General features: G+C 41.2%; 3 protein-coding genes across 4 annotated transcripts in view; all 3 read right to left on the reverse strand.

The window, feature by feature from the left end:
- Positions 1-5,366: 5,366 nt before the first annotated feature.
- On the reverse strand, positions 5,367-27,269 carry ZNF454 (zinc finger protein 454). Of its 2 annotated transcripts, none has more exons than XM_015066284.3 (5): positions 26,157-27,269; positions 25,038-25,135; positions 22,190-22,316; positions 21,681-21,770; positions 5,367-6,932 (listed from the first exon to the last, which is right to left on the reverse strand). In XM_015066284.3, the coding sequence occupies exons 2-5, from the start codon at positions 25,068-25,070 to the stop codon at positions 5,617-5,619; spliced, it is 1,566 nt and encodes a 521-aa protein (XP_014921770.1). In that variant the 5' UTR covers positions 25,071-25,135; positions 26,157-27,269; the 3' UTR covers positions 5,367-5,616. The 2 variants fall into 2 exon arrangements, with proteins under 2 accessions (XP_014921770.1, XP_026932721.1); XM_027076920.2 differs by lacking the exon at positions 26,157-27,269 and adding an exon at positions 25,741-26,091.
- A 2,894-nt stretch (positions 27,270-30,163) lies between these two features.
- On the reverse strand, positions 30,164-52,720 carry ZFP2 (ZFP2 zinc finger protein). The gene is made up of 7 exons (XM_027076921.2): positions 52,582-52,720; positions 50,244-50,340; positions 41,969-42,101; positions 41,621-41,713; positions 39,185-39,343; positions 30,950-32,417; positions 30,164-30,669 (listed from the first exon to the last, which is right to left on the reverse strand). The coding sequence occupies exons 6-7, from the start codon at positions 32,338-32,340 to the stop codon at positions 30,615-30,617; spliced, it is 1,446 nt and encodes a 481-aa protein (XP_026932722.2). The 5' UTR covers positions 32,341-32,417; positions 39,185-39,343; positions 41,621-41,713; positions 41,969-42,101; positions 50,244-50,340; positions 52,582-52,720; the 3' UTR covers positions 30,164-30,614.
- Positions 52,721-58,558: 5,838 nt separating this feature from the next.
- Positions 58,559-72,089, reverse strand: part of LOC128310953 (zinc finger protein 354B) — a 23,458-nt gene continuing 9,927 nt past the window's right edge. Inside the window, exon 5 of the mRNA XM_015066264.3 lies at positions 58,559-60,708. Within this exon, the coding sequence (XP_014921750.3) occupies positions 59,126-60,708 (1,583 nt within the window). The 3' untranslated portion in view covers positions 58,559-59,125. The remainder of the gene's footprint in view (positions 60,709-72,089) is intronic.

Below are 72,089 nucleotides of genomic sequence, written 5' to 3' on the forward strand. Positions count from 1 at the left end.
GGTGAGTGCCATGGCTGGATCTGTGGAGTGGACAAAGTCACTGGTGGCTGGAGTGGGAGGTGGCCTGGAGGGGACCAGACAGATGGTGAAGGAGTCTGGAGCAATTCACCAGGGGAATCCTGACATAGCCTCACCTATAAATATTTATAACCTATTATTTCCTATCACAATGGCTAGAAATGGTGACATCAGGCAACAGTGAGGCAATGCTGTACCTTGGTCAAAGTATATTGCTGAAATAAATTAGCAATTGAACCTTATGTGGTTAAACAGTTTTTTCCAACTTTGGAATTTCTTAGTCACTGCAAGGAAAATTGGGAAAGAACAAACTAACTGGAAACTTTTCCAATATTTATGCTCTGGTAGAATTTATATATCAATGGCAACTATGTGTAGCTTCAAAGTTTGAAGTATGAACCTGACACCTGTTAATAGCTGTTTGGAGTGTTTAGAAGCTCACTGCACTGGCTGATCAGGGCCTGGTCCTACCTCTTCCTAAGGAAGCCCATCTTGCTAACTCCTGATTCTGGGCTCTACCCACGCTTGCTTTTTTTTTTTTTTTAAGTTTATTTATTTATTTTGCGAGAGAGAGCACAAGCAGTGGGGGACAGAGAGAGAGGGAGACAGAATACCAAGCAGGCTCTGCACTATCAGCGTGAAGCCCAATGCAGGGCTCAGTCTCATGAACCATGAGATCAAGACCTGAGCAGAAATCAAGAGTCAGACACTTAACCCACTGAGCCCTCCAGGTGCCCCTCCACCCACACCTTCTTAGGCTCTTAACCAGCCCCAGCTAGTTCCTACCTCTGAGCTACACAGTCCACTGCTGGAATGTTCAAACCTCTTTGCATGTCTCACTCAACTATGCTTTGTGTCTCTTGTTGATTAATTCTAGTGAGGCCTGATGCACCCACACAATCTACAGCTGGGCCTCTCAGGCTCTTTCATAGTACCCCATCTGTTTATATACTCATCCCACATACGATTATTTTGCTAACTATTTGTTTTCATTTTGTAAAACATGTCTTCTGTATTATTTTTTTTCCTAAACATTTATTTATTTTTGAGAGAGAGCATAAGCAGGGAAGGGGCAGAAAGAAAGGGAGACAGGCTCCAGGCTCCAAGCTGTCAGCACAGAGCCCGACATGGGGCTCAAACTCAGAAATGGTGAGATCATGATCTGAGCCAAAGTCGGGTGCTTAACTGACTGAGCCACCCGGGCGCCCCTGTCTTCTGTATTTAAAGCGGTAACTAGAAGCATGTATAACCACCATGTACTATGCTTGGCAGAAACTATTAATGGCTATTGCTCTGTTTCTCTGGCTGCCAGCCTTGGCTTTCTGCTTTTGGAATACCTCCAGAAGGGCGTTCCTAGTGATCACTCATTTGGCCTGCATCCAGGACCTGCCATGGTTATCAGGCTGTGCCCATGAGATGTCCCAGGGCAGATGCTTGTTTGTGAAACCACAGTTCTTGCTCTTAGGTTGGAGGAGTGCCCTGAACCCCTTTCCACCTTCCAGTCCAGGGCGGAAGAAAGGTCATCTCCTGGAAGTGGGCATGGAAGACCATGCTTGAGCCACTGTTGCAAGACTGGGGACTTGCTACACTTGCTCCCTAGCCTTCCACCCGTCAACAACCACATCAGCCCCACCAGGACTCTGGAGCCAAGCAGCCCTCTAGGGTGGGCTAGAATGCTTCCAGGAAGAAGGGGGCTGAGTGCAGCAGGTAGGCAGGGTGTCCTACAGCTACACTGCCTGACTCAAGTCCTTGAATCATGGTACTAGCTGTGCAAACTCGACACATTTTTAAACCTCTTTGTTCAAGTGGGGATGAGGCAGTCTCACCTAATTGTGAGGATTAAGTGAGTTAATATACACAGAGTACTTACAATAGTACCTGGCATGAGGTACATTCTCAAATGTCAACTGTCATCCCCGGTGACTGGGAATCTTTATATTCCACAGCTTGAACACTACGGTTTCTGGGGCCAGAAAGGTTTGGATGGTCACTGTGGGAACTAGGACCAGACCGGCCATACGAATATAAAAACACTCAGAAGCACTACTTTCTGGCCACGTCTTAGTAGATAACCACACAACACAAATGCAGTTTGTACCTCTTAGAACACTGTGTATTTTTCTCATTTATTTTCAGAAAGACATGTTCTATGGCAACAGTTTTTAAGAATGGTGAGGGGCGGTAGACAGGGCAGCACACAGAATGGGGAAGAACACTCCCCAATGACCAAATCCTGGCACTTGCCAAGGATGACCATTATGAACACAACGGAGATGTTTGTGGGTGACGGGAAACAATCAAACCTTGTGTTTTCTCCTCCCTTCATGAACTGGTATAAAAATACTAAAAGCAAAAATATTACCAAAAATATATTTGGCAGGAGTTGAGGTGGGCCAGGAAGCTGGGACCCCTCCTACTGTGGGCTAGAGCGGGGTGGAGTGTTTTGTTTCTACATTGCCTTGCTGGCTAATCCAGTAGGACAGAGTACCAAGGAGATAAGGCAGGAAAGGAGAGGAATGAAGACAGCTGGAGGCTACGCACTCTTAGACTAAATTCATGTTTAAAGGAATTAAGTTGCTTTCTCAACCAAAGACACATGCAGTTAGGGCTGTTTTGTTCCAAGACTCCAAGGCTCAGGCACAGTACCTGGAAGCCTGAATCTGCTGAGAAGCAAGATCCCATTCCCTCTAGAAGCAGTTGCTTCGTATGGAGGAAAGCAACGTCTTGGGCAGACACTGCTAACGGAACTAGGCCAACTGAGGTGGGGAGGGAGAACCCAGGTGCAAAATCTAGGAGCTGGAGACAGGAAGACCTGATAAGAAAGCATTCGGGGAGTTTCAAAGGGGAAATCAGAGATTATTTCCCAAGAGCTGGCAGTTTCAGGGGTTGTTCACAGGAGCCCAGGACAGTGAAGAATTTAACACCTAGGTGCTAATCCTCTTAAAAACACTCCCTCTGGGCAGAGTGGAACTGGCACTTCCACAGTAGGCCAGGAGAGCTCTGACGTGGGAGGTGGGATCTAGGTCTGCTTCTCTGACTCCTCTCTTTCTATAGTCCAGGCAAGGGTGTGGGGAGACTAGCTCATTCATTACCTTTCGATGGCACAGTCATGGGTGTGCTGGGAAGTCTGAGCACTAAGTAGGGCAGGGAGTAATCTCAGATCTAGGGCCTTTAGGCTGCACAGATTCCGGTGCAGGAACAGCAGTTGGAGCCGTCACTGGAAGGAATGAGGCGCTTAACAGGCAGCAGGTCTTGGCCCTGACTCAGCTGCAGGCACGTGACAAGTGGCAGAAGCTCTCATTAAGAACACACGAAATGGGGGCGCCTGGGTGGCGCAGTCGGTTAAGCGTCCGACTTCAGCCAGGTCACGATCTCGCGGTCCGTGAGTTCGAGCCCTGCGTCGGGCTCTGGGCTGATGGCTCAGAGCCTGGAGCCTGTTTCCGATTCTGTGTCTCCCTCTCTCTCTGCCCCTCCCCCGTTCATGCTCTGTCTCTCTCTGTCCCAAAAATAAATAAACGTTGAAAAAAAAAACTAAAAAAAAAAAGAACACACGAAATGAACAAAAGGCCCAGCTGGACAATGTTCCACCAGGATTAAGAGGATGATCATTAAGACCAGGTAGGCCATGTGGACAGTACTAAAGGCAGGGATCTGTGGCATTTGAGTACAGTTTTCCAAGTTTATTGCGGAATTTGGGATTGCTAGCCCTGTGAGGCTGTAGACGAATATGTGTGGCCCAGGGTACAAATAGCTCCGAGCAACCTCCTGAAATGCTGCTTCACCTGCAACCTAATGGGGGAGAAAGTATGAGTTACTGATCACTTGCCCACATTAGTGGCCTTCATTCAACAGAAGCTGAATTTAGAGAACTTAGGCTTTAAAGCCGCTAGAAGCTTCCGGGTCTGTTTTCAACTTGGGAGACCACTGATTCCACCAGGATATAGACTATCCTCTTCTGTAACTTGGGAGTCGAGGTGCAGCCTTTGTGGGGCCAGTGGGCTGCCTGACTTGATGGAGAGCACCCCCACAGATCAAGAACCTGCTGCTCTGCTTCCCAGAACAAGGGCTGACTTGCCCTTCCATCTTCATGATGTGGTATGTTCCAGTCTGCAGTCACGTGGGCTCCACATTCTTCGTGGTGGGGAAGGGGACAGTGCTACCAGAAGCTGTGTGCCTGAAGGCACACATGTTACTTTATCTCTGATTTCTACTGATAGCACTAAAGGTAAAGGAACTGTACCTGCAGGACCAGAGTATCACTAAAACTTTTGGGTACGGACAATGCTCTGCCAGAAACTGCCATAATGCTGTTGACCACTTCTTGACCCGTGGAATTACTCCACATGTAGCTCACCATTGTCAGGACAGGACAGTCTTTAAACAGTGGGACACCCAGATGAAGAGGAAATGCCCACTTTCAAATGCAAAAGCAGAAATTCAAAGATGTTTTTCTTGTGAACACAAGTCAATACCTTCAGAAAACTGGATAGAAGGGCAGGGGCCAGGATACTCTAATGCAGTGGACACAGAGGACTGCCAGCCAAGGGGGAACAGTGGGTCAACCTTTGAGAACTGGCTTTGGGGCTCTGACTTCTTGTGTCGGTTGCATGTCAGGAAATGGCAAGTCACAGAAGGGGAGGTGACCTAGACCACCACGAGGTAATTGGATTGTCACCTCAAGTGGAGCATTGTCTCTGACTGCTGTGTGTGGGGTAACTACAGTGTGGAACAAATTGAAGGTAATGTCTCCATACACTCAGTCCCTGCTTTAGATACCATCCCAGTGTCAGAGTCATGCTGAGGCCCGGAGGAACTGGGTAACTCAAGAAGTTTGATCAACCTCTGCATCCCAGGGGTCCCAAGTTCTGAAAGCTGGGCCTGGGTGCAATATCCAGAATTGTGGACTGCGTACGGGGCCAGATCACCATATTCCCCAAGGGCAAGTGGGGTGACAATAAATGACATGATGTCACCACTTAAGAGGTGCAAATCAAGAGGGACACACCATTCAGAGTTGTACTGGAAGGAGAATACAGTTAAGCGGCCAGTGGACCCGTAAGTCAGAGAGATCTGACAAAAGGTGGTTTGAAGCAGAAGGTGGGAAACAATTTGAATAACTCCTGACCCAATGCATGGGTGACTGCACTTTTCTTACACTGGGTTTCTTCAGGGTTGGTGAGAATAAAAGGGTTCCATTAACAGTAGAAACCCTCTTACATAAGAGAACTGAGTAGTGTGAAATGCTTAGAGGCCATCTTCTTACTTTGGTTCCTTTGCTTCTCGACTTAAAATTTTTTTACCATTTTATAGTGTCTCTTAATAGTCAAAGTGTAAATTTGATAAACTAATTTCTGTGTTGCTAATGAAGCTTCATTTTGGTTATATTTGACAATTCAGTAATTCAGTAAAACACTACTGCTATTTAACAGAGGCAGTTCTGAACTAGGAGTGCATGCCATTCTTAAATTCTCAAACCCACAATAATGTGAATAAAAAGACCATCTTCGGGCAAGCTTTCATGGCTATTTCCTGGAATGGATTCTCGTACATTCAATAATTAACATATTCAGTCTCAAAGCTCTGCTATATATAGTCATATCACTTTTCTCCAATATGATGTCTCTGATGCTGAATGAGGTTTGCAGTCTGGTTGAAAGCTTTCCCACATTTATTACATTTATAGGGCTTCTCTCCCGTGTGAATCCTCTGATGTTGAGTAAGGTGTGTGCTTCGAATAAAGGCTTTCCCACAGATTTTACATTTGTAAGGTTTTTCTCTAGTGTGGATTCTCTTATGTTGAGTAAGGGCCGAATGGTCACTGAAGGCTTTCTCACATATATTACATGTGTATGGTTTTTCCCCAGTATGAATTCTCTGATGTTGGGCTAGGGCAGATTGGTCCCTGAAGGCTTTCTCGCACAAACCACACCTGTAAGGTTTCTCTCCGGTATGAATTTTCCGATGTCGAGCAAAGGATGAATTATCCCTGAAAGCTTTCCCACATTCACTACACTTATAAGGTTTCTCTCCAGTATGAATTCTCTGATGCTCGGTAAGGGAAGAGTTCACCCTGAAGGCCTTTCCACATTCATTACATTCAAAGGGCTTCTCTCCAGTGTGAATTCTTTGATGCTGAAGAAAACTTGTACTCTGGTTGAAGGCTTTCCCACACTCATTACATTTATAGGGTTTCTCTCCACTGTGAATATTCTGGTGTTTGGTAAGATGTGCCCTGCATACAAAGGCTTTGTCACATATGTTACATTTAAAAGGTTTCTCTCCAGTGTGTATTCTGTGATGGTGTGCAAGGTGTATGTTTCGGATAAAAGCTTTTCCGCATAAGTTGCATTCAAAAGGTTTCTCTCCGGTGTGAATTTTCTGATGATAAGTAAGCGAGGAGCTCACCGAGAAGGCCTTGCCACATTCCTTACATTCGTACGGTTTCTCGCCAGTGTGAATTCTTTGGTGATGGATAAGGTGTGTACTCTGGTGAAAGGCTTTCCCACATTCTCTACATTCATATCGTTTCTCTTTAATAACAGTTTTCCGATTTGCATTAAGTTTTTCAGTATGAACTTTCTGATGTTTATTAAGGGTCGAACTCTTAGTGAAGACTTTTCCACACTCTCTACACTCAAAGACTTTTTTGCTAGATTGCAATCCCTGACTTGGAACAAAAGATGAGCTCTCGGTGCAGTGCTTCCCAGGCTCATCACCTCCCTGGTCACTGAGCACAGAGGGGGTTTTCTGGTGAGTGACAGCCACCTGGCCTCCATGCTGCCATTCCAGCAGGCCATCATATTTCCAGTGACTGTCTCTAGTAAATCTTTCCTTTACCATCCACCGATCCAAGTCTTCTCCAGGAATATCTGCCTTGGGAGTAGATTTCTTACTCACAGGCATAGTCATCCAGTCTGAAAGACATCAAACATAAAAAAATCTGTTTTATCCTGGTAAAACACCTAGTTGGGGTAAGATGAGAAGATTTATAATGCTAACAAAGAGGCTGCAGTTTTGAAGGCTTCTTGAAGTGAAGATAAGAAAGGAAAGGGGACGGGCACTTGAGTGGTTTAGTCGGTTAAGGGTTTGACTCTCAGTTTCAGCTCAGGTCATGATTTCGTGGTCTGTGAGATTGAGCCTCATGTCAGGCTCTGCGCTGACAGTGTGGAGCCTGGTTGGGATTCTCTCTCTCTGCCCCTCCCCTGTTCACACACGTTCACTCTCCTTCCCTTGCTCTCAAAATAAATATTAAAAAAAAAAAAAAAAAAGGAAAAAGAGGTAAACAGGATGTGGCAGGAAGGGGTTGATTTAATGTGTAATGGATGTATGAAGCAGGATAGCTTGGAAGCTTAGATTGAGAAGTCACAGGCCTGGGTTGGGGTCCTGAGTACAATACTCAGATTACAGAGAAGTTACTTAACTTTCTATGCCTCAAAAAAAACCTATACAGACCACACTCTGCTAACAGATAAGAAAAAATGTACCTTATCTATTTCAGTGGTATGGGCTTTAAAATAACCCAGATGTGACCTTAAGAAACCAGGGAAACTGGAGGTCAACACTTGGTAAAGTAATCTGACTCCCATAACTACTAAAAGCAACATTTTAATGTTTTATCTTAGCATTCAGATAGCTAATAAAATGGATGTGTAAAACACTCATCTACGAAGGACCTCCTCCTGCTAGTGAGGACACAAAGTTTCAAACCTATATGTAACACCTATATGAGGAAAATGTACCATGAAGTTGTATATGTGAGGGCAGGAAATTAGGAGCAAAGCAGCAAATCTACCAGGAGAAACCAGGCATGTGCTGGAGGGTGAGGCCCTGACCCCTGGGAAATGAGAATACAGTCACTAGAAATGGACTCCACTACTGGGATATGAGCCATGGCCCCATGTGTGATCCTCTCCCCACAGACAAATTCTGCACGTTGGTTTCATGATACAGGGATACTGCAGGCTCGCTTCCAGACTGCTGCAGGGAAGCAAATATTGCAATGAAGTGAGTCAAATGAATTTTTTGGCTTCCCAGTGCATATAAAAGCTACGTTTATACTATACTACAGTCTATGAAGTGGTGTAGCATTATGTCCAGAAAAACACTATATATGCCATAATTAGAAAGCACTTTCTTGCTTAAAAAATGCTAACCAGCATCTGAACTTTCAGCGAAATCATTCTGCTGGTGGAGGGTCTTGCCTCAATGATAATGGCTGCTGGGGCGCCTCGGTGGCTCAGTCAGTTAAGTGTCTGACTCTTGACTTTGGCTCAGGTCATGATCTCACATTTTATGAGATCAAGCCCTGTGTTGGGGTCCACGCTGACAGCGCAGAGCCTGCTTGGGACTCTCTCTCCCTCCCTCTCTCTGCCCCTCCCCCATGCTTGCACGTGCACTCATGCTCTCTCAAAATAAATAAACTTAGAAAAAAATGATGGCTGCGAATGATGATTGTCAAAGGCTGGGGTGGCTGTGGCAATTTCTGAAGATAAGATAACAATGAAGTCTGCTGCTTTGAAGGACTCTTCCCTCTTAGGAGCAAGTTCTCTGTAGTAGGAGATGCTGTTTGACAGGATTTTGCCCACAGAACTTCTTTCGAACTTGGGAGCCAATCCTCTCAAACTCTGCCACTGCTCTATTAACTAATTTTATGTCACATTCTAAATCCTGTGTTGTCATGTCAACAACCTTCACAGCATCCTCGTCAGGATGTAGATTCCATCTCAAGAAACCCCTTTCTGTGCTCATCCATAAGAAGCAGCTCCTCATCCGTACAAGTTTTATCATGAGATTGTAGCAATTCACTCACATCTTCAGGTTCCACTTCTAATGCCAATTCTCTGGCTATTTCTACCACATCTGTGGTTACTTCCTCTGCTGAAGTCTTGAATCTCTCAGAGTCATCCACCAGGGTTGGAATCAACTTCTTCCAAACTCCTCTACTAATGTTGATATTTTGACCTCTGCCCATAAACCATGAATGTTCTTAATGGTATCTAGAATAGTGAATCCTTTCCAGAAGTTTTCAAATTTTATTGCAAGAATCACCAAAACGTGACACAGTGATATGAAGTGAGTATATGCTGTTGGGAAATGGCACTGATAGATTTGCTTGATGCAAGATTGCCACAAACCTTCAGTTTGTAAAAAATGCATATCTGCACAGCACAATAGAACGAGGTATACTTGTATTAACGAGCAGTGTTCTGGACTGCACACCAATTTTCCTATGTATTTGTAAATATCTGCCTGTTTTGTTAAGTCTATTTAAGACTCTGTGCTAAGAAATGAAATGATAAGAACTAGACACTATACATTAATGATGTAAATTCTTGGGAAATCTATCAAGAACAAGCCTCCCTCATCACTTTTTTCTTTCTAAACGTTCCAGAAAATCTACAAAGAGCTATAATCAATGAAACAAAACAAAACAAATTCCTTTACTTATCTGGAAAAGAAAGTTAATCAGGTGCATTTTAAAGCTATAGTCCTGGTGAGCTCAGAATAATACATCGTTGCTCAAAACAAAGAATGGTCAGTTAAACACCAGGACTGCCAAATCTTAAGGTTTTAAGGGGTGACTTTCACTTTCAGACCTGATAGAGTGGCCTGTGGGAGACATTCCTGCGGAAAACAACTGGAAAATCTTAACTGAAAAACAAAAACTCTGTCTAAAGGCATCAGATGTCACTTAAGGCCAACCTGATAGTCTAATATTTGGAAGAGAAAGGAAATAGAGAGGTAATCCCAATAATTACTGGGGTTTTTTTCCTTATAGAGAAGTTCAAAACTTTCTAGTCTTAAGATACTATGGAGCCAGTAGTCAGTGAAGTGTCTGGCTTTGGCTCAGGTCATGATCTCACGGTTGGTGAGTTCAAGCCCCACACTGCACTCTGCACTGGCAGTGTGGAACCTGCTTTGGATTCTGTCTTTCCCTCTCTCTCTGCCCCTCCCCTGGCCACACTCTCTCTCAAAAATAAATAAATAAACATTAAAAAAAATATATACTATGCAGCCAAAAACTGAGATCAGGATCTTCCAAGGAAGGGGTTGGTGGTCATACATGTGAAATTCTCAGTTGGCACTCCTGGAGGGCTGCAAGGGCAAACAAGAGATAAGCAGAGCTTTAGAAACACTGCAACCCAATCTCCAGGTAATGTGTTCCTGCTTGGATTAAGGTGGTTCCCTTGCACAGTAGCTATCCACCAGAGAAAAAGGCAAATCTTCTCTGGAGGAACAGAACATTACCCAGAGCCTCTTCAGTCCTTCAAATACAGTATCAGGGATTCAATCCAAATGTACCAGGGAAATTAAGTCAAGAGAAAAAACAGATAATAGACAAAGACCCATAGAACCCAGATACCAAGTTACCAGACATGGATTTTAAGACATGTGTGATTAATATGTTCAACAAAACAGATAAGAATAAGAATTTCAATAGCAGATTGGAACCAATGAATCAAATGCAAGTTCTAGAACTGAAGAATATAAATAATTGAAATTAAGAACTGAACGGATAGATTTAACAGTATATATTGAACATAGCAGAAGGGAGCAATAGTGCCCTGGAAAAATACATAAGCAGAAAATATCTATGATAAAACTTGCAGAAAAAAATTAAAAAGAAGCATAGAAGGCATGATGAAGAGACTGAACATATGTGTAACAAGTTCTGGAATAGGGGAAGGAAAAGGGCAAAAATACTGTTTGAAAAAAAAAAGGGCTAAAAAATGAATGTGAGAAGCACTAGGGATTCCAAGCAGGATAAATACAAAGAAAATCTACCTAAGCACAGCACAGTAAAACTACTGAAAACCACTAAGTTTATCTTGATAGTTGCTTAAGAGAGAGAGAAAAAAATACATTACTTCTAAAGGAGAAAAAAAATAAGACAGGTGTCTTTTCAACAAAAACAATGAAGCCAGGAGACAATGAAATAACATCAGAAGTGTTGAAAGAACATAACTGCCAAACAGAATTCAAGAGAAAGAAAATATCCCTAAGAAGTGAATATGAGGGGTGCCTGGGTGGCTCAGTCAGTTAAGTGTCTGACTTCAGCTCAGGTTGTGGTCTCACGGTTTTTGAGTTCAAGCACTGCGTCCGGCTCTGTGCTGACAGCTCAGAGCCTGGAGCCTGCTTCAGATTCTGAGTCTCCATTTCTCTCTGTCCCTCCCCTGCTCGTGCTCTGTCTCTCAATAATAAACGTTAAAAAATTTTTTTGAATAAAAAAAAGCACAGTGAATATGAAATGGATACTTCCATATAAATAAAAACAGAGATGTGTCACCAGCAGACCCATATTTAAAGAAAACAACAACAGTAACAAGAGTGTTCTAGGCATAAGAAAATCCCAGGTGGAAACATGGAAATGTAAGCAGGAATGAAAAGCAATAGAAAAACTAAATACATGGGGGCACCTAGGTGGCTCAGTTGGTTAAGCATAGGACTTCGGCTCAGATCGTGCTCTCACAGTTCATGGGTTTGAGCCCTGTGTCGGGCTCTGTGCTGACAGCTCTGAGCCTGAAGCCTATGTCTCCTTCTCTGCCACTCCCCCACTTGCACTCTGTCTCTCTCTCAAAGATAAATAAACATTAAAAAATTAAAAAAAGAAAGAAAGAAAGAAAGAAAAAGTACGTGAATACATAGAAGTATTATCGCACACAATAATTATGTCTTGAGAGGTTGAAAATACATATGCAATGATATACATAGCAAAAATAACACAAAAGGTGAAAGAAAACAGAGTTAATATTTTAAGGTACTAGCATGGTCTGGGAATTATTAAAAGTAAAAAGTTATTTTGTATAACAATAAGCTGGTTTTACTAATTAGACTTACCAATAAAGTCTAGTAGTTAAAAAAAAATATATTAACAAGCTAATACAGGATGAAAATCAAATAATAAAAAGTTAATTCGAGAGAAAGCAAAATGGAAAAGATAATTTAAAGCAGGTGAGTAAAATAGAAAACAATAAGATAACAGACATCCAATCTCATACATATTAGTAACTGATTTACATATTCTATTGAAAAACTAAGATTGTGAGACTAGATTGAAAAAAATCCAGCTAAATGCCTATTAGAAGAGAAATACCAAAAATATAGACAGAAAAATATAGAAAAGAATGAAAAGGATTTATCATGTAAGCACTAACCACAAGAACGGTAGTACATGTATACTTAGACAAACTTTGCAATATTAGAAAGAGACTTTCAGATATTTCATACTGACAAAAGGGACAGTTCTCCAGGAACATGTAAGTAAATCTACATTTGCACATAACTTCAAAATGTATAAAGTAGAAATTGAGAAAATGAAAAGCAAAAACAGAAATGTTAACAATCCTAGTAAGATATGTTCGTTCACACACCACTTTCAAAAACTCAGAAATCAAACCTTTAAGAATAGGGATGATCTCAACAATCCAAAAAACAAATCTGATTTAATTAATATACCTGATAACAGTATACCCAACAATGACAGAATATATATTATTAGTGAATACAGAACATTTACTCAAGCTGACTATATACTGGGCTGTAAAGCAGTATGGACACGTTTCACAGGACCAAGGTCACTCAGAATACGTTCTCTGAACTCCATAGAATTAAGCTGGCAATGAATACCAAAACACCAAAAAGATACTTAAATAATCCACAGATATTTCTAAATTAAGCAATGCATTTCTAAAGACTTCCATCAAGACTAATCAGAACAGGGGCATCTGGGTGGCTAAGCTGGTTAAGTGTCCAATTCTTGATTTCAGCTTAGGTCATGATCTCATGGTTCTTGAGATTGAGCCCCCACATCAGGCTGACAGTGCAGGGCCTACTTAGGATTCTCTCTCCCTCTCTGTCCCTCCCCAGCTCGTATGCATGTATGCTATCTCTCTCTCTCTAATAAATAAACTTTAAAAAAAAAAAAAAGAGGGGCGCCTGGGTGGCTCAGTCGGTTAAGCAGCCAACTTCGGCTCAGGTCATGATCTCGCGGTCCGTGAGTTCAAGCCCCGCATCAGGCTCTGTGCTGACAGCTCAGAGCCTGGAGCCTGTTTCAGATTCTGTGTCTCCCTCTCTCTGACCCTCCCCTGTTCATGCTCTGTCTCTCTCTGTCTCAAAAATAAATAAACGTTAAAAAAAAATTAAAAAAAAAAAGACTAATCAAGAACAGAGAGAAGGCACATATTAGTAATATCAGTAATGATAAAGGTGACATCAGGACAGATTCCATGGAGACTTATATGACAATGACATAATGAGGAAAGTTTATGCTAATGAGTTTGGCCATTTAGATAAAAGGGTCAAATTCCTAGAAAGGTAAAATGTACCAAAACTGACCAAAAAAACCAAAACAAAACAAAAACAAAAAAAACCAAAAAAACAACAACAAACAAAAAAAAAACCCCAAACAAAACCAAACCAAAAACCAGAAAATTTGAATGGTCCTATATCAAATAAATGGAATCTTCAATTTAAAACTTTTTCACAAAGAAACTGCCAGAGATAGCTTCACTAGTGAATTTGTCTAAACATTTAAGAAAGAAATAATACCAATCTTACACAAGCTCTTTCAGAGAAATGAAAAGAATGAACATATCTCATTGGTTTTATTAAGTTAGCACAACCTGATGAGAACAATTTAAAACTTTATTTACTTAATTTTGAGAGAGAGAGAGAGAGAGAGAGCAAGCACACGCACACAAGCAGCAGGGAGAGGCAGAGAGAGAAAGAAGGAGAGAGAGAATCCCAAGCAGGCTCTGGTGCTGTCAGAACAGAGTCCTGTGCAGGGCGGAGCTTGATCTCATGAACCGTGAGATCATTACCTGAGGCAAGATCTAGAGCCGGATGTTTGACCCACTGAGCCATCTAGGTGCCCCAAGATGGGAACAACTTTTAAAAAATATAAAATCACAGACCATTCTTTCTCGTCAACACAGATGCAAAATTCCTAAACCTAGTATCAGCAAAAGGAATACAAAACCGTGATATAAAAAAGGATAATGGATCACGAGTAAGTTGAAATCTCAACGTTGTTTTCACATTTCAATCACGCAATGTTATTCACCATATTAACAAAATAAAGGAGAAAAAATCACATCATTATTTCAATAGAGGCTGAAATTGACCCAATTCAATACCTAGTCATGGTAAAATCTCAGTAAAGTAGAACATAACTTTCTTAATCTGATAAAGAGTATCTATAAAAATTCTACACCAAACATCACAATTATAAAATATTGAAAACATTCCTGAGACTGAAATGAAAAAAAAAATGCCTATTATCACAATTTCTATTTAACATTCTATTAAAAGTCTTAATCAGTGCGAGGTAAAGAAAGAGAAAAGAAAATCGGAAAAGAAAAAATTAAAATGTCATTACTCTCAGATAATATGATTATGTTCATATAAAAACACAAAATAATCTACAACCTATTAGAATTAATAAGGGAATTTAGTAAAGTTGCCGGGCGTAAGATCAATATATAAACCAATAGTCCATCTATATACCAGCAACAATTAATTGGAAAACTTTCAAAAGATATTTGTAATTGTATCAAAAACAAAAAAATACTTATAAATATAGTGAAAGATGTGCAAGAACTATACACATAAATCAACAAAAAATTTCAGAGAAATTATAAAGAAAATCTAAACAAATACAGGGATACAACATAGTCACAGAATGGCATACTACCAATTCTTCCCATTTAGTCTACAGAGTCAGGCCAATTCTTATTAAAATCCCAGCAGGAATTTTGTGGAAATTGAAAAGTCAATTCAAAAATTCTGAAAGCAAACAAAAGAACAAAGCTGGAGGACTTACATCATCAAGTGTGAGACTCATCATAATGTTAGAGTAATTAAGACATTATTGTATTGGCACAAGATATGACAAAAAAGAATGAAACAGAATAGTCTAGAAACAGACCTATGTACAAATAGACAAATGCAAGAGACTACAGAACCCAGAATCAGACTCATGCACAATGTAGTCACCATATGTGTGACAAAGGAAATACTGCAATACAGTGGGAGAAAGATAGTCTTTTCAGTAAACCATCCTGGGTCAACTGGATACCATATGAGAAACGAACAATAAATCTTCCACGTTGACTTCAGAACTAAGTATGAAAGACGAAAGAATACAGCTGCTACAGGAAAACAAAGATGTTCATGGCCTTAAAGGTCTTATATAGAACACAAAAAGCATTAACCACAAGGGACAAAAAGAAAAACAAAACCACAAAAACCCATATCCTGATTAACTGCACTATCTTAAAAATTTAGAACTTGTTTATCAAATGACACTATTATTCAAGGTGGGAAGTATATATATTTGCATACATGACATTTGACGACTCAAATCCCAAATATGCAACCCTATCGATCATTAATAAAAGATCAGACAGCTATATAGAAAGGGAAAGACTTATTCTTTACAAAAGAGAATATTAAAAAGATTAAAAATAAAGAAGATCCCCGATCATCTGGGTGGCTCAGTTGGTTGAACATCTGACTTTGGCTCAGGTAATGATTGCACAGTTTGTGAGTTTGTGTGATCCCTGTGTCAGGCTCTGTGCTGACAGTTCAAAGCCTGGAGCCTGCTTTAGATTCTGGTGTCTCCCTCTCTCTCTCTGCCTCTCCCCTGCTCATGACCTGTCTCTCTCTCTCTTTCTCAAAAATAAATAAACATTAAAAAAATAGCAAAGATGATCAATTTTATCAGTCGTAAGTTGAGATACAACTGGGTACTCCATATATCCTCTAGAGTGGCAGAAGAAATGTTTAAATGGCAATACTGGGAACCCTCAAATACTGCTGGTTGAGGAACAGATTAGGATAGCCACTTTGGAAAACTCCTTGGCAGTGTCTACTAAAGCCTTCATACTCATGAACATAGTACTCCTACCTATATACCCAAGAGAAATATATACATATATTCTCTAAAAGACCTACAGAAATGTTCAAAGCAGTACTATTCATAATAGCTCCAAGCTAGAAATCAAATGTTTAGCAACAGTAGAAAATAGAAATGGTAAGTTTACACAGTGAAATACTGTACATCAATGAGAATGAACCAACCACTGCTATACATGGATGAATGGCAAACATACTGCTGAAGGAAAGAAGCCAGATACAAAAGAGCACATACTGTATGATTCCACTTATATAAACTTTAAAAATAGGCCAAACAAAGCTATGGTCAGGGTAGTAGTTATCTTTAGAAAGAAAGAAATAGAGGGGATGGGAGATTTCTAACATGCTGGTAACATTCTATTTCTTTTAGAAGTGCTGGTTATACAATATTTACACTGCAAAAATGTGCTGAATTTTACACTTAAAATTTGTGTATTTTTCTGGGTATTCAAAAAATGTTTGCTTAAAAAGATCTGGCAGATGGTTTTCAAAAAAGATACTGTGGGTCACCAAAAATAACCAATTGCCGGCTTTCTTTGAATTGTGATATCTATTAAAGCCTCTCCTCAACTGTGATAATAATAACATATCATCTATATATAAGAGAGTATTTGTCTTCTTAATGTTTAGTGTTATAGGAGAACACTCATCTAATCAAGAGAGGAGTCAAATGCACCCAAGTTTTACCACACTGAAGACGAACTGAGTGAGGAGAGACTGCACCCACTGAAGATATGAGCACACATAATCTGCTCTCATCAAGGCCCAGGTCACTTCAGGGTGGGCTGAATTAACCTGGCTGCATTGTCCTATGTTAAAAAAGGACAAAGTATAGTTAAAAAAATTTTTTTTTAATGTTTTATTTATTCTTGACAGAGAGACAGAGACAGAGCACTAGCAGGGGGCAGCGGGTGGGCGGGGGGGGGGGGAGGGCGTTGGGGCAGAGAGAAAGGGAGACACAGAATCCGAAAGCAGGCTCCAGGCTATGAGCTGGCAGCACAGAGCCCAACACAGGGCTCAAACTCACGAACCATGAGACCATGACCTGAGCTGGAATTGGATGCTTAACTGACTGAGCCACCCAGGTGCCCCGGCAAAGTATGGTTTTAAACTCTATAAACCCAGGATTCCTGCTTCTAGGCACGTCCCTTAGTGAAAACATATGTCCACCAAGAGCATATGAACTAAAAGACATCCACACAGTGGCATCTGGGTGGCTCAGTCAGTTAAGCGTCCAACTTCGGCTCAGGTCATGATCTCGCAGTTTTTGGTTTGGGCCCTGCATCCAGCTCCTTGCTGACAGTGTAGAGCCTGCTTGGGATTCTCTCGGTCTCCCTCTCTCTCTGCCCCTCCCCTATTCTCTCTCTCTCAAAATAAATAAATAAACTTAAAAAAAAAAAAGACATCTACATAAACCTCTGTACCAGAATGTTCACAGCAGCCTTAGCCAAAGCCTGAAAACACCCAAATGTTCACCAGTGATGAATGATCAGTGCTATCTCCAGACGACAGAGTGCTAACTCAGTGATGGCAAAGAACTACTGACATCTGAAACAGCAAGGAGGAATCTCGAAGCTTCTTTGCTAAGTGACGGTCAGACACAGAGGAGAACATGCTGTAGAGTCCCATTTGCATGAAATCCTGGGAAGATAAACTCAGAATGGCAGAGGCAGATGACTGGTTGCCAGGGCCTAGGGATGGGGCAGGAGGGGGGGGGCGGGGAGTTAACCGCAAAGAGGTCAGAGGGAACTCTTAGGTTAGGGATAACAGAAATGTCATTATTTGGAAGCAATTACACCAAATAATCGGCTAAAAGAAGAGAAAAGTGGCTACCTCTCCAGTGGGGAGAATAGGGAAAAGGGGTCACTGTTTTTTGTAATAAAAACTGTAGTTTCATTAAATGTGTGCATTACTGTGATAAAACTTACTACTAAAAATAAAGAACAGAATAAACTCCAATGAAGTCAAAAGATAGAAATACTGGGCAAAAAAAAAAAAAAAATCAATGAATAGATCAAGATAAAACAGAAAGGACCAGCAGAGTCAAACATTTATTCATTAAAAAGTCTATTAAAGGGTCACCTGAGTGGCCCAGTCAGTTAGCTGTCCTACTCTTTGTTTCGGCTCAGGTCATGATCTCACGGTTTGTGGGGTTCAAGCCCCACACTGGGCTCTGTGCTGACAGTGTAGAACCTGCTTGGGGTTATCTCTCCCCCTCTCTCTGCCCCTTCCCTGTTTGTTCTCTTTCTCTCTCTCTCTCAAAAATAAACATAAAAAAAAAGTCTGTTAAAAAGCAAACCTCTCACAAGACTTCAACAGAAAGAAAAAGACGAAAGTTGAATATTATTAGAAATTCATGCTTCCATTCAACCAAGTCCTTCCCTAATGGATCTAAGGGTAGAAAGGATCATTTAAACACAACACAAAAAGCATGAAGAAAAAGACCATTAAGGCAAAAGACTGATATATTTTACTTTGTTAATTAAGAACTTCTGTTAACAAAGAAAAAGATATGCTATAAAGTGACACACTTATTTGATTCCTGAATAAATAGGACTTTTTACAAATGACTAAGAAAAAGATGAACTGTAATAGAAAAATGGGCAAAGAATATGAATATGTAAGTCTCAGAGCACAAATTATCAACACACGAAAAGACTTCCAATTTCTTTTTTTTTTTTTTTTTTTTCAACGTTTATTTATTTTTGGGACAGAGAGAGACAGAGCATGAACGGGGGAGGGGCAGAGAGAGAGGGAGACACAGAATCGGAAACAGTCTCCAGGCTCTGAGCTATCAGCCCAGAGCCTGACGCAGGGCTCGAACTCACGGACCGTGAGATCGTGACCTGGCTGAAGTTGGACGCTTAACCGACTGCGCCACCCAGGCGCCCCAAGACTTCCAATTTCACGAGTAAACAAGGAAATGGAAATCAAAACCACAGGGAGATACCAGTTTGCAGGAATGGGGCTAGGAGAATTTTTAAAAGTCTATCAGTTCCAAATTTTGGCAAGAAAGTAAAGTCACAAGAATTTGCCTGAACTGTGAGTATAATCTGGAACAACTAACTTAACCAGGAATCTGGAACAGTCTTGAAGAGCTGAAGAAGCATGTACCCTTAAGCCCACTACTTCTACACCTGTGCATACACCTTAAAAAGACTCCCAGTGAAGGCTCGTGTATATAAGGAAACATGTATAAGAACATTCCGTCTGCATTATTCCAAACAGCAAAGTCTAGAAACAACCCACAGGTCTACCAGCAACAGAATGGATAAATTTAAGGTGTCATCATTGAATATCAAAGTGCAGAAGTACACATCTCAATAAGGGTTTAAAAAGACCAACTTGTGGAAACTGTACAATACACATATCAAACTTAAAAAAATTTTTTTGAATTAAAAAAAATTTTGAGAGAGAGCTACAAGTAGGGGAAGGGCAGAGAGAGACAGAGGATCTGAAGTGGGCTCCACGCTGTCAGCACAGAGCCCAACAAGGAGCTCGAACCCACGAACTGCGAGATCATGACCTGAGCCAAAGTCGGACACTCAACCAAGCCACCCAGGTGTCCCCATATATCAGACTTTAAAGCATGCAAAGCTAAATAACATTGCTCAGGGCTCCAGATAAATGTGGTAAAACCATGAACAACAGCGCAGGAGCTGCTGGTGGAAAATTCAAGCTAGTGGCTCTCTCTGACATTTAAGGGAGAAGGGGCAGTGACACGGGGCATACTGGACTTCCCATGTGCCCCTACGTTTTATTTCTTAAGTTGGACAGTGGGATATGGGTGTCATTTCTTTTTTCTTCAAACTTTAAAAAATACCACATATTCTCTTTTGTGTATATAATGTACAGTAAGCAAAATATGCTTATTTTATTTTATTTTATTTTTTTAGTTTATTTATTTATTTTGAGAAAGAGAAACAGAGAACGAGGCAGGGAGGGACAGAGAGAGAGAGAAGGAGAGTGAGAATCCCAAGCAGGCTCCATGCTGTCAGCACAGAGCCCTACTTGGGGCTCCATCTCACGAACTGCAAGATCATGACCTGAGCTGAAACCAAGAGTCAGACGCTTAACTGACTGAGCCACCCAGGTGCTCCAAAATATGTTTATTTTAAGTAAAACAAGGAAATAATAACAAGTGTAGAAATAAAATAACAACCTGTAAGAGTAATAAGTAAGGGCTGGTTCCCTGAAAAAAAAAATTCCAACAAATTTAAGAGGGAAAAAAGCAGATAAAATTGGAAACATGCAAGAGGACATCGTATAAAGTGTTAAAATTATAGATGAATCCTATGGCCAATTGTAAACAAATACGCTTCATGGCTAAAAAAAAAAGACAGTTTAAAACTAACTGGTAAAAATGTACAACTGATGTAACAGAAAAAAATCTAAACAGATTAATAAATACAAACTGTAGGAAGTTATTAACACACTACCCAAATTAAGGGATCAGGTAGTTTTATTTAGACTTACTGAGTAAACAATTTCCGGGTAACTGAAGCTATTTTGGAGAAGGGGAAAAAAGAAGTTTGAGAGCCAGATGGCTTCACCCCAATCCTGACTTGCCAAGAGACGGCAACATTAAATCTGTCCAAATGAACTAACCACACTGAGGCTTGGTTTTCTGTAAGTGCAGTTAATCATACTTCCCTCACAGGTTGTGAGGACTGAATGGGGCAGTTCATATAAATTCCCTCAGAAAACACCCAGCACAGTGATGGTCCCAGCTGCTCAAATGCCAGCTCTCTTCTCCCTCCACTAGCTCATGGCCCAGAGGGGATAAAATCTATCAGAAGCATTACAACTGAAAAGTGTCTGTTCTAAACCAACGGTAATTGGTGCAGAAATGGACAAGTTCTAGATCCAATTCCTACAAAATGAGAGATGAACCTAATACCACTGTTTCATATGGTTTCTGAAGTCATAGCCATTATCAACAGAAACAGAAATAAGAAAAACCCAAATTAAAAATGATCTAATGAACACTTTAAGAATAATAATCAGAGAGTCACAGGAGGGCAATAAATACTTGGAAAGGACTACCACCTCTTGGTCAGCAATTTCTGGTTAAAGAACAAAAGAGAAGATGGTTCTATTCAAAAGAGAGGCACCCCTGTTCCTGCTCTTAAGCTACCAGACCCAAAGGGCTCCTTAAGACAAGCAGAAACCACTTAATTGTCATGTTCTCTGTATCCAAAGGCTACAAGTCTATGCCACCTATTAAGTGCCAAGTGAGTGATATAAGCCCGGCTTCAGTCTCATGGTGCTTACGACCCAGTGTGGTGCTGGCAAAAGGCAGAGAATAATTAAACACTGGTTGAATATATGTGCACATGGGTGCACAGATATGAAGGCAGTGGAAGAAGTGTGCAATGGTTAGCTAGAAGAGCTGCCTCAGAAGGCAGGTGGTTAACTGGCCCATATGACCAGAAGATGCCCTGCTGCGTGTAACCGTCACTGGAGAAACGTCGGTGAGCAGACTTCACCATTCGATGCTAAACGAGACACGTGAGTGTGTCATGCGGGGAGCTGCCCAGATTACAATGGACACTTTTTCCAAACTGGAGGCTATTGATCTATGCCAAATAGGGAGAGAAGAAAACTCACAGATGGGAGGGTCCATGTGCCCACAGGGCAACAAGATGCTGAGGTGAACAAGAAGGGAAAAGATGTTGCTTCTCAGTCCACAGGCCTGGAATATTTGCTGAGTTCCTCCTGAAGCCCCCCACGTGCATGGTTCTTACCAAGACAGAAGCCTGCCGAGGTGTCCTCCAGCATCCACTCTTCTCCTTTTCCCAGCTGGGACAACACATCTGGTTGGGGTCCTAAGAGTCCTGTTTTTGAGGGGAAAAAGAGACCACGTCTGTTCATACCAGCGATAATATCATTGCAAGGAGATCTGGTCCTGGGGACTTCCTGGAAAAGGTGACCCAATAGGAAGGCCAGGGGACAGATGAATTCCCAGGAGGAAGAAAAGATGGCTGGGGCCCAAGACAATCTGGTCCCATGTCCTTCTCCCTGTTGAAAGGGAGAGAGGATTCAACCTAGTCACCTTTGAAGCATCTGCACTTAGACTCCAACAAAACAGTCATGTACCTGGGACACCAGGGGTAGGCATGCAGTGCCCTGAAGATAACATCCTCAATCAGCCCACTCCCAGTCCAGTGTTCTGGATGGAACCAGTTTAAGAGTTTATAAGGGTCCGCAAGAAATCTCTAAATGTGAAGATAAGCCTTTGGAGGCCCCTGCTTACCCAGCGAGACCAGGTTGCTGTAGTTCTCCAGCATCACATCCCTGTACAGGGCCCTCTGAGTGGGGCTCAGCTGTGCCCACTCGTCCTGGGTGAAGAGCACGACCACGTCCCTGAAGGTCACTGATTCCTGTAACAGCAAACCCATCCCTGGTGACCTGCGGCTACCCCTCCCATGGCTTTCTGAGAAATGCTGAGCCTGGCAGGCCCCAGGAGCTGGCTGAGGTCTGCAGGACCATTAGCATAGAGCAGGCTGGGGCTCTGTGACAACATGAGCTCAGGGGCTCCTAGGGGCTGGGCTTTTACCAGACTTTGTTTCCTGCTTTGCAGAAATGTGTACTGTGAAGAAGATATGCTTCTATGCTTCCTCAGCACTGAGACTTCAGACTTGCTGTACCCTTTTTTTTTAAAATAAAGTTCTAAAGTTTATTTTTGTGAGAGTGAGAGTATACGCACAAGCGGGGGGAGGGGCAGAGAGAGAGAGAAAGACAGAGCACAAGCAGGGCAGGGGAGGAGGGAGGGAAGGAGAGGGAAAGAGAGGGGGAGAAGAGAGAGAGAGAGACAGAGAGAGACAGAGAGAGAGAGAGAGAACCAAAGCAGGCTCCAGGCTCTAAGCTGTAGGTGCAGAGCCCAATGTGGGGCTCAAGCTCACAAATCGTGAGATCATGACCTGAGCTGAAGTCAGGACACTCAGCTGACTGAACCACCCAGGCACCCTCTTGCTGTCCCTTTTGACATGAACATTTTCTCCCATCTCCCTCAATTTGCCCAGCCCTGCCTCCACCCCTACCCCACGACCAAATCCTATTCAGGCTCAGCCTCCACATTACTTCCTGGGCATGGCCTTCTTCAACCCCTTTATCACTGGTGCAGGCACAGCAAAGCACTGTCCTGCTTTATTGTGAGTTTTCATTTACTTTCGGCTTCCCCCGCTGGACTGTTCGCTCCGAGCAGCTATGGACAATTTCCACATCTCTCTTGTCTTCCTGGCATGTCTTCTAGAACACAGCCCATGTACCCAGCCCCTATTATACGTTGCTTAGCCAACACCTGCTTGTCTTCAGCTGCTCACCCCCAGGCACATACATGGTTCCCATAGAAACAGTCATTCTGGACAAGGTGACCCTGTCCCCTCTGATCACAAAGAGCGCCTTCCTTAGAAACTGTTGGCTGAGAAGCCAAGAGAGCTGGTGTGCACTGAGAAAGAGTTACACAGAAGCCCTGAGAAGAAAGCCAAGGGTCCCAGAGAAAGGACTTTTTCATTATTGTAGACCCTACCTCCATACCCTAGTAAGTCCAGTCGTTTCCTTGCATGTGGAGAAATACTTGGGAGAAATCCCAGTATCCTTCCAGTACAGGCCTGCTTTTGCTTAAGGTAGTCTGACTGCGGTTTTCATTACCTGTACCCAGAGCTTTGCACACCTGTTGGATTGAACCCATGAACCAACTTGTCAGGGACCACTGTGTACTTTTTCATCACTGTCATAATAACATAATACCCAGCACATTTTACATTCCTAATACAGGTCTACTGAATAACAACCAAATTAAGGCAGCCTATAAATACGAAATAAATTGTGTGACACCAACAATGCATTTGAGGAAAGGGTCAGGGAAGGGAATTATCACAGTGGATTGGCACCACAGAGATAGGCTTCAAGAAAAAAGTGGTACCAGAGATGGGGTGCTAAGGGACAGGTCAAACCGGAAGGAGCAGGGTGAATAGCCAGTGAGCCATGCCGGGACTGAACACAGCATCTTCAACCAGCTGCTCACCTCTTCCAGTGTTTTCTGCCAAGGATTCCAGCTCCGGACAGGCTTAAACATGTGAGGGAATTAGAATGATTTTACCAAAGTCAACAGATTTTATACATTCAAATGAAGGTTATCTCCTTCAAAGTGGTAGAGTCCATATCCTTGTTCTAAGAAGGCTGGCCCTGCTCTAAGTGTTTTCGTAACTTACTGAAATTGAAAATGTATCTTTTGAATGACTTCATAAAAAACGTATGTCATTAAAAAAGAAAAGAGTAAGTCCCTTCCCCGAGAAAGTGTTCTAATTTCTCTCTTCACTCAACTCCTGTGTTAGGTACTACCTTTAAAACCACTTTGGACCCCGGGGAGCCTGGGTGGCTCAGTGGGTTAAGTGTCTGACTCTTAGTTTTGGCTCACGTGATGATTTCACAGTTTGTGGGCTCGAGCCCCACATCTGGCTCTGCACTGACAGTGTGGAGCCTATTTGGGATTTCTCTCCCTCTCTCTCTGCCCCTCCCTGGCTTGCTCTCTCTCAAAAAATAAATAAACATAAAAAAAAAAAAAAAACATTTGGACCCCTACTCTTCCTTGCTAGTGTAAAGAGTACAGATTACAGGGTGTGTCATTAATGTGAACTTGAACAAGTGACTTAGCTCCCTCACCCATTTGGATGAGCCCAACATGGGGGCCAGGGAAAAAAGGGCAACAGGGTCAGGCCTCCATCTGAGACTGGATTAAGAGAAAAGGTCCTGGTCAGGGTAAAAAAAAAAAAACCAACAACAAAAAACAAGCCCATACTCTTCAAACCTCTACATTAAAAACTTTTAAGGGGTGTCTGGGTGGCTCAGTCGGTTGAGCGTCCGACTTCAGCTCAGGTCATGATCTCACAGTTTGTGAGTTTGAGCCCCACGTCGGGCTCTGTGCTGACAGCTCAGAGCCTGGAGCCTGCTTGGGATTCTGTGTCTCCCTCTCTCTCTGCCCCTTCCCTGCTCATGCTCTGTCTGTCTCTGTCTCAAAAATAAATAAACATTTAAAAAAAATAAAAAAAAAAACTTTTAAGGCAATTCGGGGGGGAACCCCAGAGCAACTCCCCACTCACCTGGACCATGGTTGGCAGGCGCCTGACAGCCATTCCTTCTCTGATAAGCCCTTTTAGGGACTGGCAGAGTGGGACTTAAGCGAGAAATTTCTACACACCTGTTATGAGGAAAACTGGGTTAAAAGAGATCACACCGCAGTCCTGAGTGAGGCTGGGAGCATTCACATCCCAGGAATTGTTACCCTGAAGCAGTAGATTCTTAGTCTCTATTAGCTCCTAATTCTCTCCTTCTGAGGATATTTCTGCTGGCCTCTGCTGCAAAGGGAATCCCTTCCCATGCAGCCATTACCCGCCCCGACGCCTTCCGTCAGCATCTGGATCAAATCCTCCACATTTTCCCTCCCGTATCTTAAATACATTGGCTGTTCCCTGCAGAAAGCACCCGTCACCCTCCAGATTTCAATCTTTCTACCCACCCTCTGGCCTTCGCCCTGAGAGGTCTCAACAGAAGTTTCTCTCCTGCCCGGAAGGTTGCCTAATCCTGGGAGGGGAGTGAAGGATTGACGCAAAAGGCAAGGTAAGAAGGCTGGATCTCCATTGTCAAGGCCTCTCAGGCCAAGTCCTTCTCTCTGACCTCAGGCCTCTCCCCTTCAGGGACCCAGTCTGGGTGACAAAGAGCCAAAGGTGGGCGAGAAGCAGTGTATTTGTGTGGCTGGGGGGGGGGGGGGGGTAGGCGGCTAGGAATCTCTTTCATACAACCCACCCTCCGGCTCCCAAGGAGCCGCTGCTGCGGCTGCCCCGGCCTCGGAGAGTTCGCAGACAGGTCTCCGAAACACCCTGGGGACATCCACCCCTGCAGGTAGAATGGGCTTCCTGGAGTCGGTTCCGAGACCCACGCAGAGGCCCTAACTGCATCCTCCTGTACACGCACTTGCAGACTCGGACTCTAAAACCAAGAGCCCACACCTGGCCATCCTCCCTTTTCCTCTTAGGATCAAACCTCAGCCGTACGTCCCGGTAAGTTTAGGGCACCAGATCGGCGTCCTCCAGAAGGGACTACGACCCATACCTACTCGGCCTTCCCTCCGCCCTTTCCCCCCGGCCCCGAACATCGCCATCTCCCTCCCCCCACCCGCCCCCAGCCGCGCCCGCTCTCCGACGCGGCTTTGGCCACCGTGCCTGGTCACCACCGGATTGCCCTTTGAAGAGCCACTGCCCGTGGCGAGAAACCGCAACCGCCACATCGCAGGCGGAACACAATGAGCTGGAGTTGGCAGCCCGGGTCGGAACTGCGCTTGCGCGTTGCCCGGGAAGCTGCGGAGCCGAACACCCGCAAGTCAGAGGGCTGCTACCTTCTGGCTTCCCAGACTCCACTTCCCAGAGGGCGAAGCGGCGGCCAGCGCAGAAAGTGATATTGCGCGCTTGCGCAGACACGGCCTCGCCCTTCAACACCACGACTGGCCGCTTTCAGTGCTGAAACTACATTTCCCAGGGGCCACGGCGGGGGCGTCACGGTTCCTTAGCGCAGCTATTCCCTGTGCGCTACTCTGCTCGTGCGACTTTCGTTCTGTTCTAGTCAGCGTCCGCTTCAGCTCTGAAATAACGCGCTGGAACGTAAAGACAGCGAGAAGTTGACGACGGGCTAAAGTAGGTCGGTCGCGGGGAGAGGGTCGGGGACGGTCCCCAAGGATGGAGTAGGAGGTGAGGAGCCGCAAAGTCGCCCTCCTGGAGGAGGACCGCGCGGAGACGACTTGAAGAGGCGGCGGGACTGCGCCCCAGGGACCGGGCCGGGGCGCGGTAGGGGCGGCAGGCGGGATGCGGGGCCGGCTGCCTTGGACGGTGGCTGGGACCCGGGCGGTAGCGCGGGAGAAACGCCGAGGAGGTAAGAGCCGACCTGGGTGTCAGCGACTCGTCGGGGAAGGAAGGAGCCAGAGGCCAAGGAGACGGTGTCGGACGCCGGGGTGGGGGTTATGTCTGTGGGGGCGGGCAGGGATGAGGTGATGGATAGAAAATCCCATTGCAGATATTTCGTTGCCTTTGAATACGCTTTTCCACCCAGCTCGGGATGGAAAGAGGAGGTTTTAACGTTGTCGGTGGTGAATTAAACGGCGCCAAAAATGTGACCTGGGGTTTGTCATTTGGGAAACTGTCGGCCACCTCTTAGGAAGCAGTGTCAGTGACTTGTGTGACACCACAGGATCTTGTTTGGGGCTTTATGGAAGGTTCCATCCTCTTGACACTTCTGGAGCACTTGTGCGTCAGGCACTGTTCTAGGGGCTGGGGAAAGAGCAGCGAAAACCTGCACTTAACGCAGGTTGGAGTCGAGAGGAAGTAGTCAATAAAACATAGAAAAATACTTACCAGGTAGTGACGATTCAGTGAACTTGTGGCAGTGGGGTGGGGACTGGGATTATTTTAAGTAGTGTCTTGGGAAATTCTCTTTGAGGAAGTAACATTTGAGCAGAGATGTGAATACCGCGAGAGAGGAAACCATGTGACTATCGGGGAAGAGCCGTCCAAGGGGGGAGGGGACAGCGATGTCCAGAGACAGAAGTGTGCTTGGTGGGCCTGAGGCTTTGCAAGGCTAATGGGACTGGAGAGGGCGTAGAGTGAACAAGGGAGAGTTGGAGAGGTAGTTTGAAGGGTACTAGAGACCTTGAAGTCCATCCAAGACCTTTGGATTTGTTCTATGTGTGATGGGAAGCCATTGAAGGAGTCTGTGCAAGAGTGATGTGGCTGAGCACATTTTGAAAGAATCTCTGGTCAGCTGTAGGGAGAAGAGACTGTGGTGAGGCTAGAACGCAAATACAGGGAAACTAGTTAGGAGGCTGTTACAACCGACCCAGGGAGGGACAGCCTCCCACAGTTATATAACCTTTCTACAAGGCATTTGTTTTGAGTCTTGTGATTCTAAGATAATTTTCTCGATGCCATGCTAAGGAGTCTGAATGTTATTTTGTTTTCAGGATATGAGGATGATAATAATAGATTTATTGAGAACTATGTTCTCAATATGTTGGGCACTTTACATCAGTATCTAATGTAATCCAAAGCTATGGAGTTTGCACTACTAGCAAATGAGTGAAGCATGGAGATGTTAAGTGTCTTGCCCAAGCTCTCATGCCCAGTAAGTGGAACCGGGAGTCCTGCCCCTGATGATAGAGGAGAGGACCAAAGGCTGTCCTCCTTACTGGCTGCCCAGCATGACTGAGGGCCTAAGACTTCCAAAACTCCTGAAAAAGTAGCGAGACCTCCATTTGGCTGACCCATTTCTCCAGCTGCTTCCTCTAAAAGTTAGTATTTTACCACGTTTTGAACTAGTGCATCCATCTTAGGTTTCAATACACTTCATTTTTCCTCTCCCCCTTGTCCCGTGCCTCCTTCTGACCCTTTGTTTTGCTGCTGTCTTTATCATTTTCATCTATTTTCTACTCATCTCTTCTCTGCCTCCTTTAGAAAAAGAAATAAGTGAAGGGAAAAGGAGGAAACTAAGTGTAAGGGACAAATATTAAAGATCTGAGTTTCAGAGGATACAGGTTAGTGTTTCAGTCCCCCTTTGTCTTTGTTCTAAGAGTTAGACTGTAGAGGTCACATAGCCCAAAGAGACTGAACTGCCCAAGGATTCAGCATCCATAGCGAACCTCCTCCATTGTCACCCACAAACATCTTCTGCACCCATCATTTCTTGATTCCCACCTCTCCCAGTGAAAAGTTTCCTTCCTTTTGAAAAAGGTTGAAAAACATTTCTATAGCTTCTACCTCTGCCCCAGTCTTGTTTTCCCACTTTGAGCTGCCCATCCCCTCCTTTGACTCTCCCATACCTCTTCTTTTCAGTGATCATGTAAACCCACTCTTGGCAGACTGTTCATTGGCTAAATCAACACTTTTCTCCAACCTCCTTTTCTTTGCCTACCTCCACTTTGGAGGCTGGAAGACTATTTTCTCAGCCTCCTTTGCGACTGGCCTCCATATAACACAGCTGTGGTCAATGAAATGTAAGCCGAAGTCTGCTGAGGGGCTTCTGGGAAAACCTGACAAAAGGCACAGATGTTGCTGGTGCTTCCCATACCCTTTCTTCCTGCCTTGAATGCAGATGTTTTACTTGAAGCAGAACAGCCATCATATAACCCTGATGGAAAAGCCATGAAACTCAAGGCATTGAATTAATTTTGTCTTTGAAACAATGCCAGCCTACTTCCAGATTTGTTATGTGAGGAAAAAAAATCCCTGTTTGCTTGTAAGGATTGTTAACTGGGCTTTCTAGTATTTGTAGCCAAAAAGCTCTTCTGATAGATATACTCTCTCAACCCAATCTCCCTCTAGTTATCTTTCTAAATGTCTTTCTCAGTCAAGATACTAAGTCCTTTTCACTCTCCAGCCTACTAATATTTAACAGGTTATCAATAACCAAAGCCAAAGGTCGTTTTCTATTTTTATCTTACTTTAACCCCCCAAAGCATTTGAAAATATTAACTATTCTTACCCTACACAAAATTCTTTTACTTCTGTGCCACCATCTTCTAATTTTTCCTTCTGTTTTTCATTTTTCTTTTGGCTGTTGTTTCCTCTTAGCTCCTACTGGTTCTACTTCCTCCACTTACCCTGTTTGATGACAGTATGCTCAGAGTATCCTTCATCACCACCCTGCTAGTTATTTTAGTCTGTCAGGATCTTCACTTGGATACCTACAGATTGTTTAAAATCCCCCAGACTGAACTTATCACTGACCCACAGAATCAGTCAACTTTATGTGTTCTTAATTATGGCACTACATCCACCCAAATAAATTCAAGTTCCTACATTCCATCAATTACCACATTATCCAGATTCTGCCTCCTTATTGCTTGAATTCTTCCTTTCCTCTCCTCCACTGCCAATTTCTTAGTTTAGCCCTTGAAAAGCAAAGAACATACCTTCCCCAGTCTGATTTTCTGATCATGTCTATCACATATCTAGCACTTACTGTGTATGAAATAATTGAAATTGTCCTAACTGCTGTCATCACTGCAGATCTATAAAACCTATGACTGTTCTGAATATGTTTTGAGTTGTAAAGATTTCATTACTATGTCAAATTTTCATGTCTATTAGTGTTTAGCATCCTTTCCTTTCCAATTTGATAGACTATGATACAAAGATATGTATGTGAATCCTATGTACTTAGAGACTATATTTAAGTTACACTGTTTTGTAATTAGCTTATTTAACAGTAGTTTAATGACTTAATTGAGAACTCAAAACAGCATGCTATGGCATTAAGATCTGTACAGTTATTTCATCACCCAGTAGCAATCAACCTATGTTTTAGGGAGAAAATAACAGTGGGGGGTGGGGGTGGGGAAATGGAGGGATAATAATAGCATTTGGTAGAGGTAGAGACTTTTGACTCAAAACATCCAGGGAAACCAGATTGCAGATTAGGAGCATCTAGATAACATATATAACATGGTAAGAGGTCAAGGATTTCCCAATATTGGTTATATTTATAGCATTTTAGAACTAATCAGGATTCTGGAGACCTTCTAAATTCAAAATCCCTCATTTACCAAATAAGGACACCATGACCTGGTGAAAGTAGGTGACTTGTCCAAGTTAGTGGCAGATGAGGACTACATACCAGGTCTTTGAGCTGTCCAGTTAAGCACTCTCACATTTTCTCTCCAGTGTGAAGTCTCTGATGTCCAAAGGAGATCTGCAGTATGACACAATAGAACTTATCTTCAACACAAATCCTCGTTTAGAACATGAGCTATTTAAACCTTCTGATGTAAAGGAGGAAGTTTTACTTTCTGAATTAAGATTTTTCTATTTTATATGGTTTTTCCTGCAGTGGTCTGTATTATCTGATATAGTAATTTATACTTCAACTGAAAGATTCCTACAGTCATTACATTTATGAGGTTTCTATGTTACATGACTATTATCACTGAACAGTTAATCCTAGTGAAGGGTCCAGTGAAAACTTAACTCACGTATGAGTTCTCTGATGTCGTGTAAGGTTTGTACTCCGACTGAAGGCTTTTCCACATTCATTACACTGATACGGTTTCTCTCCTGTATGAGTTCTCTGATGCACAATTAGGGATGAATTCTTAATGAAGGCTTTTCCACACTGATCACATTCATAGGGTTTCTCACCAGTATGGATTCTTTGATGTTCAATAAGGTATGCACTCTGGCTGAAGGCCTTTCCACATTCATTGCATTCATAAGGTTTCTCTCCAGTATGAATAACCTGATGTACAGTAAGGGAAGATCTCCCAGTGAAATGTTTTCCACATACCATACATTCATAAGGCTTCTCTCCAGTATGAATTCTCCGATGTTGAGTAAGAGATGAATTCTTACTGAAAGCTTTCCCACACTGATTACATTCAAAAGGTTTTACTCCAGAATGAAGTCTCTGGTGTTCTATAAGGTATGTGCTTTGGCTAAAGGATTTCCCACATTTGTTACATTTGTAGGGTTTTTCTCCAGTGTGATTTCGCTGATGCAGGGTAAGAGTTGAGCTTTTACTAAAGGCTTTCCCACATTCACTACACTCATAGGGTTTTTCTCCAGTATGACTTCTCTGATGTACAATAAGATGCATGCTCTGACTGAAGGCTTTTCCACATTCATTGCATTCATAGGGTTTTTCTCCTGTATGAGTTCTTTGATGCACTGTAAGATTCATGCTTTGGGTAAAAGCTTTCCCACATTCACTACATTTGTAGGGTTTCTCTCCAGTATGAATCCTTTCATGTTGAATAAGGGATGAATTTTTACGGAAAGCTTTTCCACACTCTTTACACTGATAGGGTTTCTCTCCAGTATGAGTTCGTTGATGAACAGTAAGGTTCATGCTCTGACTGAAGGTTTTCCCACATTCATTACATTTATAGGGTTTCTCTCCAGTATGAATTCTTTGATGTACAGTAAGGGAGGAGCGTTCAATGAAGTGCTTCCCACATACATTACACTTATAGGGTTTTTCCCCAGTATGAATCCTCTGGTGCTTAAGAAGAGATGAGCTCTGGCTGAAGGTTTTCCTACATTCATTACATTCATAGATTTTCTTTCCAACAAACATACTTTGAGTTTTAATTAATTCAGAATTCTGTTTAGTGTCTTCTTTGTGTGGATTCTGATTATGGGGCCTTTTTCCCACAGGAATACTTTGTTTTATATCAAGGATTGACCCCTGACTAGAACATCTTGCAAATTCATTACCTCCACATGTCCTCCTCTCAGTGAGGGTTTCTTCATGAGTAACTGACACTTGGCCCAGAGGTCTATCCTGGTTTTTCTGTTGCCCATCTAACCAATTATCAGGTTCCCAGGTTTCCCCTAAAGAAGAATGCCAGAGACCTTCCCTTTCCATTTTTACCCCATAAGCTATATCTTCAGTAGTATTAGGCTTTATAGTTGACTCTTTGGTTTCAAGTCTTGTCTTCCAATCTGAAAAAAATAAAAAATTCAAATGCACATTGGTTTCTGTGCTGGGAAACTAAAAACTGTATAAGGTGGGAATAAGTGAATGAAACTGTGAATAACTATAGGGCACATGTGAGAGCTTTCAAAGATGTCCCTACAACTGGGAAGAAAAACATAGGGAAGAAACAGTGAACCAGTCCATAAATAACTGGAGAATGAGAGGAGGTGGTAAGCACAGAAAAGAGTGAGCCTATGTATACAGCAGGGATGGACACTGAAATCACTGACCACTGGACAAGGCTGAATAATGAAGATGCAATGAAGGGAAGTATACAGACAAGCTGGGATGGGGGGGGGGGGGGCATGGGAAGCAGATCAGAAAGCCCTGCCACATTGTACCTGGTATTTCCACCAGCAGTTTCTTCTCTCCTGAAATGCTGTTTCTAGTTCTGACGCTAAATCTTTGTACAACATCACAGTGTGACACAGCAAAAGATTATTGGCTCTGGAGTCAGACATACTTGGGTTTAAAGCCTAGCTATTAACTTACCATTTTAACTAGTTATTTGATTCTCTGGGTTTGAGTTTTCACAGATAAAAAATAAAAATAATATGATGAGGATTAAGTAAGATAATGCACATAAACTACCCTTAGGGAATATGCTTGTTTGGAACATAAAATACCACAACCTACTTGAAATTAAAGGGAGAATGACACAATCTAAGGATTATCCCCCACTCCCACCAACTTTCAACAGGCTATAAGTTTCTCATTCTCTTTAGGTAAGAGGGGCTGAAAGGGCTCTACCCTTTCCTAAATATCCATTCCTTAAAGATGTGAACTGGTGTCAGGGAAAGGCAAAGTAGGATCTGTTGAGCTGCTTGAGATCAGGCTAAAAGGAAGGACCTTGTGGCCACTAAGACTTTATTTTCTCAGAACCCACTTATCCTAGACAAAATGGCCTGGGACAATGAGAGCAGAGGACAGGAAACTACAAACTGAGAATCAGTTGTCAGCTTGACCAAAATTACCAGAACCAAGATCAATACTGAATCAACAAACCAAAGGCCTGTGGGCAGGAGAATTTACTATGAAGCCTGAGGTATGCACTAACTGGTCCTCCTCCTTATAACCTCACCTGCTTACACACACAAAAAAGAAAAAAAGTGGAAAGCCACACAGGCTCTACTTCTAAAACACACACACCACCAAGTAACCCCAGAAAGGACTTATCTGAGTGTGAAATACCAATAGGCAACACATGAACTGCCTCCTACCCCACTTCATTATCCTATCCAGCTGTCCAACTAAAGCTCTTTGAGAACAAAATGCTACCCAATAAACAACATAAAGGGCAAAGGAGGATCCATTCACACTTTTAGACAAATACAAACTCCAGACAGAACTGCACTCAAAGATAAATGATACACAAAACATACCAAATTTGGAAATTTGGTTCAAAGGCATCAAAAGAAAGAAAACAGGAAAAACAGTGACATACTGGGAGGAGATCTTTGCAACACCTGGCCCATACAGTACTAGAACCTAGATTTATAAAACATAACACTAAGCCTGCCACAAAAATGGGGAAGAGACTTGAATAGGCACTTAAGAAAAGGAAACCATAACGGTGAGTAAACTAGCAAAGATACCCAATCTCAACAGTAACCAGGGGAAGGCTGATTAAATGCCAGTGAGATATGATTACCACATACACCTGAGTAACAAAATGAAAAAATACAGACTGATATCTTCAGATTTTAGCAATGTGCTGTAATGGGAACTTTCACATGCCACTGGTGGGAATGCAGTTTGGTTCAGATGTTTGAAAAAGTTTAGCACTACCTAGTAACTTAGAACAGGTACAAAGACTATGATTTAGCAAACCCACTAGTAGGTACATACACTTAATCTACCTTGCAAAGGTATATCACAATTCGTAAGTTTTTAAGGTAACACTGTACACAATAGCAAAAATGGAAACAACCCAAATGCCCACCAACAACAGAATAACTAAACTGTCAAACACATATAACAGTAGAAATCAGGGAATGTTAAGGATTTCATGTTTGTGTCTCCTCAGAATTCATGTGTTGAAGCCTAATCCCCAGCGAGATAATACTAAGAGGGCCTTTGGAAGTCATTAAGTCATGAGGGGAAAGCCCTTATAAGAAGTGACACACACGGGCGCCTGGGTGGCTCAGTCGGCTAAGTCAACTTCAGCTCAGGTCATGATCTCACAGTTTGTGAGTTCAGGCCCCACATCGGGCTCAGTGCTGACAGCTCAGAGCCTGGAACCTGTTTCAGATTCTGTGTTTCTCTCTCTCTCTCTCTGCCCCTCCCCTGCTCACACTCTGTGTCTCACTCTGTCTCTCAAAAAATGAATAAATGTTAAAAAGAAAATTAAAAAAAAAAAAAGTGACACACACAACAGAGCTTGCCTCCTCTATCTCTGCTCTCTATCACAGGAGGATGCAGTGAGAAGGCAACTGTCCATGAGCCAGGAGGAGGGCCCTCACTGGAAACCCAATCACACTGGCCCCTTGATCTCAGACTCCCAGCCTCTAGGAACTATGAGAAACACTTGGTGTTTAAGACACCAAGTCTATGGTATTCTGTTATAGCAGCCCCAACTACGACAGTGAACATTAACAATAAGATATGTACATATAACAAAAAGAATGAATGAATAATTTATCTATACACATATATAGTAAGAGTCCAATTAAGTAAATGTGAAAAACAGACTAAACTGTATCATTTAGAGATTCCTTTATTGATGACAGTACTGTAAAGAAAAGCAAGGAAAGGGAATTATCACCAAAGTGAGAACAGTAGTTATGTTCTGGGTGGAGGTAGGAGGATATAAATGGAGAGGTTCACACAAAGCATTCCTAAGATACTAGCAATGTTACAAATCTGGGTTCTAGTGTGTGGGTGTTTGCTTTCCTTATTATTCATTCATCTTTATTGTTATGAACTACAGAGAGAAGCAACATGGCATAATGGTTAAGACAACAACTTTGGAGCCAGACTACCTGGCTCCATTAGCTGTGTGACCATGTGCAGGTTATTTTTAACCTATCTGTGCTCCTGTTTCCTCATCAGTTAAATAGCACCTATTGCATAGTGTGGATGTAAGAACAAAAATTAGTTAACATTTACAAAGGGATTAGAAGCATTTGTAGGTTTTTGCTAAATAGTACATGCATTTTACATGTTCTGTATGACATTTCTAAAAACAAATGAGAACAACAAAATATTTGCTGTTTTGGAAAATAATAATTTTAAGTTGAAACACCATTATGTACTGCAGAAAACTTAACAGTAAGATTCAGTATTTTTTCATGGGGTTTGGAGATCTAAAGTTAATTCTGGAGATTTGCTGTAGAAAAAAAAATGGACTACCAACAATTTTTTAAAAACTGGCTTAAGAGGGGAGCTTGGGTGGCTCAGTTGGTTAAGTGTCAAGCTTCCGCTCAGGTCATGATCTAACAGTTCATGAGTTCGAGCCCTGTATCAGGCTCTGCACTGAGAGCTCAGAGCCTAGAGCCTGCTTCGTTCGGATTCTGTGTCTCCCCCCCCTCTTTGCCCTTCCCCCACTTGTGCTCTCTCTCAAAAATAAATAAATATTTTAAAATAATAAATAGATAGATAACTGGCCTAAGAGTTCTCTCCAAGAACATAGGATGCCAGAAGACAGTGAAGCCATGTCTACAAGGGACTGAGGAAAGACTGATGTGACTCAAGAATTCCACATGGCTAGTACTCTATACATGTGTAGAGGAAACCAAAACATTCTTAAATATGAAAGATGTAGTAATTACAGTACTCCTAAACCATTTCTGAAATACTACTTAAATATTCAGTTTGAACAAAGGATTTATCCAAGGAGTTCCAGAATGTTCACTATTAGGAATCTGTTAATATATTAATAGGTCATGGGAAAAAGGACATGTGACCAACCTGATGGATGCTTCAAAGGTAATTGATAATGTCCAACATCCAATCTCGATTCAAAAACAAAATTATAAGTAATGTACCCAAGCATACACATAAAACACTACAATTCAGGGGCGCCTGGGTGGTTCAGTGGGTTAGGCATCCAACTTCAGGTCAGGTCATGATCTCACGGCTCTTGAGTTCAAGCCCCACATCAGGCTCTATGCTGACAGCTCAGAGCCTGGAGCCTGCTTTGGATTCTGTGTCTCCCTCTCTCTCTGCTCCTCCTCTGCTCATGCTGTGTCTCTGTCTCTCAAAAATAACCATTAAAAAAAAAAAACAAAACCTACTACTATTCATACTAACAACACCATCAAGGAAAGGATGATTACTATTTAATATTGTTCCCAAAGTGTGACCAATACATTAGGCAACTTAGAGGGGAGGAAATTTTTATTTTTCCCAGGTCTCACAACTGTCTCCATGGAAAGAAAATTGTTAGGGTAGCTTTACTCAGAATTAGTGAAACGTTGAGGGGTTGGGACTGGAGCACTAAGGATCAAAAACTGTCGCTTTTCCAGGGCACCTGGGTGTCTCAGTCAGTTGAGCAAGCGACTCTTGACTTCAGCTCTGGTCATGATCTCAGTTTGTGAGTTCAAGCCACACATCGGGCTCTGTGCTAACAGTGTGGAGTCTGTTTGGAATTCTCTCTCTCTCTAAAATTAAATGAATAAACTAAAAAAGAAAAAAAACCCATTGCAGCTCGTCCAAGATTGGATGAGGTTTCAGATGCTTGCTATTTTGCTACCTCATTAAATAAGGGTCCTGTAATGTGCACAGTGATATGCCTGGCCAGGATAAGAGTTCTTTGATTGTTAGCTGTTATCATTACCATTATTATTTCATGTGAAACAATATACAGCTCTCTCTTCCTTTCCTTTTTTTCCTAAACAGGGCTTTCAAGTGATAGCTCATACTCTCTTATGATCTTAGAATGTCTAGTTATAGGATTTATATAATTTTGGTACTCATCAGGACATGAACAAGAGTCCCTAGGACCAAAGGGTTTGGGAGAATATAGATCCTTCAGTCTTTATGGCTGACAGTGGCCACAGCAGAGGCCAAGAGCCTGCAGAGAATTGGGGTGGGTATAGCACTTGGGCAGCAGGTCTCGCTCTTCCTAGGGCAAGTCCATTTCTTTTTATCTTCTATCCCCTACGTAGTAGTTAAGCTGCTCCTTCCACTCAACCAGACTATTTGGCTTTTCACCTGACTGGACTTCCTACTCTGCAGTGCATTCGCATATAGCAGCCAGATTGATCCTCTGAACATGATTAATCAGTCCTACAAGAAATATTTATTGAGCCAAGTGCTGATTAGGGTGCTAAGGATATAATAATGAACAAAACATATTTGTGCCCTTAGGAAACTTATGTTTTCGTGAGAGGAAGAAGGACAGTCAATATAGTAAATAAGTAAAATACTTAGGAGTTTATTGGCATACCTTATGGAAAAAAGAAAAGCAATAAAATGGAAACAGGGAACTTGATGAGTGAGGGGAAAGGTTTACAATTTTGCATAGAGTTTTCAGGAAAGGCCACAAAGAAAAGGGGACACTGAAGCCAAGACTTTAGGGGCTAAGGAGGGAGCCACAGGACTATTGAAGGAAGAGCATCCCACACAGAAGGAACCACCAGTGCAGAGGTCCTGAGGCAGGGGTGGGCCTGCCCTGTATGAGGATCAATGAACTATAGATATTCCTACACTTATTATGGTCTTTTAGATTAGTTTTCCTACTAATGGAGGCAAAGATAATGCATTTGTACTAAACATTAGGGAGATCAGATTAGCATGAAGGTAAATACGGATTCTGTAACAGTATATAAATTCTGTGTGTATGTGTACATGTGTTTACACACGCAGACGTATGCGCGCACACGGCACATTTCTGAGAATGATACAAAGTTGTGTATAAAACACAGTAAGTTTCTATGTTTAGGGGTAGTAAAGGGTAGCTTCCTGGAGATCTTAAAATATTACAGAATCCCAGTTTCTTATTTTATAGACATAATCTTTGATGACAGATTTCTAATACTTCACACATGTTCTTACTTGTTTCCTTCATAACTGATCACCAACGGAGTTAAGTCTAATGACCACTGATTAGAGGCTAAAAATTCACTGCTTTCCATATTACTAATAATTCCCATCTATTTCAACATTAACAAGTTTACTAGCAATAATGCTGTCTTTAGGAACAGCATTTCTGTCTTTACATTTTCTACTCAGCTTTTCTAAGAGGCAAAATCTAATGATGAAGTACCAACTGTATAGATGAAAACCTTAGTACAAAAAAGCAAAACGATCATCTAGAAGGAAAGTTGGGGGGTGCCTGGGTGGCTCAGTCGGTTAAGCATCTGACTTCGGCTCAGGTCATGATCTCATGGTTCATGGGTTCGAGCCCCACGTCGGGCCCTGTGCTGACAGCTCAGAGCCTGGAGCCTGCTTCGGATTCTCTGTCTCCCTCTCTCCCTCTCTCTGCCTCTCCCCAACTTGCATTCTGTCTCTCTCTCAAAAATAAATAAAATGTAAAAAAAAAAAAAAAAAATTTAAAAGGAAAGTTGGGCCAGGATGTAGAAGTTCAATTTTTGCTAGATACTTGGAAATAAGAAGGGACAGCAAGGCAAGGAAAGAAAGTTATGATTTTTTTTTTTTTTTTTTAGAATTAGCATTAAACCCAAGGGCAAAAACAAACAAAACAAAATAAGAATCCTGTGTTCAACTTCTGGCATGTCATTCCCCCTCTGAGCCCATCTCTTGCACTTGGAGAGGGGCTGACACTACTTACCCCGTAGGGTTATGAGGAGTGAGTCATGGTGGCTGGGCAAGAGCCGAATACAGCACCCCGTCCTCGACGCTTTCTTGTCTTGATTTTGGACAGGATAAGAAGACTAAATGGTCACTTAATCTGGCAGTAACATCGAAGAAAACCTGGAAAAAAGCAGACCTGGCATTTGCACACCAGTTTTCTGGTTATCATTCTCTTGCTCCACTTTTCTGGGTCTTCAGTTTCTCCCCTCTGCTCCTGTAAATACACAGTAGTCTCTTCGCTGGTGAACAAACCAGAGGCACTTGACCTCTGACTTCTTTCAGCTCTTGCCCTTTCTTCCTTTTCCTCTAAAGTTAACTCTGTTGAAATGACAGTCTGAAACATCTTTACTCATCTACCCACAGCATAGTTCCCTCTGCACTACAAGTGCTCTTCCCCAAGGCCACGTCCTCAGCATCCTTATGGCGAAGGCCCACAGCACCCTCCAGTTCTTAGAGCGCACCTGCACACTCCCGCTGCTTCTCTCTTCCTGTGGCTCTCCATAAGTTCTCTCCTCCTCCTCTGACTACTCTTTTCTGTCCCCCTCGCTGGTGTTCAATATCCACCCTCTCTGATCACTCCCGCTAAAACAGAGCCTCTGTGGGGCTCCAGGTGGCTCAGTCGGTTAAGTGTCCAAATTAGGCTCAGGTCATGATCTCAAGGTTCATAAGTTTGAGCCCCGAGTCGGGCTCTGTGCTGACAGCTCAGAGCCTAGAGCCTGCTTCAGAGCCTGTGTCTGCCCTCTCTCTCTGCCCCTCCCCACTCTGTCTCTCTCTCTCAAAAAAATAAACATTAAATAAATAAGTACTGGGGAGCCTGGGTGGTTCAGTCGGTTGAGCATCCGACTTCGGCTCAGGTCCTGATCTCGCAGTCTGTGAGTTTGAGCCCCGTGTTGGGCTCTGTGCTGACAGCTCAGAGCCTGGAGCCTGCTTCGGATTCTGTGTCTCCCTCTCTCTCTGTCCCTCCCTCACTCATGCGCTCTCTCTCTCTCTCTCTCTCTCTCTCTCTCTCTCTCTCTCTCTGTCAAAAATAAACAAACATTAAAAAAAAAACTAAAAAAAAAAACACCAATAAATAAATAAATAAATAAATAAAACACAGCTTCTGTTACCTGATCTAGTCCCCCTATGCTGCTTGCTTTTTCCACATGGCACTGGGACTCTAAGTCATTCATTCCCTTCATTCCTCCTTCCTTTCCTGTCCCTTCTCCCTCCCTACTTTATTTCCTTACTAATTTTTTGTCCTCCCACTAGACTAATAAGCTCCATGGGGAAACCACCTGTCTTGTTTATTGCTATAACCACAGTGCTAGGGCCAGGGCCTAGTGCTCACAAAATATTTGTTGAATAAATAAGTCATTTACATAAGAACAAATAAAAATAGCAATAGTAATCAAATCCACAGAAATCTATATAGTAAAGGCACTTAAAGCTACCTTAAGGGATCATAAAATATCCAAAATTGTGCAGTATGTGGCATGAGCCCTACAAAATACATCTTTTGAACCAATGATTCTTTAAAATCCTGTTCTAAAGAACAGAAAGCTAACTGGAAACCAGCAGCAATGTTCAGAAGATTCTATTTTTCCTATCAATATGTTATTTTACTGATTTTTTATTGCTTTATACTTGATAGCCATACACTATCCAGAGATCAAAAAATATGTGTCTATCTCTTTACTTTAAAAAATATATTAAGAAGAAGTGGTAAATGCTTTCATATTGAGTAGAGAATAAAAGGGTGTAAAATGTGTTTTTTTCAGAAAAAGTGATAACATCTAACAGAGAAATTTCAGTTGTAATGGGGATTAGAAACCAGATAACAAAGACTAAATGCATTAAATGCTTAGAGGAGAAAGATCCGGATGCAGATTAAAAATTTAGGAACAAGAAAGGGAATATGTAAGATGTGAGGTTACTAGTGAAAATAACAAGGCTAAAGTCATCTTCATTTGTTTTTAAATGAAGACTATAAACACGTATACAAGTATGCAACTCTACGTTAGTTTCCTTTAGAAAGGCTGACAAAGTTTTAAATGAATGAGGGAAAAGAAAGCTATGGATACAGGGTATGGCTGAAAGACTCAGGAAACAGAGGAAAGAGAATATAGAGACAGCCAGAAAGGGACTCGGAGTACAGATGAAGACAGAAGAGGAAATAATAATTGCTAACATTTGCTGATGTTCAAGGCAATTAATAAGTGCTACGAATATAATAACTCATTTAAATCCTCATCCAGGATTCCCTCCTCCCTGGTAAGGACTTTTGCAAGAGGATGAGCAACATGAGTAAGGTGGAGGCATTTGAGAGAATACATGTTGGTGGTGCAGCCTCTCCTAGAGACCCAGGGAGCTCCACTGTGATTTCTTCTGGGGGACACACTCAGGCAGCCAGTTCCCGCCACCCGATACTCACCTGGAGAGAGGCACGCTGGAAGTTCTTTTGTCACCTGGCTCAGTTCCTCCAGTTCCAGCTGAGAACTCACATTTGGTTTGGAAAGCCGATGCCCTGCTCGGGAGGAGACACTAAATTTGGGTTCTGAATGGAGTAAACCATTCCCAGCACCTGTCCTTGTCCCTTCCCCCTCAGGCCTTCTGACGGCTCCATTTTCCAGCCCACATCCAAAGAGAACACCCTAAAACAGTGACCTACAACAGCAGGACTACAAGTGCAGATTCCTGAATTTCATTGGTTGTACAAGGTGTCAGGAGGTGGGGAAGGCTGTCAGCAGGGAGGTTTTGAGTTCCGAGAAGAGGTCCTTACCCAGTGAAACCAAGTCCCTGTAGTTCTCCAGCATCACTTTCCCATACAGATTCCCCTGAGCAGAATCTAGACGAAGCCACTCCTCCCAAGTGAAATCTGCAGACACATCCTTGAATGTCACTGACTCCTGAAACTATAAATTCATGCTCAAAGGATTATGCCAATAAAATCCCCCTGAGGGAAGTGCAAAAACAAGCAGCATTAGAAGGGACAGGATAAAGAGATCTGTGTGAGAAAAATGTATTATCTGCCAAAAGAAACTAAATAAAAATGTGCATTATCATGAAATAATCAGAGATAAGTATAATATAGAAAATGCTTTGGCATTTAAGGACAGGAAGAGGAGGTATTAGGGAATAACCAGGAAACATACAGAAGGCTGCTCTAGATTACCACTGGAGAAAAGTAGGTGGTGTTCTGATCGCCTCCCATTTACCCCACTAGTGAAGGAGGGATCCTGCTCCTTAAATAGCACAAGATGAGTGAACACATGAAACCCAGCACTGGATGGAAAAGACTGACAGCAATTTATCAGTAACTCATAGCCTGGGGAAGGAGGAAATACCCACCATGCAGGGCCATGCAGGGGCTGCACTTGTGAACCAGCAGGGGCTGTGGGAGACAGGCTGTGTAGCGACAAGAGGGTGAGGTGACCCTTGGTAACCGTGGGAAGATGCAGTTGGCTTGTTTGAACAGTTGCATGGGCTGGTAGGGAGGTGAAACCCATTAGGTTTCACTGGGAGGGAGGAGTGCACCTGGTCAGGCGGAGGGGAGAGCTAGCTGAGTAGGGTGCTTTTCCTGCTGGGCTGGGGCAAGGAGACCAAGGGAACTCATAGCTCAGTCTCTGGAGCCCCCATGAGGCTCAAAGTTGTCAAGGCAGCACATGGAATTTCAGGCTTTACAATATAGGCAGGAATCCCAGTTAATGGAGGGAAAACGTGTACAAATAGGGTACATCTAGAACATGGTTGAGAGGACCAATAAAACACCCAGCTTGACTTGGAAATGGCATTTCAAATTTATAAGCCCATTTCAGCCTAGTTCCCTAGCCCTTAGACTAGGAAGCAAAACGGGATAGGCATTCAGTATCTGTTGAATGAGTTCACATGATGGTTACTTTTATGTATCAACTTGACTGGGCTAAGGTATGCCCAGATAGCTAGTAAAGCATTATTTCCATGTGTTTCTGTGAGGGCGCTCCCAGTGAATCAGTAGACTGAGTAAAGATCAGCCCTCAGCAATGTGGGAGGGCATCATCCAATTCACTGAGGGCCCAAATAGAACAAAAAGGCTAAGAGAGGACAAATTTGCTGGCTCTGCTCGAGCTGACACAGCCTCCTCCTCTGGCCTTCATAGCTCTTGAGCCCTCAGACTTGGACCAGGACTTAGAGCATCAGTCCCCTGGACCTCAGGCCTCTGGGTTTGTAGTAGGACTACATATACCTTGACTTTCCTAGGCCTCCAGATTGCAGAGGGCAGACTGTGGGGACTCTAGCCACCCTAATCGCCTGGGCCAATTCCTTATAACTTCTTTCTGTATCTATGTATATCCTCTGGGTTCTGTTTCTTTAAAGAACCCTGACTAACATAGGAAGGCAGCACTAACATCCTGAGTTTTGCACTAACAAGTGTGTCTGACACCTCACCTCATTTAATCCATATGACAGCCTGTTAGACTGATAGCACTAAAGCCACCATTTTATGATGAAAAATCTGAGGATGAAAATGGTTAAATCACATCTCCAAGATCACACAGCTGGGGCTCAAACCAAAGGCCATCTACATCTAACTCCTTGTGTTGTGAGAAGAGAAGGCAGCCAAGAAAAGAACCCTTGCAACCAACCCCCATCAGAGAGAGTGGGGGAAGGGGGCGTGGGAGGAGGGATTGAGAGGGAAGGAGACTCAGGTAGGAGGAGAGAGAGTTTCATGGAGGAAGGGGTGGGTCAAACATTATGATGACTGAAAAGAGAGCTGCTGGTTGGAAAATTAGCTAATTTCCACAGAGTGGTGAAGGCAGAAGTCAGCTTACAGTGGATGAAGCGCTAAATGGAAGATCAGGAATAAGAAGCAGCTACATGAAATTACTTCAAACTTCTCTGAAAAAGATGAAAGAAGACGGTATGGAAAGAAGTAGGGACTAGATAATGGGAATAAAACAGTTGACGAGGTGCTGTGCTGTGTAAGTGGGCAGAGGGCATAAAAGGCCCAGAGACCGCAGATGGGACGGAACCGACGTCCAAAAAATTTGTGTGTTTTACATCCTGCTGGCTGTGAATCTCCAGAAAAAGTGTCAAAACAGAGGCAGAGTTCATTTGCTTTCTACCTCCTCATTTTCTCCTAATTATTTAATGAATATAGCAACATTAAAAAAATGTTAAAAACCACTCACAAATATTGTCAAGAAATATAAAGATAGCTACTAGTAGGATCTAATTACACGACAGAACTTCCATTTTATGAAAGGAAAAAAACCAACCAAGAAAAATCATCAGTTTAACAAATGTGAAGAAAGGACACAAGAGAGGTGCCTGGGTGGCTCAGTCAGTTAAGCGTCCGACTTCAGGTCATGACCTCACAGTTCATGAGTTCAAGCCCTGCATGAGGCTCTGTACTGGCAGCTCAGAGCCTGGAGCCTGCTTCAGCTTCTGTGTGTGTCTCTCTCTGCCCCTCCCCCACTCACGCTTTTTTTTCTCTCTCTCTCAAAGATAAATAAATGTTATAAAAAAAAAAAGGACACAAGAAAGCATAATACACCTAGATAATTAAATAATCAGAAAAAGACCTGATACTTGTATAACAACATACGTAAACGAATTGACTTTCTCTATTAAAAAGACAAAAACTCTTGGGGTACCTGGGTGGCTCAGCTGGTTAAGTATCTGATTCTTGGTTTTGGCTCAGGTCATGATCTCATGATTCATGGGTTCGAACCCTACATCAGGCTCTGTAATGTGTCAGCACAGAAACTGCCTGGAATTCTCTCTCTCTGCCCCTGTCCAGCTCATACTCTCTTGTCCTTCTGCCTCTCAAAATAAATAAATAAACTTAAAAAAATTTTTTTTAAAAAGACAAAAACTCTCAAGTTGGTTTCAAATCTAGCACATACAAGAGATAGACCTAAAACACAAAGTTAAAAAATAATTATGTAGGGGGATAGAGACAAGATGCAGCAAATGCAAATAAAAAGACAGCAAGGAGAAAAGAAAAAAGAAGAAACAAGGAAGAGAACATATAAATAGCAGATAAGGTAGAATATATGTGGAAACAAAACATAACCCCTTCTTTGTAAAAGAAGGTAACATCAGAAATAGGACATTCTCTTTCCAAAAATTAATCCACTTTTTTTTTTCAATAAATTGTCTTGTTAGCTGAATATATTGGACAAAATTAGAAGCTCAGATTCAGACACCTATGGGCTATACACCGGTCTTCCCCACTTCCCTGTATTCTTGTCACCCGAAGAGCAGAGCTCCCAAGTTGCCACAGAGCTTGTCTTTACTACGAAACACTCTGGATCCCTGAACTATAAAAGGACTCATGAAGACTGATTTAGATAAGTACAAAAGAGCATTTTAAAAGGCCAAAGTGAAACTTAATGATATTGTTCGTAAAATATATTTGTTGTTAATCTCTGTCGTCCATAAAATATATTTGCTGCTAATCCCTTCAGATGTTTTTCCCTTTCTCCTTTCCACTCCATATGGGTCTTTTTCTTCCCCAGCACGTTAAAAGCACAGGGTAACTCATGGTGTTTGAAATAAGCAGATTCATGGGTTTATCTCATTCATGAAAAAGCTTTCTTAAACCTAAAAACACAGGCTTTTTGATATTGTTATTCTTTGAAAACGTTAAGAATCAAATGGAATGAATAGGGATATTTTAATGATGAAAGTATAATTTATAAAGAAAGTATGATAGTGAAGTTTGAGTCACAACAGCTACGAAATGTTTTCAGATATAATTCTTAGCAATCCAACTTAAAAAAAAACCCACAATCATGGTTAAATCTCAATCACAATAGCAACAAAAAAAATGAACCTTAGAATATACTTAATAGGAGTACGTAAGATCCTTGTGATCAACCTTAACAAAAGCCATAATGAAGGGTCTGAATAAAATGAAGGGTAGTATTTTTATTCAATAGGAAGAATAAACATTGTAAAAGATAGTAGTCTTCCTCAAATTGATATAGATTTAGTGGAATTCAAATCAGAATTGCATATTTTTTAACAGTTACTGTTGGAACCTGGTGATAATAAATTTCAACTATAAAGGTAAATGCAAATGAATAGTCCAATAACCAGAATTTTTAAAAGAAAATCAAGGGGGGGAGGATTTGCTTCAACAAAATAAATTCTAAACAAATAAAATAGTGTGGTAATATAACAGAGAGCGATAGAACAGAGTCCAGAAAAACCTGTGTGTGTATACAGACACATACATATACTTTTTATAACATATGTATAAATAGAATATACGTTAAAGGTAGGATTTCAAATCTATGGAGAATAAGTACATTATTGAGTAGATTACATCAGTTTGAATGCCAGCTCCTCAGAGGTGCCACTCCGGCTCTGCCTAGCTAAAACTGACATCACACTCCACCATGCCGCCCTGCTGGGTGGCCACCACAGCACCTAACAGTGTCCTCAGTGATTATTTCTTCTTCATTGCTGTGCCCAGACAGGATCTAGGAGAAAGGGACCCATCCTGACTCATTCACTGCTCTCTTCAGAGCGTAACCACATAACATGTGGTAGGCGGGTGCTCAATCCCTGTTTAGCGAATGGATGATGAAATGCCTCACCACATCTTTAAATGAAGTTGAACTAGGAGCACCTGGGTGGCTCGGTCGGTTAAGTGTCTGACTTTAGCTCAGGTCATGACCTCACAGCTCTTGAGTTCAAGCTCCACCTCAGACCCTGCACTGACAGCTCAGAGCCTGGAGCCTGCTTTGGATTCTGTGTCTCCCTCTCTCTCCGCCCCTTCCCTGCTTGTGCTCTCATTCTCTCTCTCTCTCAAAAATAAATAAAACATTAAAAAAAAATTTAAATGAAGTTGGACTACAATCTCTCATTATATACAATAAATTCCATATAGCCCAAGGATGTAAATTTAACATGATAAAACTAATAGAAAATGTAGAAGAATATTTATATCATCTTAGGATACAGAAAGCCTTTCAGAGCCTGATTCCAAAGCCAAACAAAGGAAAAGGAAAGTTAACTGCATAAAACTTCCAAAACTGATTTCTGGCAGAAGATGTTATAACAGATATAAAAGAAAAATGACAGGGAATAAATAATATTGGTGATTTATGGCAAAGGATTAGAATCCACATTACATAAGAGGCTTCTTTTATACATAAACCACCCAGTATAAAACTGGACAAAGGATGTAAATAGGTATTTAAAAGGCCAGAAAAATGCTTAGTTTTGAGGGCTTGAGACCTGTAATTATATATTATAGTCTTAAGAATTTTTTTTACAACTACATGCCTAATATTTATATTCAGAAAAAGAAGATTAAATTTATTTTTAAGTTTATTTTGAGAGAGAGAGCATGAACGCACAAGTAGGGGAGGGGCAGAGAGAGAGGGAGAGAGAGAATTGCCAGCAGGCTGTGTACTGTCAGCACAGAGCCCAATGCGGGGCTTGAACCACGAACTGTGAGGTCATGGCCTGGGCCAAAACCAAGAGTCAGACGCTTAACCGACTGAGCCACCCAGGTGCCCCAAGAAGATAAAATTTAAGGGCAAATATGAGTCATATTTGTGTGATTCACAGTCACATCTCTGGCCAATAGGGGAAAGACGCACTGATGTGTCCCAACTCCAAGTGTCATGGTCATCCAAGACAAAGACTGAGGAGCTGTTCCAGGATAAGGGGGGCTAAGGAGATGTAGCAGCTGAATCCCAGTTGTAATCTAGATTGGTTCTGGACCAGACAAAGGACATTTGTGGCAAAATATGTGTAAGGTTAGCAGATTAGCTAATAGCACTGTATCCATGTAAATCTCCTCATTCAGTACTTGTATTTTGGTTACATAAAACAAGAGCTTGTTTCTAGGAAACACCTACTGAAATATTCAGAAATCAAACCAGTGATTGCCTGGCATAGGGGATATAGACTGGATGGTGGTGACAACACTTTCTGAGGTGATGAAAATGTTGTCTAGCTTGTTTGGGGCAGTGATTATGTTGGTGCACAAGTTTGTCAAAACTCAATGAATTATATGCTTAAAATGGGTTATTTTATATAAATTATACCTGGGAAAAAAGCTGATTTTAAAACTTAACACTGTTTTAACTAAATAGAATCAAGGCTACTGACAACCAAATCACAACCTTCATCAACCAAAATCTTTTGAACACTCCCCCTTTAAACCTTCTTTTCCAGAAATTCCGTCTTTCTCCTGCCTATATTTTGGTGTGTTATGAAGCCTTTTATAATAGAGCTTGACAATACAAAGGAGAGAAAGTAGTACAGAAACAGAAATCACAACAGCTAATAATTGTCTTCATGAAGCCTTGTTTGAACTGGTTCCTTTGATAAATAAGCGACATATCTGATCTTACGAACAGACAAAACACAAGTCCTGTGGGATTGGAGGAGACAAGGTTACACAAGCCTAACCTTAAAAAGAAAAAAAAAAACAAAAACAAAAACAAAACTTAGGGTCTCCTGGACCAAGTCCCCCTAATATCTTATTCCTTTTCCAGAGGAGCAACACCTCCAGGTTCTAGTAAAAACTAGCAGGTTCCATTTGCAAGCAATCTCGCAGGGCAAAAAAACACACAAAAAACCCCAAAAAACAAAAAACCCTGGGCTTCTCACTACTCTTTCATGCATGATTTCTTTCTTTCTTTCTTTCTTTCTTTCTTTCTTTCTTTCTTTCTTTCTTTCTTTCTTCCTTTCTCTTTCTTTCTTTCTTTCTTTCTTTCTTTGTTTATTTTTGAGAGAGAGAGAGAGAGAGAGACCACGAGCAGGGGAGGGGCAGAGAAAGAGGGAGACACAAAATCTGAAGCAGGCTCCAGGCTCTGTGCTGTCAGCACAGAGCCCAAAGCAGGGCTTGAACTCATGAACTGTGAGATCATGACCTGAGCTGAAGTCAGACACTCAATCGACTGAGCCACCCAGGTGCCCCTGCATGATTTCTTTTAGCTGTTGGGACACTGCTTCTTCCTAAGAAAGCTAGGAACATGCCACCTCTCTTATCAAAATTCCTCCTCTTTGAGCCAAAGCATAAGAGACTCTTAAAAACTGAGAACAAACTGAGGGTTGATGGGGGGTGGGAGGGAGGGGAGGGTGGGTGATGAGTATTGAGGAGGGCATCTTTGGGGATGAGCATTGGGTGTTGTATGGAAACCAATTTGACAATAAACTTCATATATTGAAAAAAAAGAATTCCTCCTCTTCTACCCCCATGCCTAGCATACACACAAACTCCTTCCTCCTTCCTGGCATTTGACCCCAAACTTTGTATCTGATTCCTTCTCACCACCAGTCACTGCCACATTTGCTCCACCAAGCTGGAATAATGCTAGGAATGCCTTACGGAGAGTACCTTTAACATTCCAGTAACTACGCTGGGCACTTTCTACTTACATTATTTCATGTTTCAACAGACGCAGGAAGTACATATTATTAAACTAAATCAACCAGGTGAAATGCTTAAGAATGTCAAGTATGTGGCAAAGGATCAGTTAGTGTGGTTATTTCCATCATCCTCATTAGGAACTTCAGGGAAGTCAGGTTACTTATCCAAGACAATGCAACTATTAATGGTAGAGTCAGGATTTAATCTTGGGACACTTTAACTCCATCACAGCAAATCTTCTCCAGTTATCCCTATCAAACCTTACTTCTCCCGGTTGCCACACTGATGTCCTCCTCCAGGTCTTGGGACACTGACAGTCTGGGTACCTAGCCATACTTGTTCTTATTATCCTATTCACATACGGTCATCATGACTGTATCTTGTAGAGAAGTGACTTCTTTCACGTTCCCTGAGAGTCTGTAAACCCTGTAAGTACCCAGACCAATTTTCATATGATTTTCGTTCCTTTTGTGACCCTTGAGCGCCACCAAAAGCCCAGCAGTTCAGGGCTTCCAGCTGAATGAGGGCTTCCAGCTGAGGGACACTAATGGGGGATATGTGGGAAATTTTCAGATTTAGAGATTTCTGTAGCCCTGTCCTCTGCAGTGAAGCCCAGGTACAGTATGGGAATAAGTAGTAGGGAGTAAGGGAGAGGTTTCAGAGAGAAGGAGTTTACCTGAGTTCCCAGTGGCAGAGGCCGAGCAGCCATTGCCTTCTCTTTCCTTCCTTTGGGATCCTTCCTAGGGGATGGGCAGGATCCAGAGGAGACGGAGCTGAGGGAAGGAAAAGAAACCATGAGAAATGAGGCTCCTGCAACAACAAAAAATAAAATACCTACAGAGAAACCAAATAAGATATGTGTGGTATTGACTTAAAAACTGGAGTTTTTATTTATGAAATTTATTTTACTAAGCTATTTAGATTCATAAAGAAGGATGAATAGAGAGACATACCACATTCCTGGATAGGATGTCACAGTATCCTTAAGTTGTCACTTCTTTGAAATTAATTTATAAACTTCACATATTTCCAACCAAGTTATACCAAGTAATCGTATTTTAAAGATCATTATGGAAAAGAGGTTTTTTTAAAAAAATTAATTGTATTGTTTAACAACAGCCAGGAAACACTTGGAAGAATGATGAGGGAGGACCTGTCCACCAGATATCTATAAAGCTACAGTAATTAGCACACTGTTATGGAACAGGCTGAGTCATTTACCAGATATATTGTTGACCACCAACTGCGTTACCAGGTACCATTCCTAGGGGAGAGACACCATTACAAATACAGTTGTAAACCAGATAAATTTTCTCTCTCACAGATTATAGTCTAGCCGAGAAAAGGGTCAGTAGAACAAATTAAAACCCTTCCAACACAAACGGTTCAGAAAAAATTTTACACATAAGAATTCAGGATATGAAAAAGTGATATTTCATATCAGTGAGAAAAGGATGAACTAGGACTTAGAATAAGGGCTTACCATTTGGAAAATAAAAGTTTGCACATAAAATGAAGCTACAGTACTAGAAGTACAGATGAACTTTTTGTGATCATAATGGGATAGATGATGTCCAAACACAGACTTGACACAGACTTGAAGGGATGGTTTTCATGTCTAACCATATGAAAATGTACATTTCTGCCTAGTTAGAAAACACTGTATCATACAAAATTTAAAAACAAAACTCAGATTGCATAAAAATATTCATTAGTGTTCATAATGCAAATTTAAACAACCTTCTCAGAAAGTTAGAGTATATGAACACCCAGACTTGATGTGGGTCCATCAGGCACACACTGCAAATGTTTACAAACTGCTACGTTTCTGGAGAGAATAAAGATGTGGGAGGTATCAAAAGCCTTACAGTATGACCCAGAAATTTCATGTGAAGAGATTTAAAGAATGAGACAGGGATGGCCTATATTGTTTATAACAGATGAGGAAGGAAAAAAAAAAAGCTGAGAAAGACTACAGAGGCTTAAAGGAAGGAGTGAATAGGGCACAAACATACTTTTTCTCACACCCTTTAAAATGAGAATTGTTTTTAAACATTAGTATAACTAGATGTTTTCAAAAAATGTTTTGTAAAAAGTTTTTTATCCACTTGGCTCAAGTGGTACACAGATAAAAACATTTGTAAAAAATCGCGAAGCTTAACATTCGTGCACTTCAAACCCTTTACAAATGTATTTCAAAACTCCTTTTTAATGTTTGTTTATTTTTGAGAGAGAGAGAGAGAGAGAGAGACAGGCAGAGTGTGAACAGCGGAGGAGCAGAGAGAGGGGGAGACACAGAATCTGAAGCACGCTCCAGGCTCTGAGCTGTCAGCACAGAGCTCGACATTGGGATCGAACTCAAGAACCGGGAGATCATGACCTGAGCCACCCAAGGCCCCACAAAACTCATTAACAGTAAATGGAGAAAAGGATACTGAAGTCCACATCTTTGTGTAAAAACAAAGCATTTCAATGTTCATATATATACACGCCAAAATGCAGTTTTCAGGTAATTTTTTCCTTTATGCTCCTCTGAATTTTCTAGTTTTCCTATAGTGAACTTTTTCTTTTGGGGGGATGGGGGAGGAGGAGAAAAAAATGCTTTAAAAAAGGAAAGAAAAGGACTTCCTGAAATAGAAAATCTGCACGGGGTTGCCCACCCCCACCCCCCCATTCCTAGAGGAGAAGGGTCAAGGGGAGCCCACGCCAGCACCGCTCGGAATCGGGAACCATAGAGGGCGCGTCCGCGAGACGAGGTCTACACAAAGGGCAGGTGCCGGAGCCCCCAGACCGCGCACCGGGTGCAGCATCCCCCCGAGACTTCTAAAGCGGGGCCCGGAGAAAGCCGGCAGGGAGAAACCCAGCGTGCGAACGACTCCCAGAGCCTTCGGCCCCTCACTGGTCCCTCGGGGGGGCCGCACCAGGTCCCCCGCCCTCGCCGCTCCTGACAGGTGGCGGCCCTCAGCTCTAGGTATTCCCACCCGGCCGGGCTCCCGGGACGAGAGAGGGCGCACCTGGAGCAAGCGGCCCGGCGCCGCGCAGGGACGGAGAGAGCGCTGCCCCGGGCCCATCCACCTCCGGCCCCGCCCCTCAGGGGCCTCGCCAGGCCGTCCCGGCCGCCTGCTGCTTGGGTCTCCGCCTGGCGCCAGCCCGATCCGGCCGGTCCCGCCGCAGCCCCGCACTCACCCTCTCCCTCTCCGAGCAGGGCAGGAGCAGCTAGTGCTCACGCAGTCCTGCCCGGCGCCTACGCCCGGGGCGCCGGACTACATTTCCCACAAGGCCGCAGGGATGCGGCGCCGGAGTGAATGCGCAGGCGCGAGCCCGCGGGAGGGTGGGGCGCCTTCGACTGTAGGACCGTGGTGGCTTCCAGCAGCGCTGTCACGTTAGGGAGATTTTGAGAAGCTGGGTGGGGACTGTGTGGCGACCTTACCCCCGCTACCCCCAAGGAAACCCCTCCTCGTTAGAGCCTGTGGGTGCCTAACTCAGGCGTAGGGGAGAAAGGGGAAGAGAACCTTAAATAAGTCTCACTTTTCTGGTGTGAAATAGCCAGTCTCTTCCAAAGTTTGTCAGAAGGTAGTAACTTGCCGCATTCTTAGTGGGCACTACGTGAATGGTGATTAAGGTGCCCCCAACCCTAGCTCAGTGTCAGGCGCTATGCTAAGTGCTTCAAGATTAGCACAGTGTAGAATGCAGCAAAAATCTCCAGTTAAATATATGGCCAGAGTTGTTTCAGCTGGAACACTGGAGAAATAGATGACATTTGGTAGCTCAAGAGATCAATATGGTAGTGTAGATTGTAATATTTCGTTTTATAAAGATAACTGCTAGTTTCTTCTGTCTCTTTCTACTGCTGTGACAAAGACTTGACCAAACTTCAGACATTTCCCTCTGAGTCCTCTAGGCCACATCTTTGGGCCCAATCCCTGTCCTGCAGAGCCCTAGTTTTAGCAAGAATCCTGCTAAGTCAGTTTAGGTAGAAGCCTCATTCTTGATATATGATCAAGTTCCTTATCCTCTACTCTTGATGTTTACATTCTTGTCCTGCCTTTAGCAAGAATCCTTTGAGACAGGTTTGCAAGAATCCCCCAACTTTGCTGTCTCCTTTTGGTAATTTTCCATCCATGATCCCCTTACTCTACTTGTTGCTGTAAATCTGCAGCTGTCTTTGCTGTATTGGGAGTGGAGTTCAATTTTACTGAAGCCTCTCTCCCCTATTGCAGTAGTACTGAATAAAATATTTCTTTACTACTTTTAACTAGTGTCTTTATTTAACTAACTTTATTTCCTTTGAGAGCAGCCCCAACTATTGCAAAATGTTGAAAAATATGAAAGTCTTCACGATTCATTTATCCAAGCTAAGTAAGGTAATGCAGATAGTACCAAACTAAGTAAAAAATATGTCATTACAGTATGACAAATACCTTGAACCAACAGTTTATCCACCACTACAGGGCATTCTTACATTAGCAACTACATGAACATATTCATCATAGTTGCTCTGGTATAGAAATGGTCCTTGATAAAACTCAAAACATAAAGTGTGCAATTTCCAAACAAGTAGGCAGAGGGTATGGAACAGGGAAGAGGGAAGACAAATGACATGACATGACATGACATGAACTACATCCACAAAAAAAACTAACAACCCAGAAACAAAATTTTAGACCAAATGTACATAAGGAGATGGTAGCAATAAACCTAGGTCTATCAGTAACTACTAGATATGCACATGGAATGAACTTTCGAATTAAAAATACTGTAAGACTAGATTTTTAAAAATATAGATATCTGCTAAAACAAGGATACACACATCTTCTAAGTAGAAAGATGGAAAAAGATACACCTGGCAAATAATTAAACAAAGAAAATTCATGTGGCTACATTTGGTTAAATGCAAAATAACACATTAAGAAAAAACACTACTAGAAGTAGGAAAAGTAATTACATAACAATAAAAAGTTAATTCACCAAGAAAATATTAATAAACTCATGTATCTAATGATGTAGCTTCAAAATATATAAAGCAAAAATTGACAAGAGAATTGACAAATCCATTACAGAGATATTTTTAACTTATTATTATCAGTAACTGATAGAAAAGCTGATCCCCAACTCCCCCCAAAAAAGTCACCAAGTATATAGAATTTCTGAACAGCAAAATTAATGTTTGATTTAATGTAGAGACATATAGAAATTCCAAAATTAATGAAAACACATTTTAACACTTTTATTTTAAAAAATTACCTCATGCTAGGCTATAAAGTAGTCTCGAAAATTTCAAAGAACTGGTATCAGAAAAACCACATAATTTCATAACAATGCCAATTAGACATTTTTTTAAAAGATCAGAAACTTCTTTAAAAATTTAGGTAAAGGTACTATTTAGAGACTGAGCCAGTCACGCTAACAGATTCTTTCCTTTACCACACTCTCATCAGACTCTTCTGAGCTTTTTTAAAAACTGCCCCCTTGTTGCAGCAAGTACATACATACCTCCTTAATACTTGGACCTGAGGCTGCCTTTCCCTTCTCAAATTGTCATCCCTATTTCCTTAACTCAGGGAGACCCCTGCTTTCTGCCTGGATCCCTTCCTCACTGCATCCTGGAAGCTCCAGAAGTTCTGAGCTGGGACAGCCAGGATGGTTCCTGCCTCCAGACAGCGCCCTGCACTCCTGTCGTTATGCTTCATTGTAGTTCATCGGGCTTTTTACTCATTTGATGCTGGAAGGAAGTATGGATCTTGTGACTTCATTACAGACAGAAGGGGAAGCTCAAAATTCTTTATTACCTCAAAATGACATATTACTAGCTTAGTTCTTAAAACATTAGATTATTATTTTCAATACCGTGATCTCCCATATTTTAACAAATTCACAGGTAAGACATTAATGGATTACCTAATGTTAAAATATCTTTTAATTTTTTTTTGATTAGGTGACTCAACTGAATTATTAAGAATCTTGCTTTTTAACTTGTGTATAGTTGACAAATGTTACATTAGTCTCAGGTGTACAACATAGTGATTAAGTTTATACATTATGCTATGTTCACCACACGTGTAGCTACCATCTGTCACAATACCATGCTATTGCCTTATCATTGAGTATATTCCATATGCTGTACTTTAAAATTTTTAATGTTTATTTGAGAGAGAGACAGTGCATGAGCAGGGGAGGGGCAGAGAGAGACAGACAGAATCTAAAGCAGGCTCCAGGCTTTGAGCTGTCAGCACAGAGCCGGACATGGGGCTTGAACCCATGAACTTTGAGATCATGACCTGAGCCGAAGTTGGATGCTCAACTGACTGAGCCACCCACGTGCCCCCTATGCTGTACCTTTTATTCTTGTGACTTATTCATTCCATAAATGGAAGCCTGTACCTCCCACTCTCCCTCACCCATTTTACCTGTGCCCTCCCCATAGTTTGTCCTCTATATTTATAGGTATGATTCTGCTTTTTGTGTGCTTATTCATTTGTTTTTGGTTTTGTTTCTTTAGATTCCACATATAAATGAAATCATATGCTATTTGTATTTCTCAGTCTGACTTAAGGAACCCTTATACACTGTTGGTGGGAATGTTGGCATAGCCACTATGGAAAACAATATGGATTTTCCTCAAAAGTTAGAAATACTATATGGTCCAATATTTCCACTACTGCATATTGACCCCAAGAACACAAAAACACTAATTTGAAAGATATATGCACCCCTATGTTTTTTTTTTTAAGATTATTCTGAGAGAGAGCGAGAGAAAGCACAAGTGGGGGTAGGGATAGAGAATCCCAAGCAGGCTCCGAGCTGTCAGCTTAGAGCGAGATGTGGGGCTCAGGACCACAAACCACGAGATCATGACCTGAGCTGAATGAGTTTAACTGACTGAGCCACCCAGGTGCCCCTGCACCCCTATGTTTATTGCAGCATTATTTACAATAGCCAAGATATGGAAACCACCTAAGTGTCCACCATTGATAGATGAATAGATAAGAAAGATGTGGCATATATACACAATGGATTATACTCATTCATAAAGAGGATGATAACTGCTGCCATTTGTGACAACATGGATGGGTATTATGCTAATGAAATATTAAAAATTTTAAGGCAACAAAGGAAGACAAAGAAACTGAGGGACAAGAGCAGCCTTTTGATCACAACAATCTAACATCCATTTTCTTTTTTTTTATATTTCTCACCCCAGGCTTAGGACCTTTCCTCACCCTAAGTTCCTGTCCTGGCCCACAGGGCAGCTCCATGGATAACAGGCCTGTGACTCTGTGTACCTGGAACTCTGACTTTGCCCACAGAATCCTGGTCAGTAGCCTGGTAAATGAGGCTCCTTACAAGGACAGATATCACATTTCCTGAAGCAAAGGAAGAGCCCTTCCCGGCCAGGAATTCTTTAGTTAAAATCCTTTCATTCTGTCAGTTTTCAGATTTTTTTCATTCATTACTGAACCTGAATAATATCCAGACACACAGATACTTCCTGACAGGTTTTTGAGTACAGGGATCAGATGTTACTTCTACCAGTGATGCTGGTTCCTGACCTTTCCATTTAAAGATTTATCATCTCCCACCGGCAAACATAAAGGCGCCCTGAGTGAGAGAGATCAGTACTTCAAAGAGAGGGAGCCACATACGCAAATGTACAGGTGGGTGATAGCATGGCACATTTGTAGAACATCTATTAAATAATGAGAATGACAGAGGTTGAAGCTTGAGAAGAAGGCAGAGGCCAATTAAGACCAAAGGTCTTAATTGCTATTCTAAAGGAATTTGAATTTGATTCCGAAATTATAGAACCAATTAAAGATTATATGTAAGGGAAATTGCTCTGACGATAATGTGTGGAGAATGAGTTTAGGAGGTCGAAGATAACTGAACAGACTGAAGCTTAGAAGTTAAGCACCTGACTCTTGATTTCGGCTCAGGTCATAATCTCACCGTTTGTGAGATCAAGCCCCATATCAAGCTCTGCACTGGCAGCGCAGAGCCTGCTTGGGATTCTCTCTCTCCCTCTCTCTCTGTCCCTGCCCTGCTCTCAAGCACGTGCTCTCTCAAAATAAATAATTTTTTTTTTTAAGGGAGTACTTATTTCACTCTCTGGAGAATTGCTATTCTTTCAAAACTGGGCTCAGGCATCACTATCATATAGGTCACTGTATGTGGTCAAGGTCCCTTGGTTAGGCTCTGTCCCTTCTTTCTGAATCCTGTTTAAATCTCTATAAGATGTTCTGTAACACAGTATCATTGTAACCTCTATTTCTCTGTGAAAAATACCTCAATACGTTATGATAATTTGCATATTTATTCACTATTCCCTTCAACCCCATCCTCTCAATTCATGACTTCTTGAAGATAGGGACTGTTTCTCTTTCCTGTATAATTACCAGCGCCCAGGATAGTGCTTGGCTCAAACTGGGATTAAGCAAACGATTTCTAAGGCTTAGAATTATTTCCTTTATTTGCCTTTGCAGTCTTTTTTTTTTTTTAATTTGAAAAGATCAAGTAGGGAAAACATGCTTTTATTTCATGAGATTGATTCATTTTCAAGATGTTGCCACAGTGACATGTTCTTTAAATTACTTCTTAGGATTTCTTTTGCAGCCAACTAAAAAAAATATTAATAGCTTTAACTCTGAAGCTATTAACCTTGAAGTTAAAAACTACATTTTTTCTACTTAAATTAACATGCTGTTCAGAACACAGCAAGTACAGTTAAATAATAAATGACTTCAAGGCGACTAAGAAGTAATTCTGAGAACAAAATTAGAAATTGTTTTAGGGGCACCTGGTTGGCTCAGTCTCACAATTTGTGGATTTGAGCCCTGCGTTGGGCTCTGTGCTGACAGCTCAGAGCCTGGAGCCTGCTTCAGATTCTGTGTCTTCCTCTCTCTCTGCCCATCTCCTGCTCATGACCTGTATGTTCTCTCCAAAATAAATAAATGTTAAAAAATTTTTTTTAAAAGAAATTGTTTTAAAAATTTTGGGAGACCCTTAGATGTAGTTTGGAAATAACTAGAAGAATAAAGGAGTAAGAGAACAGGGTTTTTTTTTTTCCTTTCTCTTTTTTAATGAAAACCATGCAGAACGTTTGACAACAGTTTTGCAAAAGGCAAATTCCAGAGACTGAGGTAGTTTGCAGTTTGTTTTTTATCTATTATTTGGTCTACATGTGCATATATTTTAAGATCAATTATCTTTTGCTACTGGCTCATACAGTTGATGTCTTTGAGAAACCCAGAATTCCTACCCCCAGATTTTTCTCATGTTTACCTATCACATATAGTGTATAATGCTCTATAAAGAGATAGAAAAATCCCCATCTTTTATCTTACAAGTGGTTAAAATCAGTATTTGCAACTGTGATTTACTTGTCTTGGGATATTTTCAAAAGTGACGGAAAGGTACAAAAGTTTTCCATATACTCATTATATACTCAAAGCTTTTTATCCTTAGAATTTAATATCTGATGAAAACAAAATTAAAAGTTTTCTCATGTTCATTACATTTATTAAATCAATCTCAAATATGTATCTTCTGATGAGCTTTGGTTTAAGGCTTGCACACATGCAAATCTACTTTCAAGGAATCTTCTTCAATGTGGATTTTGTAATGATTAGTAAGGGATGACCTCTGGCTGAAAAGTTTGCCACATGTATTACATTCATAGGGTTTCTCTCCAGTATGAATTCTTTGATGGGCAATAAGTGATGAGCTCTGTCTGAAAGTTTTCCCACATGTGTTACACTCAAAGGGTTTTTCTCCTGTATGAATCCTCTGATGTTGAATAAGAGCTGCACTTTGGCCAAAAGATATCCCACATTCCAGACATCGATATGGTTTCTCTCCTGTGTGAATTCTCTGGTGGTTACTAAGGGATGAGTTACACCTGAATGTTTTCCCACATTCATTGCATTTATAGGGTCTTTCTCCAGTGTGCATTCTCTGATGTTGAATGAGGGCTGAACTCTGCCTGAAGGCTTTCCCACACACTTTACATTTACACGGTTTCTCTCCAGTGTGAATTCTTTCATGGATGATCAGCGTCGAGTGGGAACTTAAGGCTTTACCACATTCATTACAATTGTACAGTTTCTCACCAGTATGAATAATTCGGTGTCTGTTCAGTCGGGAAATCGAAGTAAAACCTTTTCCACATTCGTTACATCGATAGGGCTTTTCTCCAGTGTGAATTCTTTCATGCTGAATAAGAGATGCGCTCTGACTGAAGGCTCTCCCGCATTCACTACACTTAAAAGGTTTCTCTCCAGTGTGAATCCTCTGATGATAACGAAGGGATGAACTAGACTTGAAGGTGTTGCCACATTCATTGCATAAATAGGACTTCTTTCTGAGGTGAATTCTCTGACATCCAGGAAGGCCGGATGCCTTCCTACCCGGATTATATTTATGGGGATTTTCTCGAGCGTGGATTTTTTGATGTATAAAAAGGCCAGATCTCCTGCTGAAGGATTTACCACATTCTTTACATCTATAGGATTTCTCCACAGTATGGATTCTAAGGTGTTTACAAAGGGACGCACTATGGCTGAAAGCTTTCCCACATTCTTTACAGATATAGGGTTTCTCTCCAGTATGAGTTCTTTGATGTTGAATGAGAGCTGAACTTTGGCTAAAGGCTTTCAAACATTCTTTACATTTAAATAATTTCTCTCCAGTGTGGTTTTTCTGATGTTTACGAAGGGATGAATTGTGAATGAAGGCTTTTTCACATATATTACATTTATAGCGTTTCTCTGCTATCTTGATTTTTGGTTGGTTAAGTAAATTTGAATTCTGCTTGAAGCTATTTCTTTGTATTTCATATTTTGAGGGTGTTTTTTCTCTAGCGACCCTCTGTTGCTTCACAAAGACTGATCTCAGGCTGAAATTTTGGCCAAAGTCAGTATTTTTATGGCTTCTTTCTACAGTGAGGAGTTTTGTATGGGTGATTGAAATTATTTGTAAACTTTCATTTTTGTCCTTTTGTTTCTTTAATCTGTCTTCATATACACAGGATTTTTCTGATATGAAATTCCAGGGTTCATCCCTTTTGAGTCTTTTCCTTATTAGCTCCTGAAATAATGAATCTTGAGTTTGAGTTGACTTTGTAGTTTTAGGACTGCTCTTATATCCTGGAAAAAAAAAATGCTTATGATTCACATGACTGGCTGAAACTTAATGTGTACAAAGAATAAATGTTAATGATACCTAAATAAGGGCTTGCTTTCTGGCTTCCTAGCAAGAGAAAAAAATAAATAATAATCGATGATGGCAAAGGACAAGGGTGACTAAAAAAATCAAAGAAGCTCATTTAAGGAAGCTGAGAGGTGGGGCGCCTGGGTGGCTCAGTAGCTTAAGCATCCAAATTCGGCTCAGGTCATGATCTCATGGTTCGTGGGTTCAAGCCCCATGTCGGGCTCTGTGCTGACAGCTCAGAGCCTGGAGCCTGCTTCAGATTCTGTGTCTCCCTCTCTCTCTGCCCCTCCCATGCTCACGCTCTGTCTCTCTCTCTCTCTCTCTCAAAAATAAATGAACATTATAAAAAAAAAAAAAAAGTAAGGTGAGAGTGTACAAGTGACCAGGAGAATGAATGGAGAGGCAGGATTGGAGGATTAGGACATGCGGTCTGGCATCCAAAGCCTATGACAGACTTATACATTATTTCCATGACATTGTTCTCATTAATGCAATTATTTCTATTGCTGAATGTCATCCCTCCAAACTTTTCTGTAGCCTTCAGACTCAGTTCCAGCATTAACTCCTCTGTGTACCCTGTGTACCCTGTGTGCCGCGGGCACTGGGTTCACTGGAGGCTCCAGTACCCTTTCACAATCCATTCCCTTTATTATACCACTTACTGCGGTATATATTTTAATTTATATACCTAAGGGAGAAAATTATGAGCATATTCAGAGACAATGAGAAAGCCTTCAAAAAAATTCAGTAGTAAAAACATTGAAGAACATAAGAATTTAGGGATACTTTCTCAACATGCTAAAATACATATATTTTACTCCTAAAACCAGTATCTTTTTAAAAAAATATTTAATGTTTACTTATTTTTGAGACAGAGACACACAGAGTGCAAGTGGGAGAGGGACAGAGAGAGAGGGAGACACAGAATATGAAGCAGGCTCCAGGCTCTGAGCTCTCAGCACAGAGCCTGAAGCAGGGCTCGAACTCACAAATAGTGAGATCATGACCTGAGCCGAAGTCAGACGCTTAACTGACTGAGCCACCCAGGCGCCCCTACCAGTATCTTATTTAATGAAGAAACACATTTCCACTGTGATCAAGAACAAGACAAGGATGCCCATTATTTTCACTTTATTGTATTCACTTAATTGTATTGTACTGTATTGTGTTGTATTGTATTAATACAGTTACATAAGAAAAATCAGATGCACAAGGATGAGCAAAGAGGAAATAAACTAGCCCTATTTGCTGGTGATATTATACTCTATCTACTTAACTCCAGAAAACCAACAATAAAAACTTGGTCAGTGATGTAGCAGGATAGAAAATTAACATGCTACAGACAATAACCTTCACTGACCCTAACAAAGGATTAGAGGAATGAATTTACAGGAAATGTAAAAAAACTTCTATGAAGAAAATTTGAAAACAGTCTTGAATGACATTAAAGTACATCTGAACAAATGCAATGACCTATTCTTGGATGGACCAACTTATTGTTATAAAAATATAAAGATATTTTAAAGAAAATACATAAAAATATTTTAAAACCTGTGTAGAGATCAGGATTTCTCAACCTCAGCTGACATTTGGGGATAGATAATTCTTTGTTGTGGGGCTGCCCTGTGCTTTAGCACCTACCCTTTCTACCACTCCTACCTTCCCATGTTTACACTTTCCATAATAAAACTAAAAATTAACTCTTCTTCCACTTTCTGTTATTTATTGCAATAGGAGTGAATAGATTAATCTTTTTCCTCTTAAAGATCATATCTAATAAGAGACCTGCAACTTTATTTACTGTCAGCATGGAGCCCAATGTGGGGCTCAAACTCAGGAACCATAAATGAGCTCATGACCTGGGCCAAAACCAAGAGTCAGATACTTAACCGACTGAGCCACCCAGGCACCCTGAGACCTGCAATTTTAAAAGTCAGTGTTCCACACCTGAATTTAAAAATATCAATATACAAAAGACAAGATCTTAAAAAAATACTTTTACTTAAAAAACATACTTCCTAAGTAGAAAATTAGAATACTTATAGAATTATAAAACTTATCTTTAAATAGTAAATACTGAGGTGCCTGGGTAGCTCAGTTGGTTAAACATCCAACTCTTGGTTTCGACTCAGGTCATGATGTCATGGTTCGTGAGATTGAGCCCTGTGTTGGGCTCTCCACTGACAGCACGGAGCTTGCATGGGATTCTCTCTCCCTCTCTCTCTGCCCCCCCCCCCACTCACTTTTTTCTCTCTCTCTCAAAATAAATAAATAAACTTAAAAAAATAAATAGTAAATACCAAAGCTTTCTGGATAACTGAAGACAATGGTAGCTCAGTGCAAGCAAATTAACAAAATTGCTTCCCCAAATGATAAGAAATAACTTCATAACTATGAGATTTCTATCCAAGTCTTCATCTTCAACATTACTTGAGAAAGAAGAAAGAAAATACTAAAACTTGTAAAATGTGAGTTAAAAAAGGGAAAAGTGCAGGTGCTTGGCTGGCTCAGTTGGTGGCACATGTGACTCTTGATCTTGGGGTTGTGGGTTTGAGCCCCAGGTTGGGTGTAGAGGTTACTTAAAAATAAAATCTTTTAAAAGAAGAGGGAAAAGTGGACATCAAGGAAGATTACAGAGTAGGAAGCTCTAGGATTCTGCCTCCCTACCTAGACAACAAATGAACTGGCAGAATCTGACTGATGGAAGGATTTTGAAACTGTGGAATCTATTTGAAGGCTGGCAGCTTCTAAGGGAAGGCTTGATCAGGAAATTGCAGTTTAACTTCAGTCAGTAGCAGCTACCCATGCCCCAGCCTCCAGCCCCATGGCAGGCAGCTGTACTGGCATTCTTGAGATGGCTTGCAGGAGCCAGGATGACAACAAGAACCTTGTTCTCCAATTATTGTAGATCTGGGTTCTGTCTGAGGATTATTGCTTGGGATCATGGAGGTACAGACAGAAAGGCAAGCTGCCATTCTTGCCCCACTAGCTGAAGCAGCTGCCAGGGAATTTCAGGGCCCATGTCTGTCTTCCCCCTACCCTCTCCCACTTGCATGTTACCTTTTTCCTGCTTTGGGGAACCACATATTTAAGTATAAGGAAATTCAAAAGTAACTGCATACACGGGGAATTTAGAAAGTCATCAATACATGCCAAGGGAAAGACAAAGGCTCAGAAAAGACATGAGAAAACCTTTAGTTTATATCTCAGGCTGGTCCATGGCACAGAGACACCTGACAAAAACAACAAAAAATCAGTTGTATATATGAAGATACACACACACACACACATACATTTTTCCTTGTTATAAAGTGATTTTCTTGAATTTATGTGGACATACTGTAGGTCAAATATTATTTTCCAAGATAACAATTATGGACTTTAAAGCTCAACATAAAATTAGTAGCTTCAAAAGTGTTGGTTGTATTCCCCAGCAATAGCATGATAGAATATTTCAATTTTGTACAAATACAGAACTCTAGGACTAGCTGCAAACTTGGAAGTCATTTAGCATAATATTTTCATTTCCTAAGAAAACTAGACTCAAAGATTAAGCGATTTACACAAGCTCAAATACCTAATAGTAATAAAGCTGGAAATAAAACCAATTTTTCCTAAAACTAAAATTCGGTGATATTTAAGCTGATTCTCTATCAGCTAAAAATCTAGGCTGTTCTCTAATGTTCCATGCTACTGTGACATAAAAGTATTCAGACACTACAGTAAATCATAGTCAGGAGATTCAGGCCTGGAAGAGGCTTTATCAAATAGCTAAGCTAGTCCTATCCTTGTGAAAAGGAGGAAATGTATGAGAAGGAAATCACTCTGGGAAGGGAGAGAATCTAATTCCTAGAGTTACAACATTATAAAATTCAAATGTCCGATTTTTCACAAACAAAACTCACAAGGCATTAAAAAAATAAGATATGACTCACTCAAAGAAACAAAATAAACAGACAAAAAACATCTACGAGGAAGAGATGATGATGGGCATATTACACAAAAACTTTTAAACTTTAAATAGTTTTCAAGAGCTAAGGAAAGATATGGGTAAAGTCATGAAGATGATTAAAAAAATGAAAATATCAATAAAAAGATAGAAAACACAGAAAGAAACCAAAAAGAAATACTAGCGTCAAAGAGTACAATAACTGAAAATTTCACTAGAGAGATTCAAAATCAGATTAGAGCAGGCAGAATCCACAAGCTTGAGGATAGGTCATTAAAATTACTGAGTCTGAGGAAGAATAACAACAACAAATATTGAAGAAAGTGAACAGAGCCTAAGAGACCTGTGGGACACCCTCAGGTGGACCAAAATAGCCTTGCGGAAGTCCTAGAAAGAGAAGGAAAGGGGCAGAGAGATCATTTGAAGACAATGGCTGAAAATTTTCCAAATTTGATGTGAGATATGAATCTACAAATCTGTGAAGCTTAATGAACTCCAAAAATAATAAACTCAAAGAGACCAACACTGAGACATATTATCACCAAACTGTCAAAAACCCAAAGCCAAAAAGAGAATATTCAAAGCAGCAAAAGAGAAGCAAGACGCATAACATACAAGGGATCTTTTATAAGATTATCAAATTTCTCATCAGACATTTTAAAGGCCAGAAAGTAGTGAGCTGATCTAGTCGAAGTGCTGAAAGAAAGGGAAAAAACTTTCAACAGAGAATTCTCCATCTGGTAAACTGCCCTTCAAAGATGATGAAGAAATTAAGATATTCCCAGGTAAACAAATGCGGAGGGGGTTTATTACTACTAGACCTGCCTTGCAAGAATTATTAAAGGGAGTCTTTCAAGTTGAAATGAAAGGATGCAAGGCAAAGTGATACAAAATGAAGATTTCTGGTAAAGGTAAACGCATGGTCAATATAATAACGAGTATTATTGTAATGTTGGCTTATAACTCTGCTTTTTATCTTCTACATGATTTAAAAGACAAATGTATTTAAAAATTAAATGTATTTAAACACAAGACTGTGTTTTTAAGGCACACAATGCATAATGATGCAATCTGTGACAACAATAACTGAAAAGGGGATGAGGATACAAGTGTACAGAAGCAGAGATTTTGTACATTATTGTACTTAAGGTGGTATAAATTCAAATCAGAGTGTTATAAGCTTAGGATGTTAAACATAATCGCAATGTAATAAAAAATACAATATATATTTAAAAATGGGAGAATTAAAATGTTTCACTACAAAAAATTAACCAAACACAAAAGGAGACAATAATGCAGGAAACCAGGGACAAAACGATATAAGGCATATAGAAAACAAACTGCAAAATGGCAGAAGTAAGTCTCTCCATATCAGTAATTACTTCAAAATACAGATATTGGCAGAATGGGGAAAAAAAAAACCATAACCTAACTATATGCTGTCTAAAAGGCTCATTTCTTTCTTTTTCTTTTTCTTGAAGTAGAATTAACATATAGTTTCAGGTGTACAATATAATGAGTCAACAATTCTACACATTACTCAGTGCTCATAAGATAGTTGTACTCTTGATCCTCTTTATCTATTTCACCCCTCTTCCCACCCACCTCAAGCAACAGTTTGTTCTCTGTATCTCAGAGTTTGTTTTTTGTTTGAGTAAGAGATTTGCTTTAGATCCAAAGAAATAAATAGGTTCAAAGTGAGAAGATGGAAAGATACTTCATATACATGGAAGTACCAAAAGAGAGCGGGAGTAGCTATAATAGTATCAGACAAAATAAAGTTTAGAAAAAAACTTACAAGAGACAGAGAAGGATAAAGTATATTCATAAAAGTTTCAATTCAGCAAGAAGATATTACAATGTAAGCATTTACATACCTAGTAACACACCTCAAAAAACATGAAGGAAAAATTAACAAAACTGAAGGGAGAAATCGTTATACAATAGTAGTTGGAGATTTCAATACCCCATATTCAATAAGGAACAGAAAAACCAGATGAAAAGAAGAAAGCAAATAAAGGACTTGAACAATACAATAAACCAACTAGATCTAATGGATACATACAAAATGTGCTATCCATCAAAAACAGAATACGCATTCTTCACAAATGCACGAGACATCCTCCAGAGTAGACCATATGTTACACCAAAAACAAGTTTCAACAGATTTAAAGATACAGGTATCACACAGGTATTCAACCACAATGGGATGAAGTTAGAAATCAATAACAGAAGTAAATCTGGAAAATTCACAAATATGTGTAAATTAAACAACACGATCTTAAAGAAATGAGTTAAAGAAGAAATCACACAGGAAATGAAAAATACAGACAAATGAAAATGAAATCACAACTTATCAAAACTTATGGAATGCAGTGCTAGGAGGAAAATTTATACTATTCAGAGGAAAATCTGAATAGACAGATAACTAGTAATCAGTATTCAAAAACCTTCCAACAAAGGAAAGCCCTGCTCCAGATGGTTTCCACTGGTGAATTCTACCAAATATTAAAGAACTAACACCAATCTTTTTCAAACTCTTCCAACTGAAGAGGAGGGAACCACTTTGTAACTTTTCCTATGAAGCCAGCATTGCCCTGATAATAAAGTCAAACAAAAACACTACAAGAAAGCTGAAGACCAATATTCCTTATGAATACTGACTTTTAAATCTTCAATAAAATACTAGCAAACATAATTCAGGATAATAATAAAAGGATTATACACCAGGACCAAAGGAATGGTAATGCAAGCATGGTTAACACATGAAAACCAATCAATGTAATGTATCACATTAGCAGAATAAAGGGGTAAAACCATACAATCATCTCAAGTGATGCAGAAAAAGCATTTAACAAAATTCAATACCTTTTTGTGATAAAATACACTCAACAAACTGGGAATGGAAGGAAACTACTCCAAGGTAATAAAGGCCACATATGAAAAACTCATCTTTTTCTCTAAGATCAGGAACGAAGCAAGGATGTCCACTGCTACCACTTCTATTCAACATAGTGTTAGAATTTCTAGCCAGAGCAATCAGTGAAGAAAAATAATTAAAAGATACCAAATTGGAAAGGAAGAAATAAAATTATCTCACTCATGGATGGAATGATCTTATACGTAGAAAATCCTGAAGATTCCACACAAAAACTGTTAGAACTAACAAACAAATTCAGCAAAGCAGCAGTAGTAACACAAAACTCACCTGTGTTTTTATACACTAACAATGAACAATGCAAAAGGAAAATAGACAAAATGATTTCATTTACAATAGCATCAAAAAGAATAAAATGCTGAGGAATTACCTCAAAGAAGGAGGTGACAGAATGAAAACTATAAACAATGCAGAAAGAAAGTAAAGAAGACATGAAAAGACACCAGGTGTTCATGGATTATAAGACTTACTATTAAGATAGCAATTCTACTTGAAGTGATCTACAGATTCAGTGTTATCCCTATCAAAATTCCAATGCTGTATTTTTTTTTCTGCATAAATAGAAAAACCCATCCTAAACTTCATAGGGAATCTCAAGGGACCCTGAAAAGCCAAAATCATCTTGAAAAAGAAGAACAAAGTTGGGAGTATCACAACTTGTTACAAAAGTATAGTGATTTCAGAACTTATTACAAACTTATTAGTAATTTAAATAGTGTGGTAGCATAGACAGACATATAGACCAATAGAATAGAATACAAAATCCAGAAATAAGCCCTCACATATAGGATAAATGATTTTGACAAGGATGCCAAGACCATTCAATGAGGAAGAGACAGTCTTTTCAACAAATGGTGCTGGGAAAACTGGATATCCTCATGCAAAAAAATGAAGTCAGGCCCTTAACAACTCGACACAAAAAAGTAACTCAAAAATGGATCTATCACTTGAAGAGCTAAAACTATACAATTCTTAAAAGAAAACAGGGCAAAAACTTCATGATATTAGATTTGGCAATGATTTCTGAGATATGGCACAAATAATTGGACTTCATCAAAATTAAAGCTTTTGTGCATCAAAGAACACTATCAGCAGAATAAAAAGGTAACATACAGAACAGGGAGAAAATATTTGCTAATCTGATATCTGATAAAGGATTAATATCCAGAATATACAAAGAACTCCTACAACTCAACAGTAAAAAAAAAAAAAAAAAACAACTCAAAAATGGGCAAAGCAAGTGTCCACCAACTGATGAACAGATAAAGAGTAAGTGGCATATATATACATACAATGGATATTATTCAGCTATAAAAAAGCATGATATTTTGCCATTTGCAACAACATAGATGGAGCTAGAAAGTATAATACTAAGTGAAAGAAGTCAGAGAAAGACAAATACCATATAATTTCACTCATGTATGGAATTTAAGAAACAAAACAAATGAACAAAGAAAAAAAGAGGCAAACCAGAAAACAGACTTAACTGTAGAGAAAACATGGTTACCAGAGGGGAGGTGTGAGGGGGATGGGTGAAATAGGTGATGGAGATTAAAGACTATACTTACTTTTGATGAGCACTGAGTAATGTACAGAATTGTTGAATCACTATATTGTACACCTCAAACTAATACAATAAAGGATGTGAACTATACTGGAATTACAAAAAAGAAAGAAAAGAAAAACAAAATGGGCAAAGGACTTGAACAGACATTTCTCTATGGGAGATATACTAATGACCAATAAGTACATGAAAAGACACTCAACATCACTAATCAGTAAGGAAATGCAAATCAAAACCACCAGATATTAAACCCATTAGTATGGCTATTATTAAAAAACAACAAACCAGAAAATAAATGTTGTCAAGGATAGGGAGAAACTGGAACACATATACATTGCTGGTGGGAATAAAAATGAAAGGGGCCATGGTGGAAAACAATACAGCAGTGCCTCAGAAAGTTAAGTGGAGAATTATTGTGTGATCCAGCAATTCCACTCCTTATGTACCCAAAATTACTGAAAGCAAGGACTGAAAGAGGTATCTGTACATCCATGTTCACAGTAGTGTTATTCATAATAGCCAAAGGTGGAAAACACTCAAATTTCTAGTGACAGATGAATGGATAAACAAAATGTGGTATATCCATATTAACAGAATATTATTCAGCCTTAAGAAGAAAAGAAGTTCTGACAGATGCTATAACATGGATTAACCTTGAAGATATTATGTGGAGTGACATAAGCCAGACACAAAATGACAAGTGTTACAGGATACTAATTCTGTAAGGTTCCTAGAATAGTCAAACACGGAGAGACAGAGAATAGAACAGTGATTAGCAGGGGATGAGGAGAGAGGTGGATGGGGAATTAGTTTAGTGGGGACAATTCAGGAAGGGATTATGAAGAACTTCTGCAGCTAGATGGTGGGGATGGTTGCACAGCACCGTGAATGAACTTAATGCCACCAAACTGTACATTTAAAAATGGTTAACGTGGTAAATTTTACATTTGTACCATAATAAAAAAATCATTAGGGGATGACAGAAAGTTTTGTCAACACTGTGGATAAATTGGAAGCTAACTACATACACAGCTGGTGGCAATGTCAAGGAGTACCAACCACTCTGGAAAATAGTGTGGCAGCACCTCAAAAGGGAACCATGTGTCCTCACCTTTTTCTTAAAGCATTTCTTTGAGAAAATTTGTATTTGTAAATCTTTCTCTATGCTTTTGATAGGATATGTATATAAATCTTGTAAAGCCTCTGTGAACATCATAACCCAAAGATGTTCTTAAGAGGCTGGGAGCTGTCTCTTTGAAAGGTAAGCATCAAGAAGGAAGCCTGGAGTTTTGCACAGGGGAGTGAGATGACCTGATTTACCTCTTTTTTTTTTTTTTTAAACGTTTATTTATTTTTGAGACAGAGAGAGACAGAGCATGAACGGGGGAGGGTCAGAGAGAGGGAGACACAGAATCTGAAACAGGCTCCAGGCTAGGAGCTGTCAGCACAGAGCCCGATGCAGGGCTCAAACTCAGGGACTGCGAGATCATGACCTGAGCCGAAGTCGGCCGCTCAACCGACTGAGCCACCCAGGTGCCCCTGATTTACCTTTTAATAGAGCATTCTGGCAGCTACAAGAACAGATGCTGGTGGCAGTAGGGAGGTGCAGGGCCATGCAGGGGTCTTGTTAGGGAGGGAAAGGAACAAGGAGAAGACTGACCTGAACATACTGGACACGGCTCCAGAGCACCTGGGCTCTGCTTTTACCTCTTAAGAGATTCACTCTTTAAATCACCACCTGCTGGGTCACTAGGCTGCTAAGGGCAGCACTTTCGTGCAAATTAGAAGACCCCTGCCCCCTGCCCCCTGTGCAGGGGCAGTCCAAGCACAGCTTGGTGGGTGGAAGGCAATTCCCAGGTGGCCCCCTGGCTGACCACGTGGCCCAGGTTCAGTCCACCCTACAAGGCTTCTTGCGTTCAGATAACAAAGAGAAAATGATGGGGAAAGAAGAACATATTTTCATTGGAGGTAACTGTTTACCTAGATCATTCTTGAATTTTTAAAAATATTTGTTTATTTTGAGAAAAAGCAAGCAGGGGAGGGGCAGAGAGAAGGAGAGGAGAGAGGGAGAGGAGAGAGGGAGAGGAGAGGAGAGGAGAGGAGAGGAGAGGAGAGGAGAGGAGAGGAGAGGAGAGGAGAGAGAGAATCCCAAGCAGGCTCCATACTCAGCAAGGAGCCCCACGCAGGGCTCGATCTCACAACCATGAGATCAGGACCGTAGCTGAAATAAGGAGCCAGTCACTCAACCACTGAACCACCCAGGTACCCCTCCCTGCATTTTTTGAATTTTAGATTTCAAGAATAGTTCCACGTTTGGGTGTAAAGCAAACTCATGATGTGTATCACCTTATTACAACTCTTCCAGAAAAGCACCACCTCAGTGATTACAGTTTAGGCTCATTTCTTAGGCAAGAGACTCAGAAGAGACACACACCCTGCGTGCCATCTCCTTCCATCTCTCAAGTTAAAGCCTACATACCTGGGATGACAGTTCGTTTTTGTTCTTTTTGTTTTGTTTTTCCTATTTGTGAATAGTATTGAAATAAAAGTAATTTTTTTTAAAAGAGGATATTTGGAGGCAGTTAGAGGTTCTAGGAGTCCTACCCCGGGAGCACGGGCTTTTCCATCACTGGCTGCCCAAGGGGAAGGTTTTGGTTTGGGTCTAGAGTGAACAAGCCGAGGCACTCCCATGAACACCGGCTCCCTCACCCGTGCTCACAGGGGAGTGAGCTGCCCTTGGGAGGGGAAGCTGCTCTGAGGTCCCCTCAGTCCAGGCAGATGGAGCCCCCCAACCCCCCAGGGGTACAGGACAGACACAGCCACATGCCCAGACTCCCAGGGTGGCCCATGTGACTTCCACTTCTGA

This window comes from Acinonyx jubatus, chromosome A1 (assembly GCF_027475565.1).
Source record: "Acinonyx jubatus isolate Ajub_Pintada_27869175 chromosome A1, VMU_Ajub_asm_v1.0, whole genome shotgun sequence".
NCBI classification, from domain to species: domain Eukaryota; kingdom Metazoa; phylum Chordata; class Mammalia; order Carnivora; family Felidae; genus Acinonyx; species Acinonyx jubatus.

Coding starts and splice junctions, on each gene's coding strand:
- ZNF454 (XM_015066284.3), bottom strand. CDS start 25,070: ATGGCTGTCAGGCGCCTGCCAACCATGGTCCAG. Junction 22,317..25,037: donor GCCTGCCAACCATGGTCCAG/GTGAGTGGGGAG, acceptor TTGCTGTTACAG/GAATCAGTGACCTTCAGGGA. Junction 21,771..22,189: donor CAGCAACCTGGTCTCGCTGG/GTAAGCAGGGGC, acceptor CCTCAAAAACAG/GACTCTTAGGACCCCAACCA.
- ZFP2 (XM_027076921.2), bottom strand. CDS start 32,340: ATGGAAAGGGAAGGTCTCTGGCATTCTTCTTTAGGGGAAACCTGGGAA. Junction 30,670..30,949: donor CGACATCAGAGAACTCATAC/GTGAGTTAAGTT, acceptor GTCATACTGCAG/ATCTCCTTTGGACATCAGAG.